The sequence below is a fragment of the Oncorhynchus nerka genome, linkage group LG4 (assembly GCF_034236695.1).
Source record: "Oncorhynchus nerka isolate Pitt River linkage group LG4, Oner_Uvic_2.0, whole genome shotgun sequence".
NCBI lineage: Eukaryota > Metazoa > Chordata > Actinopteri > Salmoniformes > Salmonidae > Oncorhynchus > Oncorhynchus nerka.
The window spans coordinates 10,954,121-11,026,209 of record NC_088399.1 but is presented as its reverse complement, the minus strand read 5'-3'; the positions used below and the strand labels follow the sequence as shown (position 1 = coordinate 11,026,209).

The 72,089-nt window shown below is 42.8% G+C and overlaps 1 protein-coding gene across 1 annotated transcript; it reads right to left on the bottom strand.

Annotated features, from left to right (window-relative positions):
* Positions 1 to 58,899: 58,899 nt before the first annotated feature.
* On the bottom strand, positions 58,900 to 63,448 carry LOC115117905 (GTP-binding protein Di-Ras2). The gene is made up of 2 exons (XM_029646422.2): positions 63,254 to 63,448; positions 58,900 to 61,879 (listed from the first exon to the last, which is right to left on the bottom strand). Exon 2 carries the CDS (start codon positions 61,856 to 61,858, stop codon positions 61,262 to 61,264), a length of 597 nt encoding a protein of 198 aa, XP_029502282.1. The 5' UTR covers positions 61,859 to 61,879; positions 63,254 to 63,448; the 3' UTR covers positions 58,900 to 61,261.
* Between the last annotated feature and the right edge of the window lie 8,641 nt (positions 63,449 to 72,089).

Here is a 72,089-nt window from a genome sequence, read left to right as displayed (position 1 = left end):
GAAAAGGAGGACAGAGCACGCCCCCAATTCCCATCGCTGCAGTGGAGCAGGTTGAGAACTTCAAGCTCCTTGGTGTCCACATCACCAACAAACTATCATGGTCCAAACACACTATGAAGAGGGCACGACAAAGCCCATTCCCCCTCAGGAGACTGAAAAGATTTGGCATGGGTCCTCAGGACCTCAAAAGGTTCTACAGCTGCACCATCGAGTGTATCATGACTGGTTGCATCACTGCCTGGTATGGCAACTGCTCGGCCTCCGACCGCAAGGCACTACAGATGGTAGTGCGTACGGTCCAGTACATCACCGGGGCCAAGCTTCCCGCCATCCAGGACCTCTATACCAGGCGGTGTCAGAGGAAGGCTCTAAAAATTGTCAAAGACTCCAGCCACCCTAGTCATAGACTTTTCTCTCTGCTACCCCAAGGCAAGCGGTACCAGAGCGCCAAGTCTAGGTCCAAGAGGCTTCTTAACAGCTTCTACCCCCAAGCCATAAGACTCCTGAACAGCTAATCAAATGACTACTCAGACCCCTCTTTTACGCTGCTGCTACTCTCTGTTTATCTACGCATGGTCACTTTAACTCTACCTACATGTACATATCACCTCAATTACCTTGACTAACCGGTGCCCCCACACATTGACTCTGTACAGGTACACTCCATATATAGCCTTGCTTGTTATTTTACTGCTGCTCTTTAATGATCTGTTACTCTTATTGTCAAAAACATTTTACTTGCCTAATTTTTTTACTTAACACATTTTTCTTCTTAACTTCTTAAAGCACTGTTGGTTAATGGCTTATAAGTAAGCATTTTACTGCAAGGTTCTACACCTGGTGTGTTCGACGTATGTGACAAATAAAGCTTGATTTGAACATGCAACGTTTGGGTTGCTAGACCTTCGTTAGACCCTAGACCCTATCGTTTCTGTCTTAAGTAACCTACTGTCTTTATCGGTGAGTGAAATGCACCATATGCAAAAATTGTGTACTGGACTTCCTGTGCCTATCATGAATTTTGAATTTGTAAGTAATTTGTGTCTATTTCACCGTAAGCTGTGATAGTGTTTGGCATTGGCTGTGCAGAAATAGCTGGAGTGGTGCATTGATTGAGAGCTCATAAAGTAGGAGCCGATCCTCAGTAATAGCGGCAGAGAGGTAACGAGGCCAAGTCCAGAGTCAAAGGCAGTGGGATTTGAACCGTTTATCTTTCTGTCAACAATGATCCAGGGCTGATAGAAGACCCAGGGATCATTAACTAGATTCAGCCGCTGTCACGGTGTTCGTAATAATGGTCGGACCAAGACGCAGCGCGATATGAGTTCCACATACTTTATTATTAGTGAAACTTAACAAAACAAAACAATAAACGAACAAACCGTGACTACTGAGGTGCTATGTGCACTAACTCCAAACATAAACAATGTCCCATAACCCACAGGTGGAAAACATCAAACCGTGACTACTGAGGTGCTATGTGCACTAACTCCAAACATAAACAATGTCCCATAACCCACAGGTGGAAAAAATGCTACTTAAAGTATTATCCCCAATTAGAGACAACGGTATCCAACTGCCTCTAATTGGGAATCATACCAAAACCCCAACATAGAAAAAACAACCTAGAACCCCACATAGAAAATATAAACTAGACTAACCCCCCTAGTCACATCCTGACCTACTCTACCATAGAAAACAAAGGCTTTCTATGGTCAGGACATGACACCCACAGGCTGTTTTTTTCTTGAGCGGATGGTCGGGGGGCCGGAACACAATTACAAATCATTTGTCGACTGCAAATTGACCTCAAGAAGCCCAAACAGATATGTTTGACTAAAACATAATGGTTTCAAACCTTGCTTACATATATATACGATCACGTCTCTCTTTTATGCGTGGGAATACTTGGGAACAGATTTCTTAAATTTAAATCACTTGGAGCTGATTTCTGCCAGTTGGGGAACCCTGACCTATCTAGGCATAACTGACTGCTGGTGCGCTATGGGAGAGCTGACAGAGAGCGAGAAGACCTTGTTGGTGTCATCAATATTGTGTTATTACAGTAATGGGTTTGGAGCGAGCAACGTGATTTCTCCATCTTTCACGGTTGACAAATTGAAAGAGCTTGGGTCGTTTTAGTGTAATGAGTTAGCAGATTGGGTTCAGTGATCAATGCAGTTACCATCAAGTCTGGTTGACTGAGAATTTATTCAGTAGAATCCACTTATAGTCATGAGTTGTGGTAGCTGTGGTAGACATGGTAGCTGTGGTAGCTGTGGTAGACATGGTAGCTGCGGTAGACATGGTAGCTGTGGTAGACATGGTAGCTGTGGTAGCTGTGGTAGACATGGTAGCTGTGGAAGACGTGGTAGCTGTGGTAGCTGTGGTAGCTGCAGTAGCTGTGGTAGCTGTAGTAGCTGTAGTAGCTGTAGTAGTTGTGGTAGCTGCAGTAGTTGTGGTAGCTGCAGTAGTTGTGGTAGCTACAGTAGTTGTGGTAGCTGCAGTAGTTGTGGTAGCTGTGGTAGACATGGTAGCTGCAGTAGCTGTGGTAGCTGTGGTAGACATGGTAGCTGTGGTAGACATGGTAGCTGTGGTAGACATGGTAGCTGTGGCAGCTGTGGTAGACATGGTAGCTGTGGTAGGCATGGTAGCTGTGGTAGACATGGTAGCTGTGGTAGACATGGTAGCTGTGGTAGACATGGTAGCTGTGGTAGCTGTGGTAGACATGGTAGCTGTGGTAGACATGGTAGCTGCGGTAGACATGGTAGCTGTGGTAGACATGGTAGCTGTGGTAGCTGTGGTAGACATGGTAGCTGTGGAAGACGTGGTAGCTGCAGTAGCTGTGGTAGCTGCAGTAGCTGTGGTAGCTGCAGTAGCTGTGGTAGCTGTAGTAGCTGTAGTAGCTGTAGTAGTTGTGGTAGCTGCAGTAGTTGTGGTAGCTGCAGTAGTTGTGGTAGCTACAGTAGTTGTGGTAGCTGCAGTAGTTGTGGTAGCTGCAGTAGTTGTGGTAGCTGTGGTAGACATGGTAGCTGCAGTAGCTGTGGTAGCTGTGGTAGACATGGTAGCTGTGGTAGACATGGTAGCTGCGGTAGACATGGTAGCTGTGGTAGACATGGTAGCTGTGGTAGACATGGTAGCTGTGGTAGTTGTGGTAGCAGCGGTAGACATGGTAGCTGCGGTAGACATGGTAGCTGTGGTAGACATGGTAGCTGTGGTAGTTGTGGTAGCAGCGGTAGACATGGTAGCTGCGGTAGACATGGTAGCTGTGGTAGACATGGTAGCTGTGGTAGTTGTGGTAGCAGCGGTAGACATGGTAGCTGCGGTAGACATGGTAGCTGTGGTAGCTGCGGTAGACATGGTAGCTGCAGTAATTGTGGTAGCTGCGGTAGACATGGTAGCTGCGGTAGACATGGTAGCTGTGGTAGACATGGTAGCTGCGGTAGACATGGTAGCTGTGGTAGCTGTGGTAGACATGGTAGCTGCGGTAGACATGGTAGCTGCGGTAGACATGGGAGCTGTGGTAGTTGTGGTAGCTGCGGTAGACATGGTAGCTGCAGTAATTGTGGTAGCTGCGGTAGACATGGTAGCTGCGGTAGACATGGTAGCTGTGGTAGACATGGTAGCTGCGGTAGACATGGTAGCTGTGGGAGCTGTGGTAGACATGGTAGCTGCGGTAGACATGGTAGCTGCGGTAGACATGATAGCTGTGGTAGACATGGTAGCTGTGGTAGCTGCGGTAGACATGGTAGCTGTGGTAGTTGTGGTAGCTGCAGTAGTTGTGGTAGCTACAGTAGTTGTGGTAGCTGCAGTAGTTGTGGTAGCTACAGTAGTTGTGGTAGCTGCAGTAGCTGTGGTAGCTACAGTAGTTGTGGTAGCTGTGGTAGCTGCGGTAGACATGGTAGCTGCGGTAAACATGGTAGCTGTGGTAGACATGGTAGCTGTGGTAGACATGGTAGCAGCGGTAGACATGGTAGGTGTGGTAGCTGTGGTAGACATGGTAGGTGTGGTAGCTGTGGTAGACATGGTAGCTGTGGAAGACGTGGTAGCTGTGGTAGCTGCAGTAGTTGTGGTAGCTGCAGTAGCTGTAGTAGCTGTAGTAGTTGTGGTAGCTGCAGTAGTTGTGGTAGCTGCAGTAGCTATGGTAGCTGCGGTAGCTATGGTATCTGCGGTAGACATGGTAGCTGCGGTAGACATGGTAGGTGTGGTAGCTGTGGTACACATGGTAGCTGTGGAAGACGTGGTAGCTGTGGTAGCTGCAGTAGTTGTGGTAGCTGCAGTGGTAGTAGTGTGGTAGCTGCAGTAGTTGTGGTAGCTGCAGTAGCTATGGTAGCTGTGGTAGACATGGTAGCTGCGGTAGACATGGTAGCTGTGGTAGACATGGTAGGTGCGGTAGACATGGTAGCTGTGGTAGCTGCGGTAGACATGGTAGCTGCGGTAGACATGGTAGCTGTGGTAGCTGTGTTAGACATGGTAGCTGTGGTAGACATGGTAGCTGTGGTAGCTGTGGTAGACATGGTAGCTGTGGAAGATGTGGTAGCTGTGGTAGCTGCAGTAGTTGTGGTAGCTGCAGTAGCTGGAGTAGCTGTAGTAGTTGTGGTAGCTGCAGTAGTTGTGGTAGCTGCAGTAGTTGTGGTAGCTACAGTAGTTGTGGTAGCTGCAGTAGTTGTAGCTGTGGTAGACATGGTAGCTGCAGTAGCTATGGTAGCTGCAGTAGACATGGTAGCTGCGGTAGACATGGTAGCTGCGGTAGACATGGTAGCTGCGGTAGACATGGTAGCTGTGGTAGACATGGTAGCTGTGGTAGACATGGTAGCTGTGGTAGACATGGTAGCTGTGGTAGACATGGTAGCTGTGGTAGACATGGTAGCTGTGGTAGACATGGTAGCTGTGGTAGACATGGTAGCTGTGGTAGACATGGTAGCTGTGGTAGACATGGTAGCTGTGGTAGACATGGTAGCTGCGGTAGACATGGTAGCTGTGGTAGACATGGTAGCTGCGGTAGACATGGTAGCTGCGGTAGACATGGTATCTGTGGTAGACATGGTAGCTGTGGTAGCTGTGGTAGACATGGTAGCTGTGGAAGATGTGGTAGCTGTGGTAGCTGCAGTAGTTGTGGTAGCTGCAGTAGCTGGAGTAGCTGTAGTAGTTGTGGTAGCTGCAGTAGTTGTGGTAGCTGCAGTAGTTGTGGTAGCTACAGTAGTTGTGGTAGCTGCAGTAGTTGTGGTAGCTGTGGTAGACATGGTAGCTGCAGTAGCTATGGTAGCTGCGGTAGACATGGTAGCTGCGGTAGACATGGTAGCTGCGGTTGACATGGTAGCTGTGGTAGACATGGTAGCTGCGGTAGACATGGTAGCTGTGGTAGACATGGTAGCTGTGGTAGACATGGTAGCTGTGGTAGACATGGTAGCTGAGGTAGACATGGTAGCTGTGGTAGCTGCGGTAGACATGGTAGCTGTGGTAGACATGGTAGCTGTGGTAGACATGGTAGCTGTGGTAGACATGGTAGCTGTGGTAGACATGGTAGACATGGTAGCTGTGGTAGACATGGTAGCTGTGGTAGCTGCGGTAGACATGGTAGCTGTGGTAGTTGTGGTAGCTGCAGTAGTTGTGGTAGCTACAGTAGTTGTGGTAGCTGCAGTAGCTGTGGTAGCTGCAGTAGCTGTGGTAGCTACAGTAGTTGTGGTAGCTGTGGTAGCTGCGGTAGACATGGTAGCTGCGGTAAACATGGTAGCTGTGGTAGACATGGTAGCTGTGGTAGACATGGTATCTGCGGTAGACATGTTAGCTGTGGTAGCTGCAGTAGCTGTGGTAGACATGGTAGCTGCGGTAGACATGATAGCTGTGGTAGCTGTGGTAGACATGGTAGCTGTGGTAGCTGCAGTAGCTGTGGTAGACATGGTAGCTGCGGTAGACATGATAGCTGTGGTAGCTGTGGTAGACATGGTAGCTGCGGTAGATATGGTAGCTGCGGTAGACATGGTAGCTGTGGTAGACATGGTAGCTGTGGTAGACATGGTAGCTGCGGTAGACATGGTAGCTGTGGTAGACATGGTAGCTGCGGTAGACATGGTAGCTGTGGTAGGCATGGTACCTGTGGTAGACATGGTAGACATGGTAGCTGCGGTAGACATGGTAGCTGTGGTAACTGCGGTAGACATGGTAGCTGTGGTAGCTGTTGTAGACATGGTAGCTGTGGTAGACATGGTAGCTGCGGTAGACATGGTAGCTGCGGTAGACATGGTAGCTGTGGTAGCTGCGGTAGACATGGTAGCTGTGGTAGCTGTGGTAGACATGGTAGCTGTGGTAGACATGGTAGCTGCGGTAGACATGGTAGCTGTGGTAGCTGTGGTAGACATGGTAGCTGTGGTAGACATGGTAGCTGCGGTAGACATGGTAGCTGCGGTAGACATGGTAGCTGTGGTAGACATGGTAGCTGTGGTAGACATGGTTGCTGTGGTAGCTGCAGTAGCTGTGGTAGACATGGTAGCTGCGGTAGCTTCATTTGTTTTACATTGGCTGTATTTTGATAGAAATAGTTATATCAGCAAAAGGGAAAGGGGGATACCTAGTCAGTAGTACAACTGAATGCATTCAACTGAAATGTGTCTTCTGCATTTAACCCAACCCCTCTGACCGTTTGATAGAACCATTTTAAATAGCTGTGCTTCCGGAGCGAATCGATTTTGAGTGTATAGAATCATTTATCTCCCAAAATACTCTACTCCAACCACCTAGTGTAGCGCTGGCTAAATGCTGCTACAGTAAACAAGACTAAGGTAATACTTAGAAAACAATGGAGAAAAATATGCAAGTAATTGAAATAAGGGTCCTCTTTCCTGCTCACCCACCAACCGTTGATAATGAACCAGATAACACATGATGGAGAGGTGAAAGAGGAGGCACAGTAAATCAAATACAAATGAAAGCCAGAGAGTACTTCAACACCACCTGAGGTTACAACCTGAAACGACCTAAGCTTTGTCGTTAGAAAGTGGACCTGCGTACTAGGCTACACTAAGGAAAAGCTCCTTTACAAACAGGACACAGAGTTGGGGGGAAAAATATTCACATTATGCCCTTTGTCCGTCCTTTTCCTCCCCAACTTCTCCTCCCCTCCTTCTCTGACTTCTCTTCCCCCTCTCTCGCTCTTCTTTGTGTTTCTCCACTCTCCTCTTGCGGCCCCTCGGGCCCTCTCTCTCTTGCCACGTTCACCAGGCCTCTCCAGCGTATTTCACTCATCTTTTGTGAAATATTATCCAGAGAGCTCAGGGATCCCTTTCATGTTACTTCTACGCCAGCTCCGGAGCTCCATCAAGCTGTCAATGGCTCTTGATGAATTTATGAACCCGCCGCCTTCCACATCCGCCCGCAACACCAAACTCGCCACATAATTAAATCAGAGGTAATGACCGACGCCAAACGGAGAGGGAGCAGACCTGAGATTACAACTTCTCCAGTGCCATTTTCAGTTTCCAGTCGGCTGGCCGGTCTCTCTCCTTCTTTCTCGCTCCGCCGGCTCGCTTTAAACAAACAAGTGGGCATAAATCGAGAACGAGCTCGAATCTCCACCACACCAAGAATGATTGTGTTTCAGTTATTCATTCCCCTGTTGTATATTTGACGAGAGCGGCCAAAGGATGCCCTCCTCGCCATGCAGATGTAACCTGTGTTAAGGAAATTAGTATTAGGCTACGGACACACAGATGTTGTATTTATTATTATTTTTTATTGTATTATTTTATTATTATTTATTGAATATTCGAAACATACAAAAACTTGCAGTGAAGCCGCTCAATAACTTCATCATACCAGTCATCTAACAGACTCCCAATCAGAGCGACACACACAAGCATCCAGGGTCAATGCCCTGCTCAAGGGCATGTTGACTGATCTAACACCAAGCCAAAAAAGATGAACCCGAACCATCCAAGATCCCCCCACAGTTTCCCAATAGCTGTCCCTCAACCATTCGAGACCCCTCCCACAGTCCCCCCAGGGAAAAAAAAATACAATGAATTCCATTCCCCACCCCCAAGAACCCCCCAATGCACCAACAAACAAGAGAATGAACTGAAGAGAAAAAAGGAAAAGACAGAAGAAAACAGCAAACAACAATGCCATTTTTTTTTAAATAATACATTTAAAACAAAGGACATCAAGGACAACTAAAATCATAACAGCAATGCCAACTGTATATGTTTGTGTGCGTGTCTGGCACTATTACATGTATGTGTGTGTTCTTGTATGTGTTTATTTGAACGAGAGTGTGTGTATATGCATGTGTACAAACACCTGCATGGCATCAGCCTCAGGCAAACCAGCATTAGTTGTAAAAACATTGCCACTTTGTCACGGTTTTCTTCTAACTCCTCCTCTGACGAAGAGGTGTAGCAAGGATCGGACCAAAATGCAGCGTGGTTATTTAGATACATCTTTAATGAAGATGAAACACGATCAATACAAAAACAATAAACGTAACATGAAAACCGAAACAGCCTATGCTGGTGCAAACTAACACAGAGACAGGAACAATCACCCACGAAACACTCAAAGAATATGGCTGCCCAAATATGGTTCCCAATCAGAGACAACGATAATCACCTGCCTCTGATTGAGAACCACTTCAGGCAACCATAGACTTTACTAGATAACCCTACTAAGCCACAATCCCAATACCTACTAAAACCCCAAGACAAAACACACCACATAATAAACCCATGTCACACCCTGGCCTGACCAAAATAATAAAGAAAACACAAAATACTAAGACCAGGGCGTGACACACTTAGTGTCATTCAAATGTCATTCAAACTTTTTTATTATGTTTTATTTTGACTTTAAAAAACAACAACTTTATCTTTGACCATCATTATATCTCTCACACAGCAACTCTACTCCCACTTGTCTCCAATTCCACATACCAACACTCAGCTCCCCTCAGCACATCCCATCTGTCTCTGCTGGCCACCCACTTCGGGTTTTTACGCAACACATATCTTTCAACTATGCTGTCATGTTTAACGTACAATTTCAATCTATCTAATCAATTAGAATCTACAGATTGCGAGTTGAAGATAAATACTTTCACTAAGAGTATTAGTATATTAGTAATTGACTGACCCGGTCTCTCCAGATCTCCTAACAGCACTATTTTTGAGTCAATTTTAGATCAATGCTATCAATGCATTTTCAGCCATTCCTGAACCTGAGACCAGAAACAGGCAACCTGAGGGCAATACCAAAATAAATGGTCTATTGATTCTGTATCCTCACAACAAAATCTACAGAGCTTCGGTGATTTTATGCCCCAAATATTCAACATTTTGTTGGTGGCAAGAATTCTATATAGTAATTTTAGCTGAAAAGCACAAAGTCTTGAATGTTGCGTTGTTTTATATATCAACTCATACACCCTGTACCATGGAATCGGTACATCAAAAATCTCTTCCCAGCAATTTTGCAATCTGTATGGCACAGTTGTCAACATCCTGGTCCTCAAATGAAACTGGTATACTTTCCTATTTATGCTATTTTTATTCCTCCTCTAGTTGTGATCCTTTATATTGGGCAGACAGACCAGTTCCCTACCTCCTCCCGCTGCCACCCGCCTCCTCCATTTTTGGGGCAATGCTGTAATCAGTTGGTTGTACTCTTGGATTGAGCAGACCTTCCCGTACAATTCTGATAACTCCACGAAGGACATAACTCTACCATCCCAATTTACAATATAATTTAAGAACAAAATACCCCTTTCAAACATATTTCCCATAAATACAGGTATTTTATCAACCAGCACATTTGAGTTCAGCCATAATATTTGTTGTAATATTTGTTCTATCTTTTCAGGGGGGTGAAATTGAAATTGTAGCCAGCTCTGCAATGCTTGTTTGAAAAAGAGTGATACTTATAGTATAATTTTCAATTAATCAAAAATGAGACATGGCGATCTGCATAAAGGCAAAAATGCCATGTTTAAACAATGGATGAGCTTTTCTTAGTAATCTTGTAACGATCTGAGTGTAGTGGGTGAGGAGTCAGGCGCAGGAAGCAGAGAGTTCAGGTGAGTGCTATTTTAATGCACAGACAAACGTCGAACATAAGCCAACCCTCACGAATTCACAGGGCGTAATGAACAAACAAATGCCCCAAACAGGGGGACTTAAACTGTCCAGGGAAAACCCACAAAATGGGAAAACACAAAACCCATAGACGTGCACACAAGTACACTAAACAGACGGTCACAATAATTAATCCCGCACAAGGAACTCTGCGGGCCGGCTGACTAATAAAGCATTACTACTAACTACCTAACTCAAAACAGGTGCACTCAATCAACACATAAGGAGGGGGAGGAAATAATCAGTAGCAGCTAGTAGGCCGGAGACGACGACCGCCGAGCGCAACCCGAACGGGAAGGGGAGTGTCCTTCGGTCGGAGTCGTGACAAATCTACTTGAGAACCATTTAGGGTTCAAATAAAACTTTTGAAAGAGTGAAGCCTTCAGAGAGAGGTTTAGGGATTTTATATTTAGTCATCTCAACCCACCCAATTCATATTCATTATATAGATAGATACAAAACTCTCTGAGAAGTAGCCGTTATTCACTATTTTACACCTGGGGTTGCTATACATTATTTTGACCCATTTTATAAGAGAAGTACCGAAATTGAAAAAAATCCAGACATTTCTAAATCACATTTACATTTACATTTAAGTCATTTAGCAGACGCTCTTATCCAGAGCGACTTACAAATTGGATACTGGTAGTATAGATACTGGTACTATGGATACTGGTACTATAGATACTGGTACTATGGATACTGGTACTATAGATACTGGTACTATAGATACTGGTACTATGGATACTGGTACTATAGATACTGGTACTATAGATACTGGTACTATGGATACTGGTACCAAAATACTGATACTACAGATACTGGTACTATAGATACTGGTACTATAGATACTGGTACTATGGATACTGGTACTATAAATACAGGTACTTTAGATACTTGTACTATAGATACTGGTACTATAAATACTGGTACTATAGATACTGGTACTCTAGATACTGGTACTCTATAAAATCCAGTCTTACTTTATCAAATGCCTTTTCAAAATCCGCTATAAATACCATTCCTGGCTTCTTATATGTTTCATGATGTTCTATTATTTTTTATTTTACCTTTATTTAACTAGACAAGTCAGTTAAGAACAAATTCTTATTTTCAATGACGGCCTAGGAACAGTGGGTTAACTGCCTGCTCAGGGGCAGAAGGACAGATTTGTACCTTGTCATCTCAGGGATTTGAACTTGCAACCTTTCGGTTACTAGTCCAATGCTCTAACCACTAGGCTACCCTGCCGCCCCAAGTAGTACCTGTCGTATATTATCTCCAATGTATCATTCATGTAGAAAACCTGTCTGATCAGGATGAACAATACCTGGTAAAACCTTTTAAATTCTGAGTGCTCTGCATTTTGCTAGTATTTTTGCATCACAACATTGAAGTGTAAGGGACCTCCAGTTTTTTAGATAGACTGGGTCTTCATATTTGCCATCTGGATCTTGTTTTAACAATAGAGAAATCAGACCTTCCTGCTGAGTACCTGACAGACTACCATTTCTATAGGAGTAGTTAAAACAATCTAACAAATGAGCTTTTAGTATATCAAGAGCCAAATCTCTTTTTCGTCCACTTTCATATTCAAAAGGATCCACCTTCCTTGCAAATCATTCCTGACTATTTGCACATTCAGATCGAAATGTAACCTGTGTTCATTTTTGATAATTGTCCCTAATTTTTTACGACACAAAATCTCTGTGTAGTCAATGCTTTATGTGAAACATTTTCGGGTTCAAACAGATGTTTTGAAATCTGTGTGTAGCGTGTGCGGTACCTACCCTATCTATCAAGACTCAATAAGACGGGACGTTCCCAACAGCACTCTGCACTCTGCACTCATCCCTCCTCAGCCACCATCAGTACCACTCAACAAAACACCATAAAACCATAAGTCCTCCTATTCAACCAGCAAGCCTCACTGTCTCTCACTGGGCAAGTCTAAACTAGCTTCGACTAGCTGCCTTCCACTACATCCATTAGACTTGTTTTATAGTCCACATTGACAGATCTTTATAACCTCTTCAGTCCTCCAGGGCCGCAGTGAACCTTGTAGTTTTCTCTTCTTCCCTGGCACACAATAGAACAATGACAGAAGTTCCACACTCATTTTCCCAGAAGTTTCCCCAAGGTGAAAGAAGTCACTGATTAAAGGGGATGGATGCTAACCGGCTGACAATGCTACTGCCCTTGAGGACTGGAATGGAGGCTATGTTCCGCTGTCCACACTAGCTTCACATTATTAGAACGCATACCCAGGCTTCATTCTGTGGTCATGTTAAAGTGGATATTGGAACAAAGCCAATTCAGTGGCCAATTCAGCTATCCCTGATCCATGAGAGCTGCAGAGTGTTTGAAGGCTTTTGTTCCAGCCCAGCACTGAATGACTGGCCTGCTTCCACTGAGTAAACAGCAGTCAAGACCTTGACTAGTGCTGGGCTGAAACAAAACCATGCACAGACAGCGATCTAGATCACGGAAGTCGATGAATGTGCTTGTGAAACCCAAGGTAATGCCTTAGTAGTTCTGAGGTTCTGTCCAGGAGTTGTACTTGTAGGTGTACTTGTAGATGTAGTTGTAGGTGTACTTGTAGGTGTACTTGGAGATGTACTTGTAGGTGTATTTGAAGATGTACTTGTAGGTGTAATCAATCAATCAGTAAAATGTATTTAGCCCTTTTTGCATCAGCAGATGTCACAAAGTGCTATACAGAAACCCAATGCAGATGCAGAAGGTATACTTGGAGATGTACTTGTACATCAAGTTGCCTCAAACACTACAGAAACAGGAGATAGGCTTCTGCCCTATGGGCCGTTCTGTCTTACTTACTTTACTTTGTTTTGAGATAATATTTCTGAACATGAACTGTTGAAAGGACTACTTGTATTAATAATCCATGTATCAGAATCCCCTATTCCTAGAAAAGAATCCCAAGAGCATGTTAGTTTGTCCTAATTCTGAACGACTTGATACCAATAACACAGTTATTTCGAATGATTTTCAATAATCTTTTTATGCTTAAAGCTTAGAGTACTCTCCCTCATGACCAATGTCTCTGTTAATGTTTTTGAACACACAGACTGTGCAGCACCTGGCTTTAAGTGTGTCTCTGTGTATGTTTGTGTGTGTGTGTGTGTGTCTGTGTGTGGATCAGCCAACCAGAGAGAGATGATAGGCCCATTATAAACATCATCAAAGGCAAACATTTACTCAGCATCTCCAGTGCCAATAATGAAAGATAAAGTATAAAAGAGCCCCTCTCCTTGGATTGTAATTGGCGTATGCTCTCATGTTACATAAAATAAAGAGCCCCTCCTTGGATTCTACATTCTCATGTTACATAAAACATTTGCTTGATGGAGAGACGTCAGAGCACAGTCCATCACCCAGCTGCTGAGTGCTTTGTTCCCTCATCGCTCACTTTTTCCACCTGCCCGCATGGAGCCGAGCAGTTGGAACCGGTTTCTCGCTAGCCGTATGTTCGGTACAGTCCTGGGTCGTGTTCATTGGGCACCTAACGGAAGAAAAGGGGGCCAAACGAGGAGGGACTACCTGGACTACAAGAAATGCAAATTTTTGATTTCCTTTGTAAAACCTTTTTTAAATGTTTTCCACTGCTTAGTTCCCTAATGATCATAACCGATGTCAAAGCAGGGCAGTTGTGGAAGCTCTTACTCAGACAGTCTCGGTTTAAAAAATATAACATAAATGGGAGAGGGACATTCGTTGATTTATTAAATTGCCTGGCTTGGTTTAAAAATAATGGCTATGCAATCATTAGAAGGTTCTTGTGTGATCTGCAGGTACTACGTCTGAGTCCCAAATGACCTCCTATTCCCTATACAGTGCATTCCTTTTGATCAGGGCTTGTGTTTAAATGTGTACGCTGTGAACATTCTGATGCTGTGAATGAAAGGCCTCTAATGGTCACCGAGGCGTCACCAGCTCTGGTTTGGTTCCTGTGTAAGTCATGATGTGTCTTTGTGATGCACTTGTTTTTGTGGTCTCACTTTCTTTCCCCATGAGGCCGTTATGTGTCAGCTTGTTTGCCGCGATAAGTCAATATCTGTCTGTTGTTCCATATGCATGAGCTCTAAGCCATAGCTCTAAGTCTAGGCCATAGCTCTAAGCTGGAGCTCTAAGCCATAGCTCTAAGTCTAGGCCATATCTCTAAACCGAAGCTCTAAACCGAAGCTCTAAGCCTGACCTCTAAGCCAGGGCTCTACGCCATAGCTCTAAGCCATAGTTCTATGCTGAATCTCTAAGCCATAGGCCATAGCTCTAAGCCGGAGCTCCTAGCCATAGGCCATAACTCTAAGCCGAAGCTCTAAGCCATAGTTCTAAGCCAGAGCTCTAAACCATAGCTCTAAACCATAGTTCTAAGATGAATCTCTAAGCCATAGGCCATAGTGCTAAACTGGAGCTCTAAGCCATAGCTCTAAGCCATAGCTATACGTCAAATCTCTACGCCATAGCTCTAATCCATAGTTTTATGCAGAATCTCTAAACCATAGCCCATAACTCTAAGCCGGAGCTCTAAGCCATAGCTCTAAGCCAATCTCTAAGCCATAGCTCTAAGCCATAGTTCTAAGCCATAGCTCTACGTCGAATCTCTAAGCCATAGCTCTAAGACATAGTTCTAAGCCATAGTTCTAATCAAGAGGTTCCCAAACATTTTCACTCTGGGCCCCCATTCCAGCATTGGTCGAACCCGTCTGAATGCACTTGTACGCGCCATGTCTATTTCTATGGGCACAAGCACTTTTCATGACACACACTGTTCACACCCCTCTTGTTGGTACAGGCTTATTTCCTTATTGCAATTCTATCCATTTTGCCATGTCTAATGTGTATTTGTGATATTTGAGTGACAAAAAAATTACAACAATAGTTATGGTGAAAAAACAAAAACAAAAAAACAGCTGACATGGGCTAGTTGATCTGGACTTTTCTGACAAGTAATAAATAGCTCTCGAAGGTATGCAATGACTAATATGACAAGGTGAACTGATGGTGCACCTTGTGCATTGTACTTTCAAGAGTAAGTTTAAAGCCAACTGAGTTACTGTATATCCTATAGAATTTATACTGAACAAAAATATAAATGCAACATGCAACATTTTCAAAGATTTTACTGAGTAACAGTTCATATCAGGAAATCAGTCAATTGAAATTTAATTCAGTAGGCCCTAATCTATTTTTTATTTATTTTATTTCACCTTTATATGACCAGGTAGGCTAGTTGAGAACAAGTTCTCATTTGCAACTGCGACCTGGCCAAGATAAAGCAAAGCAGTGTGACACAGACAACAACACAGAGTAAACATGGAGTAAACAATAAACAAGCCAATAACACAATAAACAAGTCAGTGACACAGTAGAGAAAAGAAAGTCTATATACAGTGTGTGCAAAAGGCATGAGGAGGTAGGCAATAAATAGGCCATAGGAGCGAATAGTTACAATTTAGCAGATTAACACTGGAGTGTTAAATGAGCAGATGATGATGTGCAAGTAGAGATATTGGTGTGCAAAAGAGCAGAAAAGTAAATAAAATAAAAACAGTATGGGGATGAGGTAGGAAGATTGGATGGGCTATTTACCGATAGACTATGTACAGCTGCAGAGATCAGTTAGCTGCTCAGATAGTTGATCTTTAAAGTTGGTGAGGGAAATAAAAGTCTCCAACTTCAGCGATTTTTGCTATTCGTTCCAGTCACTGGCAGCAGAGAACTGGAAGGAAAGGTGGCCAAATGAGGACGCTTTGGGGATGATCAGTGAGATATACCTGCTACGGGTGGGTGTTGTTATCGTGACCAGTGAACTGAGATAAGGCGGAGCTTTACCTAGCATAGACTTATAGATGACCCGGAGCCAGTGGGTCTGGCGACGAATATGAAGCGAGGGCCAGCCGACTAGAGCATACAGGTCGTCATTACTTTTAAAGAATGAGGGCATCTAGCTTAGATTGTAGGACTGCGGGGGTGTTAAGCATATCCCAGTTTAGGTCACCTAACAGAACGAACTCTGAAGCTAGATGGGGGGCGATCAATTCACAAATGGTGTCCAGGGCACAGCTGGGAGAGGAGCGGGGTCGATAGCAGGCGGCAACAGTGAGAGACTTATTTCTGGAGAGGTAAACATTTTTAATTAGAAGTTCAAACTGTTTGGGTATAGACCTGTAAAGTATGACAGAACTTTGCAGGCTATCTCTGCAGTAGATTGCAACTCCTTCCCCTTTGGCAGTTCTATCTTGATGAGAACTTTCATTTCATGTGCAGATTTCACATAACTGGACAAGGGTGCAACCATGGGTGGGCCTTGGAGGGAATAGGCCCACCCAATGGGGAGCCAGGCCCAGCCAATCAGAATGAGTTTTCCCCACAATTGGGCTTTATTACAGACAGAAATACTACTCAGCACCCCCTCAGACAATCCTGAAGGTGCAGAAGCTGGATGTGGAGGCGTGGTTACACGTGGTCTGCGGTTGTGAGGCCGGTTGGACGTACTGCCAAATTCTCTAAAATGACGTTGGAGGTGGCTTATGGTATTTGAAGGCAGCTTATGGTCAGTTCTCTGTCAACAGCTCTGGTGGATATTCCTGCAGTCAGCATGCCAATGGCACGAGCCCTCAAAACTTGAGACATCTGTGGTATTGTGTCGTGTGACAAAACTGCACATTTTAGAGTGGCCTTTATTGTCCCCAGCACAAGGTGCACATGTGTAATGCTGTAATCCTGTTTAATCAGCTTCTTGATATGCCACAGCTGTTAGGGGGATGGATTATCTTGGCAAATGAGAAATGCTCACTAACAAGGATGTTAACAAATTGGTGCTCAAAATTTGAGAGAAAGAAGCTTTTAATGCATATGGAAAATTTCTTGGATCTTTTATTTCAGCTCATGAAACATGGGACCAACACTTTACATGTTGCATTGCTGTTTTTGTTCTGTGATAGAATAGAATAGATATTGTATTGTCAAATGGTTAGAAGGGATATGTGTTCTGCCTTTCCTAACACCTCCCAGACACACACACAAACACAACTTTTTCACATTTACATTTTTGTCATTTAGCAGATGGTCTTATCCAGAGAAAATTACAGTATTGAGTGCATATATATATTTATTTCTTTTCGTACAAAAAAAACGCACACACACACACACACACACACACACACACACACACACACACACGCACACACACGTCGAGAGGAACAGGCTCAGCCGCAGTGCAGCATCCCTGAATGGAGAGCATATTGTGACAGCTATTAGGTACTGTATGTTCTATTGTTATTGTGTAGTAGTGATTATACGAGCTATGCTTTTGGTACAGTTGTGGGCCACTACAACGAAGAAGAGGAGAACAACTGTAGCCTACCACAGTACAAGTTTCTGTGACATAAACTTGGCGACATTAGAGTGCTGGGTTGCACACGCGCTGCGGGCCAACAGCTATAACGCTGTTATAATGCTGTTATAATGCATCGTATTCATAAGACCCCCTCCCTTATAATGTCTCGTTAACAAGTTAACATCAGCTGTTTTTGAGTTCATTGAAACATTTCCACATTGAAAAGATCATTAAAACATCACAAGGTCTCACACATGCTTGTGACCAGTAATAATACATTATACTGTAACTTTTTTTCTATAGTGTCTCGTGGTGCATCGATGCGGCAGCAGCAGAACGTGGGCGGTCGCCTGTGCTATGCAGATTTTGTCGGTCAGCTGGAGCGTATAAGTTATTTAAGCTCCTGTCAAGTCACAACGGTGGTAACACTTTGACAGCTAATACAAAGATCTTTACACGGGGACTAGCTGTTATTAAGCACTCCATGCCAACAGTTCAACAGCTAGTGTCATCATCTCGTCAGTTTCCCGACGGAGTGAAGATCAGATTGTTTGACACAGGCATCTTTTTATGTATTTTATTTCACCTTTATTTAACCAGGTAGGCTAGTTGAGAACAAGTTCTCATTTGCAACTGCGACCTGGCCAAGATAAAGCGTAGCAATTCGACACATACAACAACAGAATTACACATGGAACAAACAAAACATACAGTCAATAATACAGTAGAACAAAAGAAAACAAAAAGTCTTTATACAGTGAGTGCAAATGAGGTAAATTAAGGAAATAAATAGGCCATGGTGGCGAAGTAATTACAATATAGCAATTAAACACTGGAATGGTAGATCGGCAGAAGATGAATGTGCAGGTAGAGATACTGGGGTGCAAAGGAGCAAAATAAATAAATAAATAAATACCAGTATGGGGATGAGGTAGGTAGATAGATGGGCTGTTTACAGACAGGCTAAGTACAGGTGCAGTGATCTATAAACTGCTCTGACAGCTGGTGCTTAAAGCTAGTGAGGGAGATTTTCAGAGATTTTTGTAATTCGTTCCAGTCATGGGCAGCAGAGAACTGGAAGGAAAGACGACCAAAGGAGGAATTGGCTTTGGAGGTGACCAGTGAGATATACCTGCTGGAGCAGTACCTACGAGTGGGTGCTGCTATGGTGACCAGTGAGCTGAGATAAGGCAGGAGCGAGAGCGTACAGGTCGCAACGGTGGGTAGTGTATAGGGCTTTGGTGACAAAACGGATGGCACTGTGATAGACTGCATCCAGTTTGTTGAGTAGAGTGTTGGAGGCTATTTTATAGATGACATCACCGAAGTCGAGGATCAGTAGGATGGTCAGTTTTACGAGGGTATGTTTGGCAGCATGAGTGAAGGATGCTTTGTTGCGATATAGGAAGCCGATTCTATATTTCATTTTGGATTGGAGATGCTTAATGTGAGTCTGGAAGGAGAGTTTACAGTCTAACCAGACACCCAGGTATTTGTAGTTGTCCACTTATTCTAAGTCAGAGCCGTCCAGAGTAGTGATGCTGGACGGGCGAGCAGGTGCAGGCAGCGATCGATTGAAAAGCATGCATTTTGTTTTACTTGCGTTTAAGAGCAGTTGGAGGCCACGGAAGGAGAGTTGTATGGCATTGAAGCTCGTCTGGAGGTTAGTTAACACAGTGCCCAAGGAGGGGCCAGAAGTATACAGAATGGTGTCGTCTGCGTAGAGGTGGATCAGAGAATCACCAGCAGCAAGAGCAACATCATTGATGTATACAGAAAAGAGAGTCGGCCCGAAAATTGAACCCTGTGGCACACCCATAGAGACTGTCAGAGGTCCAGACAACAGGCCCTCCGATTTGACACACTGAACTCTATCAGAGAAGTAGTTGGTGACCAGGCGAGGCAATCATTTGAGAAACCAAGGCTGTCGAGTCTGCCAATAAGAATGTCGAAAGCCTTGGCCAGGTCGATGAATACGGCTGCACAATAATGTCTCTTATCGATGGCGGTTATGATGTCGTTTAGAACCTTGAGCGTGGCTGAGGTGCACCCATGACCAGCTCTGAAACCAGATTGCATAGTGGTGAAGGTATGGTGGGATTCGAAATGGTCAGTGATCTTGTTTGTTAACTTGGCTTTCGAAGACCTTAGAAAGACAGGGTAGGATAGGTATAGGTCTGTAGCAGTTTGGGTCTAGAGTGTCACCCCCTTTGAAGAGGGGGATGACCGCGGCAGCTTTCCAATCTTTGGGAATCTCAGATGATACGAAAGAGAGGTTGAACAGGCTAGTAATAGGGGTTGCAACAATTTCGGCAGATAATTTTAGAAAGAGATGGTCCAGATTGTCTAGCCCGGCTGATTTGTAGGGGTCCAGATTTTGCAGCTCTTTCAGAACATCGGCTATCTGGATTTGGGTAAAGGAGAAATGGTGGGGGCTTTGGCGGGTTGCTGTGGAGGGTGCCGGGCAGTTGACCGGGGTAGGGGTAGCCATGTGGAAAGCATGGCCAGCCGTAGAGAAATGCTTTTTTACTTAAAAAAATATATAGTATGTTCATTATTTTACAATAAAAAATCTAATAAAAAAGACAGCAATACTAACAATGACATTCATTGTACTGTTGAATGGGATGGCCAATTTAGAGGACAAAACAAAACTTATCTCACACATACACAAAATAAAACAAAATCCTATTAGGTGGTACATGTATAAGAAGACAGCATATAGTCATTACAAGCAGTGTAGTTCAGCCAAAAATAAATATTGAGTGGAGTACAGCACAGAGTAGCAGCAGATCGTCAGCCCAGTTATGAAGCGGGACAAGACCATTTATCCAGTATCGGCTGCCATATTTTGTAAAACATTGGATTTCTATTGGAGGTATTGTATCGAATCTTTTCCATATGTATTACATTCCCTAAATCCCGTAACCACATTTCAAAGGTAGGTACAGTCTCCAGTTTCCAAAATTGCAATATGAACCTTTTGGCTAATAGAGTACAAAGAGAGACAGCTTTCCCTTCGTGGTTATTCCCATCAACTGTACCAAACAGAGCGGTCAATGGGTCTGGGGCTAGAACTCTATCAAAGGCTCTAGATAAGTAATCAAAAATGAGAGCCCAGTAAACATGTAACTTAGGACATGTCCAGAATAAGTGGGTCAACGTCCCCTCATCCTGCTTGCACCTCTCACTCAGTGGTGAGGTGTCCGGGAATATTTTATGCAGTTTTACTTTTGAGTAATGTAACCTGTGTATCACCTTAAACTGTACAAGGTTGTGTCTGGCATTCGCTGAACTGTGGTTTATATTCCTGAGAGCTTCTACCCAGTCCTCATCTGAGATTTCTGACCCAAGTTCTTGTTCCCAAGCCCTTTTAATGATGTCTGTGGATACCTCTATGTGGGCCTGTAGCACATCATACAGTCTAGAGACCGACCCTTTTGAATGGGGTTTGACAAGGATCAAGCTATCAAATGTAGGACTATTTGGCTTCATGCCATACTGTGGGATATGTGTCCTTACGAAATTCCTGATTTGGAGGTATCTGAAAAAATGTGTTGTTGGCATGTTGAACTTTCCCTGTAATTGTTGAAATGAAGCTAACTGACCATCTATGTATAGATTACCAATTGTTGTGAGCCCCTTCTCCCTCCACTGTGAAAACACCACATCATCCAATGCGGGGTGGAAAGCATGATTCAGGCAAATCGGGCTGTCAATGTATACAGTGGGTATGTTAAGAAAATACCTAATCTGTTTCCAGATCCTAAGCGTATGACAAATGACTGGGTTAGAGTCATAAGTGGATTTTTTCACATATGATGGGCTATTAACAAGTGCAGTGATTGAGGAACGTTGACAGGAGGCCTGCTCAATCAAAAGCCATGCAGGCATATCCTTCTGTCTCATCGCAGGTAAGCTTTCCCTCCAGGAAGACACAATGTTCAGATCAGCAGCCCAATAATACAGTTTAAAGTGAGGAAGGCCAAAGCCCCCTCTATTTTGTACTTGCATAAATGCTTCTTTGAAATTCTGGCTGCCTTGTTATCCCATAAAAATGGAGTTACTATTGAATCCAGTTTCTTAAAATAGCTTTGTGGTATGAAATTGGGTAGACATTGGAAGAGGTAAAGAAACCTGGGTAAGACAACCATTTTAATAGCGTTTATACGACCAACCAAGGAGATAGGCAGAGTTTTCCAAAAATCTATATTTTGTTTAAGCTGATATATTTTCATGTCCCAATTCGCTTTCAATAGCTGATCAAGGTCTCTTGTCGTAGAGAAATGCTTATTGAAATTCTCAATTATAGTGGATTTATCGGTGGTGACAGTGTTTCCTAGCCTCAGAGCAGTGGGCAGCTGGGAGGAGGTGCTTTTATTCTCCATGGACTTTACAATGTCCCAGAACTTTTTTGAGTTAGTACTACAGGATGCAAATTTCTGTTTGAAAAAGCTTGCCTAGGCCTTTCTAACTGCCTGTGTATATTTGTTCCTAACTTCCATGAAAAGTTGCATATCATGAGGGCTATTCGATGCTAATGCAGAACACCACAGGATGTTTTTGTGCTGGTCAAGGGCAGACAGGTCTGGCGTGAACCAAGGACTATATCTATTCCTAGTTCTACATTTTTTGAGAGGGGCATGTTTATTTAAGATGGTGAGGAAGGCACTTTTAAAGAATAGCCAGCCATCATCTAAATCACATCAAATCAAATTTATTTATATAGCCCTTTGTACATCAGCTGATATATCAAAGTGCTGTATAGAACCCAGCCTAAAACCCCAAACAGCAAGCAATGCAGGTGTAGAAGCAGCATCTACTGACGGGATGAGGTCAATGTCATTCCAGGATACCCCAGCCAGTTAGATTAGAAAGGCCTGCTCGCAGAAGTGTTTCAGGGAGCGTTTGACAGTGATGTGGGGTGGTCGTTTGGTCGCAGACCCATTACGGATGCAGGCAATGAGGCAGTGATCGCTGAGATCTTGATTGAAAACAGCAGAGGTGTATTTGGAGGGCGAATTAGTTAGGATGACATCTATGAGGGTGCCCGTGTTTACTGATTTGGGGTTGTACCTGGTCGGTTCATTGATCATTTGTGTGAAATTGAGGGCATCAAGCTTAGTTTGTAGGATGGCCGGGGTGTTAAGCATGTCCCAGTTTAGGTCACCTAGTAGCACGAGCTCAGAAGATAGATGAGGGGCAATCAGTTCACATATAGACATATAGTATCGAGGGCACAGCTGGGGGCAGAGGGAGGTCTATAGCAAGCGGCAACAGTGAGAGACTTCTGGACTTCTGTTTCTGGAAAGGTGAATTTTTAGAAGTAGAAGCTCAAATTGTTTGGGTACAGACTTAGAAAGTAATACAGAACTCAGCAGGCTATCTTTGCAGTAGATTGCAACACCGCCCCCTTTGGCAGTTCTAACTTGCCGGAAAACGTTATAGTTAGCAATGGAGATTTCAGGGTTTTTGGTGGTTTTCCTAAGCCAGGATTCAGACATGGCTAAGACATCTGGGTTGGCAGAGTGTGCTAAAGCAGTGAGTAAAACAAACTTAGGGAGTAGGCTTCTAATGTTAACATGCAGGCTTTTACATTTACAGAAGTCAACAAATGAGAGCACCTGGGGGGTGGGAGTGAAGCTATGCATTGCAGGACCTGGATTAACCTCCATATCACCAGAGGAACAGAGGAGAAGTAGGATAAGGGTACGGCTAAAGATTATACGAACTGGCCGTCTAGCACGTTCAGAACAGAGAATAAAAGGAGCAGGTTTCTGGACACAATAGCATAGATTCAAGGCATAGTGTACAGACAAAGGTAAGGTAGGATGTGAGTACATTGGAGGTAAACCTAGGCATTGAGTAATGAAGAGAGAGATATAGTCTCTAGAGATGTTTAAATCAGGTGATGTCATCGCATATGTAGGAGGTGGAATACCACGGTTGGTTATGGCATATTGAGCAGGGCTAGAGGCTCTACAGTGAAATAAGACAGTAATCACTAACCAGGACAGTAATGGACAAGGCATATTGATATTACAGAGAGGTATGTATAGCCAAGTGAACATATGGGTCCAGTGAGTGATTGGGCTGGCTGGGGACACGACGATTCAGACAGTTAGCAGGCTAACAGGCTAACAGTTAGTAGGCCGGAGGTAAACGAGCTAGCAGCTAGTAGACCAGGGCAAGCTAGCAGTTAGGAGGCCGGGTTAGCAAGCAAGCAGTTAGCATGGGCTAGCAGTTAGTAGACCAGTGCAAGCTAGCAGTTAGCAGACCGGGTTAGCAAGCAAGCAGTTAGCAAGGGCTAGCAGTTAGCAGACTGGGCAGGCAAGCTAGCAGTTAGCAGACCAGGGCCGATGGGGGTAAGTCTGTTTTTGCCTCTTCGTGCGGTGACGTCGATAGACCAGTCGTGGAATTAGTAGGGTTCCAAGTATCTCTAGGTAGCTAGCAGGCTGATATTGTAACCAAGGGGTATGCTTCGGTGGTAGCACAGGAGCCCTGGCCGGGCTAGCTTCAAGCTAAATTGATGCTTGCTCTGGGATGGAAACACTAGCCAGGAGTAGTCATCCGGGATTGCGATTAGCTAGTTGTGAAGATCCAGATGAAAATGTTCAGTTTGCGGTAGGAATCCGGGGATAAAAATAACAGGTCCATTATGCTCTGGTTAGAGTCACGTTGTTCGAACTGGCGAGAGCTTTCCGAGCTGAAGGTTAGCTGATGACCGCTGGCAATGGTTTGCTGACTGATATCTGGTAGTTAGCTGGCTAGCTTCAGTTGAGGGATTCCAGATCCGAAGTAAATACTTTAGGAAAAAAAAGCAGATCCACGCCACATTGGGTGAGGCGGGTTGCAGGAGAGTATTTAGATGATGAGGTTTAGCTAAATATTTTAAAGGATATGCGACGAATAAAGGGACACGACAGGACAAAGATGTCTGACTCCTACGCCATCTTGGATTAATCTTCAGGAACATTTTTTTACCATTGTTTCCCACATTAGCCAAAGCATGATCATCATTCTGTGAAAAAATACTATTTAGAAAGGCCCACTGGGAATTTGCCAGAGCTGCCCTATGGCCAGTCTGTCTCTGGGCATCACTATCAACTACAATATATGTGTATTATTAAATGTCAGCAAAGCACATCACATAAAGTGGCTAAAACTCTTCCTCCTCCAATTAGAGACGTCAGTACAACGTCCAATATTAATGTTGATAGGAATGTTGTGAACTATACATTGACTGAAATGTAGTTAGGATCTAGGTTAAAACCAGACCCAAATAAAATGTATGAACTATTCATTTTTCCAATGATTCAACATTATCCCATCAGTGAAACCATAATAACATGGAGACCATGTTTATTCAACTTGTTAGCAGCCTAAGACGATTTTATGTAGTACCTACAGTAATGTGAGCTCCAAACCAAAGCATGCAGTTTGGCTGTGAGAAGAGAACAAAGAAAGGCTGTAACTTCATCAGAATGTGTTTTACACTCCAACAGACACCCTGCAGCTGTGTCATCAATGCTAATTACATTTCATTCACACTCCATGTGTGGGGAGCTCTGGAGGACAAACTCTGAAATGGCTCCACAGCTGCAGACCCGGGCCTGCAGAAATGGACTGCCAATAAATGCCAGATGGGCTGGTCCATCTTTAGTCCAGAGGGATATGATCATTATTTGTCTAATAAAAATCGAATCAAATCTAATTTTATTTGTCACATGTTTTCCCGAAAACAACGGGTATAGTAGACCTTACCGTGAAATGCTTTCTTACAAGCCTTTAAACAAGTTCAAGAAATAGAGTTAAGAAATGATTGACTAAATAAACTAAAGTAAAAAATGTAATAAGAAGGAAAACAATAAAATAACAATAATGAGGCTATATACAGGGGGTACCGTATCGAGTCAGTGTGCGGGGTACAGGTTAGTTGAGGTAATTTGTACATGTAGGTAGGGGTGAAGTGACTATGCATGGATAATAAACAACGAGTAGCAGCAGTGTAAACACAAATGGGGGGGGGGGGGGGTCAATGGCCATTTGATTAATTGTCCAGCAGTCTTGTGGCTTGGGGGTAGAAGTTGTTAAGGAGGCTTTTGGACCTAGACTTGGCGCTCCGGTACCGCTTGCCGTGCGGTACAGTTTATTACCCATGGTGGCTGGAGTGACGAGTCTTTGATAATTTTTGGGCCTTTCTCTGACACCGCCTAGTATATAGGTCCTGGATGGCAGGAAGCTTGGTCCCTGTGACGTACTGGGCCATACGCACTGCTCTCTGTAGCACCTTGCGGTCGGATGCCGAGCAGTTGCCATACCAGGCGGTGATGCAACCGGTCAGCTGTATAATTTTTTGAGGATCTGGGGACCCATGCCAAATCTTTTCAGTCTCCTGAGGGGGAAAAGGTGTAGTCATGCCCTCTTCACGACCTTATTGGTGTGTTTGGACCATGAACGTTTGTTGGTGATGTGGACACCAAGATACTTGAAACTCTCGACCCGCTCAACTACAGCCCCGTCGATGTGACTGGGGGCGTGTTTCGGCCCTCCTTTTCCTGTAGTCCACGATCATCTCCTTTGTTTTGCTCATGTTGAGGGAGAGATTGTTGTCCTGGCACCACACTGCCAGGTCTCTGACCTCCTCCCTATAGGCTGTCTCATCATTGTTGGTGATCAGGCCTACCACTGTCGTGTCATCAGCAAACTTAATGATGGTGTTGGAGTCGTGCTTGGCCACACAGTCGTGGGTGAGCAGGGAGTACAGGAGGCAGATGTGTTGTTGCCTACCATTACCACCTGGGGTGACCCGTCAGGAAGTCCAGGATCCAGTTGCAGAGGGAGGTGTTTAGTCCCAGGGTCCTTAGCTTATTGATGAGCTTTATGGGCACTATTGTGTTGAACGCTGAGCTGTAGTCAATGAACAGCATTCTCACATAGGTGTTCCTTTTGTGCAGGTAGGAAAAGGCAGTGTGGACTGCGATTGAGATTGTATCATCTGTGGATCTGTTGGGGTGGTATGCAAATTGGAGCGGGTCTAGCGTTTCCAGGATAATGATGTTGATGTGAGCCTACCGACGTGAGTGCTAGGTATTACAGACTCGATCAGGGAGAGGATGAAAATATCAGTGAAGACACCTGTCAGTTGGTCCACGCATACTCTGAGTACATGTCCTGGTAATCTGTCTGGCCCCGCGGCCGTGTGAATGTTGACCCGGTTAAAGGTCTTATTCACATCAGCTACGGTGAGCGTGATAACACAGTCATCCGGAACAGCTGATGCTTTCATTCAGGCTTCAGCGTTGCTTGCCTCAAAGCAAACATAAAAGTAATTTAGCTCTTCTGGTAGGCTCGCGTCACTGGGCAGCTCACGGCTGGGTTTCCCTTTGTGGTATGTAATAGTTTGCAAGCCCTGCCACATCCGACGAGCATCAGAGCCGGTGAAGTACGATTCAATCATAGTCCTGTATTGCCGCTTTGCCTGTTTGATGGTTCATCTGATGTCATAGCAGGATTCCTTACAAGCGTCCGGAGTAGTATCCAGCTCCTCGAAAACAGCAAATCTAGCCTTTAGCTTAGTGCGGATGTTGCCTGTAATCCATGGTTTCTGGTTGGGATATGTACGGGGACGACATCAACGATGCACTTATTGATGAAGCCGGTGACTGAGGTGGTATACTCCTCAATGCCATTGGATGAATCCTGGAACATATTCTAGTCTGTGCTAGCAAAACAGTCCTCTAGCGTAGCATTCGCTTCATCTGACCACTTCCGTATTGAGCGAGTCACTGGTACTTCCTGCTTTAGTTTTTGCTTGTAACCAGGAATCAGGACGATAGAATTATAGTCAGATTTACCAAATGGAGGGCGAGGTAGAGTTTTTTTACATCTGGTTGCAGTTGACATGCTGGTAGAAATTCGGTCAAATGGATTTGTTTGCCTGCAGAAAAGTCCCCAGCCACTAGGAGCATCGCTTCTGGATTAGCATTTTCCTGTTTGCTTATTTCCTTATACAGCTCGTTGAGTGTGGTCTTAGTACCAGCATCCATTTGTGGTGATAAATAGATGGCTACAAAAAACATAGATGAAAACTCTCTTGGTTGATAGTGTAATGAGGTACTCTACCACAGGCGAGCAATACCTTGAGACTTCCTTAATATTAGACATCGAGCAGCAGCTGTTATTGACAAATAGACATACATGCCCCCCCCTCGTCTTACCAGAAGTAGCTGTTCTGTCCTGCCGATGCACGGAAAACCCAGCCAACTGTATATTATTTGTGTCGTCGTTCAGCCACGACTCGGCGAAACATAAGATATGACAGTTTTTAATGTCCTGTTGGTAGGATAGTCTCGAACGGAGATCATCCAGTTTATTTTCCAGTGATTGCACGTTGGCCAATAGAATGGATGGTAGAGGCATTTAACCCCCCCCCCCCTCAACGAATTCTCACAAGACACCCGATCTCCGCCCTCTGTATTTCCATCTTTTATTCACATGAATGACAGAATTTTTTCTGCCTGGTCTCGGAGAAGCAGTATATCCTTCGTGTCGGACTCATTAAAGAAAAAATATTAGTCCAGTTCGAGGTGAGTAATCGCTGTTCTGATATCCAGAAGCTCTTTTCGGTCATAAGAGACTGTAGCAGCAACATTATGTACAAAATGAGTTACAAACAACAGAACCTTTGGTTAGGAGCCCATAAAACAGCAGCCATCCCCTCGGCGCCTCAAGGAAAAAATGGGCAAGTGTGTTAGAAATGCCCTGGCCTATTTCTGGTCCCAGTCCGCTCCTGTGTGTCCATATTCAAAAAGCGTCTTGGAGTAGCAGTGCTGATTTAGTACCATATCCTCCTTGTCTATATTTTTGGAGTAGCAGTGCTGATCTAGTACCATATCCTCCTTGTCTATATTTTTGGAGTAGGAGTGCTGATCTAGTACCAGATCCTCCTTGTCTATATTTTTGGAGTAGGAGTGCTGATCTAGTACCAGATCCTCCTTGTCTATATTTTTGGAGTAGGAGTGCTGATCTAGTACCAGATCCTCCTTGTCTATATTTTTGGAGTAGGAGTGCTGATCTAGTACCATATCCTCCTTGTCTATATTCTTGGGGTAGGAGTGCTGATCTAGTACCAGATCCCCCTTGTCTATATCATCTGAATTATTGTGATGCAAAATATATCCTATATCAGCATTCCTACTCCGAGGATTAGAAGAAATGTTTCCAATATGTTAAGCATTTGCTCGAGCATGCCTGAGTGCCAGATGGGGTGGGGTTTGCACTGTTTGCGACTATTCCATTATCTCCATTGTGTCAAGCAAGCTCGGTATCAAGCACAGCTAATGTATATCCGGGTCTCCACAGCTGTTCAGTGTAAATGGTTCTGCTGGAATGGATGCTGGGAGCTGAGATGTTTTCTCAGAAGGGTACAGCCTCTGATTTGATCAAGGACCCCAGCTTTACATCTGATTAAATTTGGATTGCGTTGGAGTAATCAGATGCAGAGATCTTAGAGATGAATGCCTTCAGACAGTTGCAATACAGTATGTGGGAATATTTTTATGCTGCTTGGGGAAATGATATTTAGCCATTGATTCTTGGAGAATATAACTTGTAAATGCCTCATGAGCTTAGTTATTAACCGAACCCAAAATATACATTTGTTTTACTCCATTGTTTGTAAACAATGAAATTATAAACAAACACTGTATAGCTTCAAAAAACCTTTTTAACTATAATTTGGAGCTCATGGATGGTCAGTCCTTTCTACGAATTTGAGAGTGATAACCAAAACAAGTGGCGGGGCAGCCGGTTTGTTGTCTTTCGAATCGCAGAATCTAATGCCTCTGTGTTCTACAAAGGTTGACAGCAGACAACGTGTTTGTTAGAAATTATGACATTCATGCTTTTCTTGCACCTCAGTACCTCCAGGCTCTGATCAGGCCCTACACCCAAACAAGGGCACTGCGTTCATCCACCTCTGGCCTGCTCGCCTCCCTACCACTGAGGAAGTACAGTTCCCGCTCAGCCCAGTCAAAACTGTTCGCTGCTCTGGCCCCCCAATGGTGGAACAAACTCCCTCACGACGCCAGGACAGCGGAGTCAATCACCACCTTCCGGAGACACCTGAAACCCCACCTCTTTAAGGAATACCTAGGATAGGATAAAGTAATCCTCCTCACCCCCTTAAAAGACCTAGATGCACTATTGTAAAGTGGCTGTTCCACTGGATGTCATAAGGTGAAAGCACCAATTTGTAAGTCGCTCTGGATAAGAGCGTCTGCTAAATGACTTAAATGTAAATGTAAATGTTGTATAAATATATAACATATTTCGCTTGGCATCATTTTGAGGGTTTAAGTAGAGTCAATGGAAACCATTTAGGCCATTAGGGCTGAGATTGCAGAGACCGGGCTGAAAACTGCGTTAGCAAATAAGAGATTGTGTTCAAGATTTTCTGCCAAATTACACTCTAAATGGGATTAAAGATACAAAATGAACTGTAAATGTGAACTAATACAGTACCTCCACAGAGAATGGCATTACAGATATTCACATTGCAGCTAAAAAACAAACATGATGTACACAGGAGACCTCTCTCATAGGATCTGTGACTGTGTCCCAAATGCACCCTATGGGTCATATGCAGGGTACCCTATTGGTCCTGGTCAAAAGCACTGCACTATATAGAAGGAATGTATGGATCTGAAATTCAATGTTTAATATGCTAAATTCCACATTCTGTTAACATATGACCCCAAAGTGACCTGTTCTTACAATTTGTCATCTATGGCATTTCAGATATGATACTGTTTCACAAAATAGTTTGGATGTAGTGAACTACTTTTTTCAAAGTAACTTTAGTTAAATAAACTTAAAGGCTAGCTTTAGTGTAATTGAACTTCTTCCAGTGTGACGTAATTGATCGTCTGGTAAACTATATTTTCAGAGAAGCTTTCCTAACACGGATTACTTCACAACCTTTTTGTAGTACCCCATAGTACCCCATTGTACCCCATAGTACCCCATAGTACTCCATTGTACCCCATTGTACCCCATAGTACCCCATTGTACCCCATAGTACCCCATTGTACCCCATAGTACCCCATAGTACTCCATTGTACCCCATTGTACCCCATAGTACCCCATTGTACCCCATAGTACCCCATTGTACCCCATAGTACCCCATTGTACCCCATTGTACCCCATAGTACCCCATAGTACCCCATTGGAAACTCTGGCTAGCTTGACGCCAACCTAAGGCTAAAAAAAAAGAAGCTAAATACAAGAGGAGTCAAAGAGCTGTTTGTTCACTGATTACACCTGAAGCCGTTTTGGATGGAATTACTCTGGCAACCATCACTCACTCTCTGCTTACCGAATGACACCCATTCCCTTTATATTCTCTATGGGCCCAGTAGTGCACTATGTAGGGAATAGGGTGCCATTCTGGTCAACAGTAGTGCACTATGTAGGGAATAGGGTGGCATTCTGGTCAACAGTAGTGCACTATGTAGGGAATAGGGTGCCATTGGAGAATCAACTTTTCTTTCTGAGCTGACTGTTTTAATATCTGTTCAACTCTCCTGCCAGAAGCCCGGTGACAGCCAAGTAAATAACGGCCATATTACAATTTCTCGTACAAGTCCTTTTGGATCTGTGTTGAAACGTATCTATAGCAGGGACAGCAATGCTCAAATGCATTTACAGAACTTCTGATCATTTTTTCTTTTGCCTTAGTACTTGACTTGGCATATCTTAGACCACCTTTTGCAAAACTTTAAATAGAAATGTCATTAGTGAATAAAAAATTATATTGTGGGATTGTGTTTCTGTGCGCCAATGAAACATCTACAAAACAATGAGTAAACCAGCCTATGTATTGAATACATGGACTTGGATTGTGATGATAACAAAGAATTAATCCTACACAGAAATTCCTATTTTTTTTAGGAATAATATTTGATTTGATGAGTATGAAATTGTCTGGTGAAATATGCATAAAAGGAAAGTAATAATTCTGCACCTTTGGACACTTTTACTTCAAATTTTGATCGTCTTGATTTAGTGACTGCAAAAATGTTTAATTGATCTACTGGGATTTTTAAAAGACAGACTCAATTTCTGTTTTGTCTGCTTGGTCTCGAGATAAGTATGGTCATCTTTTTGCAGACAGTCGTGTTCTTTTGACTGTATTATATATTTTGATGAATGTATTTATGTTTTGAGAAGGCAACTACATTTATTGTTTTGCAAAAGACCACAGAGTTTGGTGTCTTGTGAACTCTTTTGATAATCGACAGAATTGTTCCAAGAATCAGGAATCAAAGTAAGACCCAAGTGCAGACTGTATGAAGTAACAATGTTTATTGTAACACCAGGGGCAGGCAAACAACAGGTCAAGGCAGGTAGGCTCAGGGTCAGGGTAGGTAGAGGTCAATAATCCAGATGTGGAACAAAGGTACAGGATGGCAGGTAGGCTCAGGGTCAGGGTAGGCAGAGTGGTCAGGCGGGTGGGTACAAGGTCAGGACAGGCAAGGGTCAAAAACCAGGAGGACAAGAAAAAGCGAGGCAGGGAAAAAGTAAGCTTGACAAACAAGACGAACTTGCCTACAGACAAACAGAGAACACAGGTATAAATACCCAGGGGATAAGTAGGGAAGATGGGCAACACCTAGAGGGGGTGGAGACAAGTATACGGACAGGTGAAACAGATCAGGGCGTGACAGTTTAAGAAAAGATGTACTTCGCAGCGCTCATTTACGCTTATGCAGACGAAAATAGATCAATTATGCCCTGATGCGATTGCTTGCCTGCCCCCTCCCCTTTCCCCCTCTCCACTTCCTGTTCCTCTCCAGCCAGCCCCACAGCTCCATAGTGTCAAGGATGCATCCCAAATGGAACCCTATTCCATATGTAGTGCACTACTTTTGACCAGGACCCATAGTGGTCTGGTACAAAGTAGTGCACTATGTAGGGAATAGGGTGCCATTTGGGACTAACGCAAGGTTGTCTTAATTTCTATGTGATTCAGTTAATGAGCACTAGGTGTTTCAGATCAACGTCAGCTTTCAGAGTCTGTGTCAAAAGCTTGTAAGCCCTTCTCTCTCTTGTGAGATCAGCACTGCAGCGATGAGATTAAATGTGTGTGTGTTGGGATGAGTGTGTGTCTGTCTTATTGTATGTGTGTGTGTGTGTGTCTGTCTGCCTGTGTGTGTGTGTCTGTATATGTGTGTGTGTGTGTGTGTGTGTGTGTTTGTGTGTGTGTGTGTGTGTGTTGGGGTGAGTGTGTGTCTGTCCTGTTGTGTGTGTGTCTATCTGCCTGTGTGTGTGTGTCTGTGTGTGTGTGTGTTTGTGTGTGTTTGTGTCGTGTGTATGTGTGTCTGTTTGTCTGTGTGTGTGTCTGTCTGCGTGTGTGTGTGTGTGTGTGTCTGTCTGTCTGCCTGTGTGTCTGTGTGTGTATATGTGTGTCAGTGCGTGTGTGTGTATGTATGTGTGTGTCTGTGTGTGTGTCTGTCTGTCTGCCTGTGTGTCTGTGTGTATATGTGTATATGTGTATATGTGTGTGTGTGTGTGTGTGTGTATATATGTGTGTGTGTGTGTCTGTGTGTGTGTGTCTGTGTGTGTGTATATGTGTGTCAGTGCGTGTGTGTGTATATGTGTGTATATGTGTGTCTGTGTGTGTGTGTGTGTGTGTATATGTGTGTGTGTGTGTGTGTGTGTGTGTGTGTGTGTGTGTGTGTGTGTGTGTGTGTGTGTGTGTGTGTGTGTGTGTGTGTGTTTCTCAGTCATGTCAACCTGAACCCCTATTGGTCCAAACATCACACATTCCTAATAACCACTTGACAGTTTGTGACTTTTCAAAATGGACATCAAAGCCTCGGCCCCTGAGGGGTCCCCAAACATCAAGCCAATCTGCTGGCTGTGCATAGCTTACATTTAAATGTTTTGTCATTTAGCAGAAGCTCTTATCCAGAGCCACTTACAGGAGCTATTAGGGTTAAATGCATTGCTCAAGACCATAACAGATTTTTTCACTTAGTCAGCGCAGGGATTCGAACCAGAAAATCTTTCGGATACTGGCTCAAAGCTCTTAACTGCTAACCACTAGGCTACCTGCCGCCCTCTCTGCTGCTCCATGGTATTTTCACGGCTCCGACTGCACCACACACACACGCACGCACACACACACACACACGCACACACGCACGCACGCACGCACGCACGCACGCACGCACACACACACACACACACACATACATACGCACACACGCACACACGCACACGGACATACATACGCACACACGCACACACGCACACGGACACACACATACGCACACACGCACGCACGCACACACACACACACACACAGACACACATCACACCTGACTGGGGCCGTATGGCACACTTTCAGACCACGTCCGCTGCCATCTGTACATCCCTGAGGGAGCAGACTATTATATTATGTGCTATGGTGTAATAAAGCTGCTCTGTTTTTTAAATTGTTTTGAAAAATGAATATGTTTTAAGAAGGCTACTTGTGCTTACTAGTTGTATAGAGACTTATCTCTCAATTGATTCATTGATAAATATGTGCACAGAAGTGGTGACCTTTTAAGAGATGTACTCGTATGTATCTGTTAGGAAGGGATTGTTTTTGTGGAGTGCATTACAGTACGGCGGTCTAGATTTGAGTCGAGCTCTGTTACACTGATATTTCCATATGTTTTATTGATCACGCCATGTTCCTTTGGAAGACAAATTATGTTTGTATTGCCGGGCAAAACCAAGAACTCCCCCCAATATTGCGGCCTCTACCCCCACTCCCTCAGCAAATTGAACAGATGGATTGAGATTAGGGCGATGTTTAAAAATAGTATAATGACTAATTGTACAAACTCAGTAATTAATCCCTTACGTAATATGACATGCCTAGGGAAATGTAAGTGCTTAGGAGGCTGTAGCTGGTTATCGATGTCTCTGTTATTAATGTCCTATTATAAGATACAGAAATAGAACATTCTAAGAATCTAATAGAATTCTGTCTCATTCAATGATGTATTATGGGGTGACTATTGTGATTGGTGGCGGTAAACCCACTGTTCGTATAGAATGCTGGTTTGACTAAACATGTTCACATCATATAACTACTGATGCTAGACGGAGACCTTGACCTTCACGAGGCCAATGAGAGCCTTACTCATCGCCCCATGTGGAAGTAATTCATGTTTCACGCCCCGGAAAGCAATAGTAAGGTTGAAAAGTTTTAGCTCTGCCTCAAAATAGTATTAAAACGTACAAACATAAAACCAGATAGCCACTATATTAAGAACAATGGTTAGGTATTTCAGTGGTTATGTATTTCAGTGGTTAGGTATTTCAGTGGCTAGGTATTTCAGTGGCTAGGTATTTCAGTGGTTAGGTATTTCAGTGGTTAGGTATTTCAGTGGCTAGGTATTTCAGTGGTTATGTATTTCAGTGGTTAGGTATTTCAGTGGTTAGGTATTTCAGTGGTTAGGTATTTCAGTGGCTAGGTATTTCAGTTGTTAGGTATTTCAGTGGTTAGGTATTTCAGTGGTTAGGTATTTCAGTGGCTAGGTATTTCAGTGGCTAGGTATTTCAGTGGCTAGGTATTTCAGTGGTTAGGTATTTCAGTGGTTAGGTATTTCAGTGGTTAGGTATTTCAGTGGCTAGGTATTTCAGTGGCTAGGTATTTCAGTGGTTAGGTATTTCAGTGGCTAGGTATTTCAGTGGTTAGGTATTTCAGTGGCTAGGTATTTCAGTGGCTAGGTATTTCAGTGGCTAGGTATTTCAGTGGTTAGGTATTTCAGTGGCTAGGTATTTCAGTGGCTAGGTATTTCAGTGGCTAGGTATTTCAGTGGTTAGGTATTTCAGTGGTTAGGTATTTCAGTGGTTAGGTATTTCAGTGGCTAGGTATTTCAGTGGCTAGGTATTTCAGTGGTTAGGTATTTCAGTGGTTAGGTATTTGTTTGTTAACACTTTATTTGAACTGTACATCTTAACAGCATCCCAATATTGTCATAAACATAACAAATGTCTGTCTTGTCACTTGACACTCAGTGACAAGACATATTTGTTATGTCATGTTTATGACAAACATAGGACTTTTATGACAAACAGTTCAATAAAAGTGTTAACATTTTGGTCAGTAAAATAATACTATATTGGACACTATATGAACATTAGAATTTCATGATACTAAACACATAGATGCCTTGGTTGCTCCCCTGCAGTAAGAGTCTCATCAAACACCAATGGCAGCTGAACATGATGTTGAACACACACTCCCACCAATCACAAGATCAAATGAACAGCGAGAGTAGCTTCAGGTGGCAGGTAAAATCTGGCAAAATCTCCAACAGTTCTCAGCTAAGCCTCCAGCAGGTGACCTGACATTTCCGATCGGTTGTGCGTCCCAGAGCCCTAGTCGAAAGTAGTGCACTATGCAGGGAATAGGGTGCCATAGGGCTCTGGTCAAAAGTAGTGCAATATATAGGGAATAGGGTGCCAAAGGGCTCTGGTCAAAAGTAGTGGACTATATAGGGAATAGGTTGCCATTTGGGATGCAGACGGGGCTTCGCAGATAGGAATAAAGAATTGTCCTAATTATAACCCCGAGCTACAATAACAAGCATGACATTGCATTTAAAGGAGAAAACATGGTGAATCACATGGTGAATTACTTATTGATGATATTTGGGCAGCATGGTACCAAATATATTATGTATGTGCTCTATCAAACCTGGGATTGAAGACGTTTGTCTCCGACTTCTCTCTCTCAGAGATGTTGTTGAGCCCTGCTTGGTTCGGTAACATGTAGCTATATTTGTTTTGGGATGACTGATATGAAGTCGTCCATGTTTTACATTGATGTACTGGAACATTGTAACTAATACTTCTTCAGCATAGTAACACAATCAAGTTGAGGATGAGATACCAGGTATCTGCTTTAATAATGCCCTTATAACGCTATTATAGCATGAATTCTGTAGAGCAGGACAGGTGATAACGTTGTCAACTAAATATATTCCATACCAGGAGACCCCGAAATGAGGAGATTTCTCAGCCAGAGACCCCTCGGTTATGAGGAGAGCTCTCAGCCAGAGACCCCTCGGTTATGAGTAGAGCTCTCAGCCAGAGACACCTCGGTTATGAGTAGAGCTCTCAGCCAGAGACCCCTCAGTTATGAGTAGAGCTCTCAGCCAGAGACCCCTCAGTTATGAGTAGAGCTCTCAGCCAGAGACACCTCGGTTATGAGTAGAGCTCTCAGCCAGAGACACCTTGGTTATGAGTAGAGCTCTCTGCCAGAGACACCTCGGTTATGAGTAGAGCTCTCAGCCAGAGACACCTCGGTTATGAGTAGAGCTCTCAGCCAGAGACCCCTCAGTTATGAGTAGAGCTCTCAGCCAGAGACCCCTCAGTTATGAGGAGAGCTCTCATCCAGAGACCCCTCGGTTATGAGTAGAGCTCTCAGCCAGAGACACCTCGGTTATGAGTAGAGCTCTCAGCCAGAGACACGTCGGTTATGAGTAGAGCTCTCAGCCAGAGACACCTCGGTTATGAGTAGAGCTCTCAGCCAGAGACCCCTCAGTTATGAGGAGAGCTCTCATCCAGAGACCCCTCGGTTATGAGTAGAGCTCTCAGCCAGAGACACCTCGGTTATGAGTAGAGCTCTCAGCCAGAGACACGTCGGTTATGAGTAGAGCTCTCAGCCAGAGACACCTCGGTTATGAGTAGAGCTCTCAGCCAGAGACTCCTCAGTTATGAGGAGAGCTCTCATCCAGAGACCCCTCGGTTATGAGTAGAGCTCTCAGCCAGAGACACCTCGGTTATGAGTAGAGCTCTCAGCCAGAGACCCCTCAGTTATGAGTAGAGCTCTCAGCCAGAGACACCTCGGTTATGAGTAGAGCTCTCAGCCAGAGACCCCTCGGTTGAGCAGATTGACATCACGATGGGGGCAGCTGGGGCTCTCAAGCACCTCCCACTAATTTTCATGAACAAACACCATCTAAAATCCCAGCACGCTACGCCTGCTGCCAAGACCAAAAATAGCTCCATACTTCAATCGAAAAAGAACGTCTTACCAGTCTGCCACTTTTCTCTGATGTTGTTGGTTATTGGCTGTGGCAAGCTCGTGCAAAGGAAAAGGGTTATAAATAAACCTTAAAAAGGAGGCAATCTGCAATTGGGACATCATTTTAGACTTTTAAATTAATGATTTACGCATAGCTATTGATTCTGGAAGAATATAACATAAATGCTTAATGAGCTTATTTCAATCGTCTTACTCAATCAGAACCCAAAATATAAATACCGTATAGCTTCAAAATATGGTTTAAACTATCATTTTGATCCCATGGATGGTCAGTCCACAGCTCCGTCTATGAATTTGAGAGTGGTTACGTTTCTCCAGCCCGATACCTCAGCTGCCCCCCAAAAAGTTGTTGTTTGAATCCCAAATTGCCCCTTTAAAGACAAATGTAAGAGGAGATGGTGGTAAATATACAGAGGCTAAGAAGAGTTAGCTAATTTTCCTTCTTCCCTAAATAGCACCGAGGGGCTTAAAATGCAAAGTAATTACTTGCGAGTTCACAGTAGGAGAAAATGAAGTGGTAATTGGATTTTTTCCAAAAACATATGCTGGTACTCTGCAGGTATAAGGCATTTATTATTGCTAATTATATCAAGAATTATAATCCTCTGTCTCTATTAGGCTGAACTCCAACAGCTAGCTGAATAATGAATTGTGAATAGAGGTAAGATACAGTACAGGTGAACAGCTGAACTCAAGGTAATATATGTAACCTATCGGGTCATAATGTCTATCTGGTAATAATGCCTAAGAGGTAATCATGCTTAACAGGTAATAATGCACACCAGGCAATAATGTCTAAGTAATAATTCCTAACAGGTAATAATGTCTAACTGGTAATAATGTCTAACAGGCAATAATGCACACCAGGTAATAATGTCTAACAGGTAATAATGCACACCAGGCAATAATGTCTAAGTAATCATTCCTAACAGGTAATAATGTCTAACAGGTAATAATGTCTAACAGGTAATAATGCACACCAGGCAGTAATGTCTAAGTAATAATTCCTAACAGGTAATAATGTCTAACAGGTAATAATGTCTAACAGGCAATAATGTCTAAGTAATAATTCCTAACAGGTAATCATGCACACCAGGCAATAATGTCTAAGTAATCATTCCTAACAGGTAATAATGCCAAACAGGTAATAATGTCTAACAGGTAATAATGCCTAACAGGTAATAATGCTTAACAGGCAATAATGTATAACAGGCAATAATGCACAACCAGGCAATAATGTCTACCAGGTAATAATGTCTAACAGGTAATAATGTCTAACAGGTAATAATGCACACCAGGCAATAATGTCTAAGTAATAATTCCTAACAGGTAATAATGTCTAACAGGCAATAATGTATAACAGGCAATAATGCACACCAGGCAATAATGTCTAAGTAATAATTCCTAACAGGTAATAATGCCTAACAGGTAATAATGCTTAACAGGCAATAATGCCTAACATGTAATAATGCCTAACAGGTAATAATGCTTAACATGCAATAATGCCTAACATGTAATAATGCCTAACATGCAATAATGCCTAACAGGTAATAATGCTTAACAGGCAATAATGCTTAACAGGCAATAATGCCTAACAGGTAATAATGCCTAACATGTAATAATGATTAACAGGCAATAATGCTTAACAGGCAATCATTTCTAACAGGTAATAATGCTCAACAGGCAATAATGCCTAACGGGCAATAACGCCTAACAGGTAATAATGCCTAACAGGTAATAATGCTTAACATGCAATAATGCTTAACAGGCAATACTTCCTAACAGGTAATAATGGCTAACAGGCAATAATGCTTAACAGGCAATAATGCTTAACAGGCAATAATGCCTAACAGGTAATAATGCCTAACAGGTAATAATGCTTAACAGGCAATAATGCTTAACATGTAATAATGCCTAACAGGCAATAATGCCTACAGGTAATAATGCTTAACAGGCAATAACGCCTAACAGGTAATAATGTCTAACAGGTAATAATGCTTAACAGGTAATAATGCCTAACATTTTAGTTAATTTGCTTAGTATTGGACTATCAACATATGCATGTGGCTGTGCATAACCCGGTCTATTTTTATTCCACCATGTTGGTTGCAGAGCAGAGTCTAACACAAGAGGAGTTTTTTAAATACTGTAACTGTACCAACACCCATTCTCATTTGTTAGCTTTTGACTGCTCACTCCACTTTATTTTACTATAGTAGTGTATATTTTTAAATATTTTTATCATTGTGCTCTCCAAACAACGGGATACTGACAGCTCTGGCGTCAGTGCCTTCAATAGGCATTTCTTGTGACAAAAGCTCAAGGCCGGCAGTTGACATTATTTGAAAAGGTCACCCTCTCTGCCATGTTGTAGAACGTAAAAGACCGCCCAGACACATCAAGGTCAAAGCTAATGGAGCTTCAGTCTGGGTTTGATCAGCTTATTCAATCAAATTGCCAAAAAAGGGTCATCAATAAAAGTGGGGAAGTCAATTGGAGCGTTAATGAATCACTCTGTGGATGTGTTAACGAGAACAACGAACGACGTTCATGCAGACGAGATACATATCGATGAATGGGCACAATTAGATATGATTGAGTTCTCTCAGGGCAAGGCAATGTTAGAGAGGCGCTGGCAACGCTAACACTCCCAGAGCAAGCAGTGTAATTGTCCATATGTCAAGACTACTCTTAGTGTGTTAGACTACCACACCTCTAGGTTACTGCTCATAGATACAGTATAAAATGTAGGGTGAATTCACAAAAAGTGGGACACTTATTTATATATATATATAATATTTTTTATATCCGAAACATACAATATACTTACAGTGAAGCAGCTCAACAACTACATCATACCAGTCATCCAGCAACTACATCATACCAGTCATCCAACAACTACATCATACCAGTCATCCAACAACTACATCATACCAGTCATCCAACAACTACATCATACCAGTCATCCAACAACTATATCATACCAGTCATCCAATAACTACATCATACCAGTCATCCAACAACTACATCATACCAGTCATCCAACAACTACATCATACCAGTCATCCAACAACTACATCATACCAGTCATCCAACAACTACATCATACCAGTCATCCAACAACTACATCATACCAGTCATCCAACAACTACATCATACCAGTCATCCAGCAACTACATCATACCAGTCATCCAACAACTACATCATACCAGTCATCCAGCAACTACATCACACCAGTCATCCAACAACTACATCATACCAGTCATCCAACAACTACATCATACCAGTCATCCAGCAACTACATCACACCAGTCATCCAACAACTACATCATACCAGTCATCCAACAACTACATCATACCAGTCATCCAACAACTACATCATACCAGTCATCCAACAACTATATCATACCAGTCATCCAATAACTACATCATACCAGTCATCCAACAACTACATCATACCAGTCATCCAACAACTACATCATACCAGTCATCCAACAACTACATCATACCAGTCATCCAACAACTACATCATACCAGTCATCCAACAACTACATCATACCAGTCATCCAACAACTACATCATACCAGTCATCCAACAACTACATCATACCAGTCATCCAGCAACTACATCACACCAGTCATCCAACAACTACATCATACCAGTCATCCAACAACTACATCATACCAGTCATCCAGCAACTACATCACACCAGTCATCCAACAACTACATCATACCAGTCATCCAACAACTACATCATACCAGTCATCTAACAACTACATCATACCAGTCATCCAACAACTACATCATACCAGTCATCTAACAACTACATCACACCAGTCATTCAACAACTACATCATACCAGTCATCTAACAACTACATCATACCAGTCATCCAACAACTACATCATACCAGTCATCCAACAACTACATCATACCAGTCATCCAACAACTACATCATACCAGTCATCTAACAACTACATCATACCAGTCATCTAACAACTACATCATACCAGTCATCTAACAACTACATCATACCAGTCATCCAATAACTACATCATACCAGTCATCCAACAACTGCATCATACCAGTCATCCAACAACTACATCATACCAGTCATCTAACAACTACATCATACCAGTCATCCAACAACTACATCATACCAGTCATCCAACAACTACATCATACCAGTCATCCAACAACTACATCATACCAGTCATCCAACAACTACATCATACCAGTCATCCAACAACTACATCATAACAGTCATCCAACAACTACATCATACCAGTCATCCAACAGACTCCCATTCAACAACTACATCATACCAGTCATCCAACAGACTCCCATTCAACAACTACATCATAACAGTCATCCAACAACTACATCATAACAGTCATCCAACAACTACATCATAACAGTCATCCAACAACTACATCATACCAGTCATCCAACAACTACATCATAACAGTCATCCAACAACTACATCATACCAGTCATCCAACAACTACATCATACCAGTCATCCAACAACTACATCATAACAGTCATCCAACAACTACATCATACCAGTCATCCAACAGACTCCCATTCAACAACTACATCATACCAGTCATCCAACAGACTCCCATTCAACAACTACATCATACCAGTCATCCAACAGACTCCCATTCAACAACTACATCATACCAGTCATCCAACAGACTCCCATTCAACAACTACATCATACCAGTCATCCAACAGACTCCCATTCAACAACTACATCATACCAGTCATCCAACAGACTCCCATTCAACAACTACATCATACCAGTCATCCAACAGACTCCCATTCAACAACTACATCATACCAGTCATCCAACAGACTCCCATTCAACAACTACATCATACCAGTCATCCAACAGACTCCCATTCAACAACTACATCATACCAGTCATCCAACAGACTCCCATTCAACAACTACATCACACCAGTCATCCAACAGACTCCCATTCAGAGCGACACACAGAAGCATCCAGGGTCACGTTGACAGACTCCCACCAGGCCGAAAAAAACGTGGGACACTTTTTTCATTTCCATCTTCTGTAACCTCTTTTGACATCTTTTCAACATATTAGCCCAACAACACATTTCTGAAATATTCAAGATGTTTTCTAAATCACACAAATGGGACAAATTATTATATCATATTCACAGGAGGCATTACACACACATTGAGCCAAAACCATATTTTCAGTTCACGTTTGGTAAACTGGGACATCAGGTTAGTTAAACTGGGACACCATTATTATAGTCCTAATTGTACCCCAATGACAATTAAATTCACACTTTGTTGTTACGTTATCATCTTGATAATAAATGTATCAGAAATGTATCATGTGTTAGTATAATATGTTGGATAGATGTCGAAAGAGGTTACAGAAGACGAAAATGCAAAAAGTGTAAAAAAAAAAAAAACTTGAATTCACCCTACTATAGTTCTGTTTGGTACAGTACCATTGTACTCTGGAATACATGTCATTTGAACAGGATAACAGTACTACAATAACAGGAGTCCAACCTAACCTAAGCACAGGGGGGTCCCTAATGTAATTGGATGTCTTTCCCCCATTGGAAAAGCCTATAAGACTGTCCCACTTTAGCTATTCCATGATGTCCTACTTTAGCTAGCTATGGTTGGTAAAGCAAGACAACAAAATGTCAACATAATATTGGCACCTTTTTTGTATTTATTTTGTTCATAATATGCACATTTACATCACAATTTGGCACAGTGCATTAGTGATGACAGTTTCATAACCTTAACATCAAAACAGAAAAAAAGACAACAATTACCTAGCTTGATAAGCTAGCTAATACTGCTAAAAGTACAGTTAGCTAGCTTGCTTAACATTGACTTATGATCAGAGTAGCTACATTCTCCATATTGCTACGTTTGTAATGGTAAAACATTTGTTGTCATTGGTTGAAAAAGTAGAAGGTTGGCAGTAAAACAACGCAACTCAAGGTAACAACATTTTCTCAGGTTCCCACTTGTATTTCCGATTTGGTCGTTCAAGTGAAATCTCCCACTGGGAACTAAGAGCTTCCGATAACTCCGATTGCATATGAACGTGACAGTGGTCACAGATCTCACACAAGAGATCCGCATAGCAAGTTGTGGGCAATTATACAATGGGTGGGTCTAATCCTGAATGCTGATGTGTTATAACCGCATTCCAGACAGTTTCTATTCCATAAATTACCACCGGCTAAATCTAATGTATGATGTTAAAATGCCTATTTATCCTGTTCTATATGACCCTGTCTAATCAGCCCAGCCAGGCAATTTATAAACTTAATCTCCACTATAAAGATGGAGATTTGTATAAACCTTGCTGTCTGTCTCTCCGACATTTACAACATTGTTTCAATATTGAAATTCGATCTCCAGCTGTCCCATAGTAATGAACGTGTCGGGAGTCGGTACGAGACAGACAGGCAGTCTGCCAGTCAAATTCATGAATCAGCTGGCATCATTTTTATGGATATATACACAGAAATGTAAACTGAAAAAAGGTCAAATGAAATGAAGTGCAGCTAGTTTTCAGTCTTTCTAGCTTCTGTTTGAATTGACTGTGTTAGCTGTGTTGTTGGCTAGCTCCTCTGAACAACAGTGTCCAGCTTCAGTTTGAAGTGACTCTGTTAGCTGTGTTGTTGGCTAGCTCCTCTGAACAACAGTGTCCAGCTTCAGTTTGAAGTGACTCTGTTAGCTGTGTTGTTGGCTAGCTCCTCTGAACAACAGTGTCCAGCTTCAGTTTGAAGTGACTATGTTAGCTGTGTTGTTGGCTAGCTCCTCTGAACAACAGTGTCCTGACGAGAGAACACATTTTCTCTGCCAGGCAAAATCGCGCCTCATTAGCTTATTGTTATGTATGTATTCAAACATATGTCACTAGAAAACAGCAAATACACATGCAGCTACTGTGCTGTTATTCTGGCTGCGCTTTTTTGACGTGACTGTAAGTTAGCCGTAGTTGGCTAGCTAGCAAGCAAGACATAAGAACTTTGCCAGCAAGTATGGCAATGGACCATTTAGAATGAACGACTGGGTTGCGTCCATAGCAACCAAACCGATAGAACAAACGACCAGCCAGCTTGGGTATCAAACCTAGATTTGTTTCGGGACCATATCTTGCGGAAGGATAAAATTGTATGAATAAATGAATCAGAATAACATTTTTAATGAAAATATGTCAATCATTATTTGAATATGTTGGTAACCTGTTGTATAAAAGTGATAATGCCCTCGAAGCCGGTGTTTGGAGGATATTTTGGCACGGTTTAACACCGGCTTCGAGAGCATTATCCCTTAATGAAACAACAGAAGCCTGTTCATTATCAATGTTGGAAGCGAAGTGGGCAGGGGGACCGTTGGGCGATGCTAGCATAGGCAAAGGACATGAACAGGGCGGGACCAAATTTGGAATAAACTGAACCTAATTCAAATACTCTGCAATGCATGGCTCTAGCAAGCGTGACTATCCGAATTTACACATTTAAAGGATCTCGGACGTTACTGTGTACTTTGTGGGATGAGCTTCCTGTTTGAAGCTTGCTATGCCCCCCTCTATGAAGGGAGGTGGTTTCTCTGCAAGGGCTTAGTAGCAATAGTTTTGATGTTCACTTGTCACACCAAGAAATAAACACATTAGCATTAAGCTGTCCCAGTTTATATGAAATCCCACTTTTTTTGAATTCACCCTACTGAAAAAAAAACAATAATACTATGTTTTTTAAAAAGAATGTGGTACCGGTTGTCACGTGCATATGTGACAAAAATGAGACAAAAGATGCACTGTCGTGCTATAGAGAAATTAGAGAAAACTCATTCACATTCATAGATGTTATTGCTAATGCAAGCATGAATTAATCTCTAACGATTCGAGAGGCATGTTCAACAAGAGGACAGAATGTGTTGTTTATGAAAGCCACAACAACAACCCCCACCCTACCCCCCCGACGAGAAACCAGAGTCTGTCATTAAAACCAAACTTTGAATTTATTCAGTCTCACACTGAGAGACAGGGGTCATTTACCCTCTATATAGGTGGCTCATGAATATGGTAATGAAATGCAAAACATGTTGTAAAAGACAATCCGGGTCCAGGTGTATGACATTCCCTCTCCATTCGCCGGTTTCAAGTGAAGCCGATGCAAACAGTATGAGTCACGGTGTAGCCGGTCGTCTCCATTCGCTGACATCCCCATGACAACCAAACCCCTCTCTCTCTCTCTCTCTCTCTCACAGGAGCACCAGGAGTTCTTGGATGTATCATCATTATTGCATCCACTCAGGGAATAGAAAGAGCGAGGGAGAGAGAGAATAAGGGAGGTAGGGAAGGAAACATTATGGGGGGAGGGAAGGACATACTATCAGGAAATAAACACAATGAAGAGAACACACTGTATAAGCAGCAAATAATTAATCAACGTTTCGAGTTTGCTGTGGAAAGAAATCTAGGTATATAGCTAGCAGTAATTAATCTGATTTAGTTGTAGGATCAAATTTCAAATCAAATGTATTTATATAGCCCTTCGTACATCAGCTGATATCCCAAAATGCTGTACAGTAACCCAGCCTAAAACCCCAAACAGCAAGCAATGCAGGTGTAGAAGCACGGTGGCTAGGAAAAACTCCCTAGAAAGGCCAAAATCTAGGAAGAAACCTAGAGAGGAACCAGGCTATGAGGGGTGGCCAGTCCTCTTCTGGCTGTGCCGGGTGGAGATTATAACAGAACATGGCCAAGATGTTCAAATGTTCATAAATGACCAGCATGGTCATATAATAATCACAGTGGTTGTCGAGGGTGCAGCAAGTAAGCCCTTCAGGAGTAAATGTCAGTTGGCTTTTCATAGCCGATCATTAAGAGTATCTCTACCACTCCTGCTCTCTCTAGAGAGTTGAAAACAGCAGGTCTGGGACAGGTAGCACATCCGGTGAACAGGTCAGGATTCCATAGTCGCAGGCAGAACAGTTGAAACTGGAGCAGCAGCACGGCCAGGTGGACTGGAGACAGCAAGGAGTCATCATGCCAGGTAGTCCTGAGGCATGGTCCTAGGGCTCAGGTCCTCAGAGAGAGAGAAAGAAAGAGAGAAAGAGAGAATTAGAGAGAGCATACTTAAATTCACACAGGACACCGGACAAGACAGGAGAAGTACTCAAGATATAACAAACTGACCCTAGCCCCCCGACACATAAACTACTGCAGCATAAATACTGGAGGCTGAGACAGGAGGGGTCAGGAGACACTCTGGCCCCGGACAGGGTCAAACAGGAAGGATATAATCCCACCCACTTTTCCAAAGCACAGCCCCCACACCACTAGAGGGATATCTTCAACCACCAACTTACCATCCTGAGACAAGGCCGAGTATAGCCCACAAAGATCTCCGCCACGACACAACCCAAGGGGGGGCGCCAACCCAGACAGGAAGATCACATCAGTGACTCAACCCACTCAAGTGATGCACCCCTCCTAGGGACGGCATGAAAGAGCACCAGTAAGCCAGTGACTCAGCCCCTGTAATAGGGTTAGAGGCAGAGAATCCCAGTGGAAAGAGGGGAACCGGCCAGGCAGAGACAGCAAGGGCAGTTCGTTGCTCCAGAGCCTTTCCGTTCACCTTCACACTCCTGGGCCAGACTACACTCAATCATATGACCCACTGAAGAGATGAGTCTTCAGTAAAGACTTAAAGGTTGAGACCGAGTTTGCGTCTCTCACATGGGTAGGCAGACCATTCCATAAAAATGGAGCTCTATAGGAGAAAGCCCTGCCTCCAGCTGTTTGCTTAGAAATTCTAGGGACAATTAGGAGGCCTGCCTCTTGTGACCGTAGCATACGTGTAGGTATGTACGGCAGGACCAAATCAGAGAGATAGGTAGGAGCAAGCCCATGTAATGCTTTGTAGGTTTGCAGTAAAACCTTGAAATCAGCTCTTGCCTTGACAGGAAGCCAGTGTAGGGAGGCTAGCACTGGAGTAATATGTGATCATTTGGGGTTCTAGTCAGGATTCTAGCAGCCGTATTTAGCACTAACTGAAGTTTATTTAGTGCTTTATCCGGGTAGCCGGAAAGTAGAGCATTGCAGTAGTCTAACCTAGAAGTAACAAAAGCATGGATTAATTTTTCTGCATCATTTTTGGACAGAAAGTTTCAGATTTTTGCAATGTTACGTAGATGGAAAAAAGCTGTCCAAAAATGGGCTATTCATGTCGGCTACTACAGATGGACATTGCTTTCGAGACTGGACTCACTGGGGTGGCTCCCGAGTGGTCCAGCGGTCTAAGGCATTGCATCTCAGTGCTAGAGGCTTCACTACAGTCCCTGGTTCAATTCCAGGCTGTATCACAACCGGCTGTGATTGGGAGTCCCATAGGGCAGTGCACAATTGGCCCAGCGTCATCCGGCTTAGGGTTTGGCCGGGGTAGGCCATCATTGTAAATAAGCATTTGTTCTTAACTGACTTGCTTAGTTAAATCAAGTTTTTTTTAAAGTTGTGTACCACGACTGTCTAGCAATCCAAAGGTTGTGTGTTCAGGTCGCATCAGGGGGACATAGAACTGTAACATCTTCACTATAACCCTTCCTCTAACCCCTTTTGTAACTTTAATCTAATTCACCTAACCTGCTATGTACATTCTCCTAACCTTTGTGGTTAGTTCTCCTAACTAGTAACATAAATTATTTCTGTGTAACTCTTCTATTATTATTGCTCAACAAGAAGCCTGGTCTCAGAGAAAGACGTGTAATACTGTACTTTCTCCCTCAGTTACGTCATCCAATCCGTATGATATTGTACGAACGCGTGAGACATATGATACGGATACTATAAGTCCTCTAATTAATTTGATATTGTACAAGCTATATTTTTCCTTCATAATGTAGCCTAACGTAACGGAATATATACTAAATGGAGAGAAACAAATTTACATGCCAAATCTTACGAATTTCCATGATGCCAGGCTGTGCTTTCAGAATTTCAATGAAGTATTGTACAGTAGCCCAGTGCTACATCATTATGTAAAAACTATCACAGATATCCAAAAGTTGTCCTTTATACCAGTCAATGAATTACTCACTTTTATTTCCAACCCAAATGGTAATGGTAATCTGTTATTACTGGCCTGTTATTACTGGCCTAATAAGCTACCTGATAGTAACCACAATCATGAGAAACATGCCAGCAAACAATATCTCTGCTACTGTCGTCATTATGTGAAATGGCACTCCTTTTACTCCTTCCTATGAAAGAACACAAATAACTAGTAGGACTACCAATAACATGAACTCTATTGTCATGGACTGAATGCCGTTGATTTTCTGAATGGACGGGTATCATTTTAAATTGCGCTGTCCCTGGTCTGTAGTGTCGATACCCAGTGATCTGTGCTCGTACAGTATGCCACAGCGTGCATCACACCAGATAAAATTATCACCTTGCCATCGGTGTTGTTCTGGCAATTAAAGAGTGACGCAATCGAGCGGGCAGGGATGTCAGGTGCTTTGACAGCTATCCATTGTGTTCCCTGTCTATGTTGTTCTAAAGCCAGAGATAGACTCTCGTTCTGATCCCTTCTTTATCTGAGCTGACCAGAAGCAGGACAGGGGTTTGGAATACACACAGAGGCCAGTGATGAGTTTATTTGTGGAGGGGGTGATGTGTATGTGCATTGTTTCAGCCCCAAGGCCAAAGCCCAGAACCCGCTGGGCCGCTACTGTAGATGGGCGATATATAAATAGCCAGCTGAAGAGAAGAGGGGCACTCTTTTCCTCTTTCCTGAGGTTAATATCCCATGCAAGCCATTTTAGAGGTCTCCTGTGTACAACATTTAAAAGAGACTAGAGAGAAAGAAATAGATAATGACTCCCACAGAATAACAATGTTTTCCCGGCCCACTCAGTCGATCCTCGGGAACAGGTTCAGTCTAAATTCACTTATCTCTCAGTTAAAACCAGTGCTTATTCACACTGAAGCATGCTCAGTCTGCCATCTGTTTCCTTGTTTTTTCATATTTTCAAACATCTCTTTTTAGGTTATCATAAAGAGGAATATGTACTTAGTCGTTGTTGGAACAGTCATCTGAACAGTCTATGATATCAATCAATTTGTCTCTATTTGTCTGCTCATTTGAATCGGCAATCCAAGCTTTGTTCTGGAACTTTTTCAAACACTGACCTCTATTCAAAGCATCAGATTTAAAAGGCTATTTGGATGTAGACATGCAACAATGGAATTCACCTCCATCACTTGATAATCTGGCCAAGAGAATACATATCTTTTGGCAAAAAGAATTGGTCTCAACACCGACCCTTGCGGGACACCAGAATCTCAAGCTGACTCCTCACATCTGGCCTAACCTTGAGTGACAGGTTGAGAAATAGAGGCCATTAAAAGCTGATGGAGGTGAATCAATAAGTCCAGTAGGACTTATTGATCAGTGACAAGCCATATGGGAGAAGCTGAACAAGGTTACAGATGTGATCGGGAAAAGGTTTTAGAGAACAGCAGGTGATTTATTTTTCTGTTCTCCAAATACTTGTAGCTGTCTACAAAAGAAAAGTCAGATATACCCAGTAGTCCTTGGGGGAGCTTGAAGAGTTATTATGCTTGTACCGTAGGACATGAAATCAAATGAAGTTTTATTGGTCACATTCACATAGTTAGCAGATGTTATTGCGGGTGTAGCGAAATGCTTGTGTTCCTAGTTCCAACAGTGCAGTAGTATGTACTACAATACACACAAATCTAAAAGTAAAATAATGAAGAAATAGATAAATATTAGATTGAGCAATATCGGGTGGCATTGACTAAAATACAGTAGAATAGAATACAGTATATACATATGAGATGAGTAAAGAAGTATGTAAACATTATTAAAGTGAGAAGTGCTCCATTATTAAAAGTGGCCAGTGATTCCAAGTCTATGTATATAGGGCAGCAGCCTCTAAGGTGCAGGGTTAAGGAACCAGGTGTAAGCTGGCTAGTGATGGCTGTTTAACAGTCTGATGGCTTTAAAGATAGAAGCTGTTTTTCAGTCTCTCGGTCCCAGCTTTGATGCACCTGTACTGACCTCGCCTTCTGGACGATAGGGGGGTGAACAGGCCGTGACCTTTATTATCTTTTTGGCCTTTCTGTGACATCGGGTGCTTGTAGTTGTACAGGAGGGCTGCTAGTTTGCCCCCAGTGATGCGTTGGGCACACCACTATTGTTGGGTAGGTATTCCCACCCAGGGGTACACGCAATGCCGTCGGGGATACGCCAAATAAAAATGTGATTCAAAATTTTAAAAAATAAACATTTCAAACAGTCCATTTATATTTTCCGTCGGGGCTATACATTTGGGTGAGTTTTTTTCTCGCCTGAGTAACCTCATTTCACTGCCAAAAATCAAATAATTAACATCCAATCACATTAACCATTGCTCTCTCGCAGGAATTCCACTAACGGTCTGTATGTAGCCAAACGTAGCTGCTGTTCATATTGGTATCTGTACTGATGGAGCAAAAGCCATGACAGGGAGACATAGTGGAGTGGTAACGCACATGCAAGCAGTTGCTCCCGACACCACTTGGGTAGACTGCAGCATCCACCGAGAGGCTCTTGCTGCCAAGGGAATGCCTGACAGCTTGAAAGATGTTTTGGACAATACAGTGAAAATGGTTAACTTTGTTAAAGCAAGGCCCCTGAACTCTTGTGTATTTTCTGCACTATGCAATGATATGGGCAGCGGCCATGTAACGCTTTTACAACATACAGAAGTGCGCTGGTCATCAAGGGGCAAAGTATTGACACGTTTTTTTTAAATTTGAAGCTTAAAGTTTTCTTCACTGACCATAATTTTCACTTGTCTGACCACTTGCATGATGACGAGTTTCTCACACGACTGGCCTATCTGGGTGATGTTTTTTCTCACCTGAATGATCTGAATCTAGGGTTACAGGGACTCTCCTTAACTATATTCAATGTGTGGGACAAAATTGTGGCTATGATTAAGAAGTTGGAGCTCTTCTCTGTCTGCATTAACAAGGACAACACACAGGTCTTTCCATCATTGTATGATTTTTTGTGTGCAAATGAACTCAAGCTTATAGACAATGTCAAATGTGATATAGCGAAGCACTTGAGTGAGTTGGTTACGAAATAACACAGGTAATATCCCGAAACAGATGACACCAACAACTGGATTTGTTATCCCTTTCATGCCCTGCCTCCAGTCCACTTACCGATATCTGAATAAGAGAGCCTCATCGAAATTGCAACAAGCGGTTCTGTGAAAATTTTATTTAATCAGAAGCCACTGACAGATTTCTGGATAGGGCTGCGCTCAGAGTATCCTGCCTTGGCAAATCGCGCTGTTAAGACACTGATTCCCTTTGCAACCATGAACCTATTTGAGAGTGGATTCTCGGCCCTCACTAGCATGAGAACTAAATACAGGTACAGACTGTGTGTGGAAAATGATTTAAGACTGAGACTCTCTCCAATACAACACAACATTGCAGAGTTATGTGCACCCTTTCAAGCACACCTTTCTCATTAACCTGTGGGGAGTTATTCACAATTTTCAATGAACAAATAAGGTTTTATATGTAAGATGGTTAAATAAAGAGCAAAATTATTGATTATTATTATATTGTTATTTGTGCCCTGGTCCTATAAGAGCTCTTTGTCACTTCCCACGAGCCGGGTTGTGACCAAAACTCACACTCATTCTTATGTTTAATAAATGTATTGTATAGTCTGTGTGTGGCAGGCTTACAATGATGGCAAAAACAACAATTGAGAGTGCACTGACCCTGGTGCTAGAGGGGGTACAGCTGACCCTGGTGCTAGAGGGGGTACACAGCTGGAGGTTGAATGTTTGAAGGGGTACAGGACTATAAAAAGTTTGGGAACCACTGCTGTATGGGATACCTAGTCAGTTGTACAACTAAAAGGTGTCTTCCACATATAGATGTCTTCCACATCTACCTGCTGCCCCTAATACCTGAGTGAAATGATCAATTGCAGCTGTGGATATGTACCTGTTACGTCACTTTGCTTGTGATGTACGCTTACAGCTCACACACCGTACTGCTGCTATCCCCTTGGGTTTCTTCAGATGCTTAAAGTAGAATGAGACGGTAGCCTGCTTACCATAACGAGTGAAACAATTAAGCCTCTCCCACATACTCATATCACATCCACAGAAAGACTGCTATTTCGGCTTTAAACTCAAAAGCCGATCAATATGCAACCCACAATATGCATCTCATTGAAAGGCAATGTCCACTTCAGACGGTTGCTGAGGTTGTACTGTATCAATGTGCCTACTACATAAGTGAATTGCTTAAAGTGTATTCAATTGCACCGTTTAAGAAGTAAAACAAAATATGTATTTTTGTTGTGGGCATTGCCTTCTGTAGGCTAATTAAAGAGTTAACGAGGAAGATCGTCACAGGCTCTCTGCTCTATTTTTGTGTTAGTCCTAACACAGGAATGGGGTGGGCTCAATCCCCTGACAAATCTTTTTAAAGCGTTTGAGAAATATCACTTTACTTTGTGGCTGGAATTGCACAGATACACTAGACTGCAGTAACCCAGCAGTAAACCAGCTCGCTGTGCGATTAGCATAGATTCAAGCTGTTTTCCATCACACAAAGGAGAGCATCTGACTGTCAGACAGGGCCAATACAAGGTTCCCTTGTAGTAATTATTATTTTTTTCAGCATAGAGAATATATGACGAGAGTCAAAGAAATATTATAAATTCCTAGGCCATCTTCCGACTAGTTGCATGGCTAGCTTTTATCTATTAGCTTTGCCTCTGTTCCTCTGGGGCTTCAAGAAAGGCAATAACATGTTGAGACCATCTGCCAACTAGCAGCATGGGAAGCTCTTAGCATTCTCCCTCTGTTTGGGTGTGTGACCAGTGACCACCACCACCGGCTGAGTCACTAGCCCTCCTCCCGCTGACATTACCCAATGACTTTCTCCCTCTGAGCTGCCAGAAGCATGGACACACTGGTCTCCATGGTCATTCTTAATCTCCATCTGGGTTTGGCCTCGCCCTTGGTCCCACTGGCTGCCTTGTACGCCTGTGAGCGAGCTAGCTAGCGCTGCCTGTGCAACAGACAGAGTGGGCAGGATTCAGAAATGAGCAACAGCGATTTCAGCCGAGTGCTATGGCTGGGACGTCAGAGCTCACAGCTGATCATCTGTAGACAACATAGGGTTGTTTGGTAATCTGATCTCATCTCAACCATGTGTCAAGATAATTGATGCCATGTACATTGTATTTTATGCCGTATTCTCCTTCTAAATATTGCCAGGTCTCCTTGGAAAATAGGTTTTTAACCTCAAGGAAATTTATCATGGTTAAATGAAGATGAAAATAAAACTATTTCTAAAAAAATAATTGTATTAAAATAAAAGTCTTTCATAAGTATTTTGAAGGATTATTTGCATTGCAGGTAAACAACTCACCTATGATAAACTTGGACTTTATGAGAAAATGTACCACCAATGAGCTGAAATGTATCTCAAACTAAACCTCAACAGCTTCACAAATATAAAGGTTCCTGCTTTTTAGAGCCAGCAATAAAAAACGTCCTTATAACAAAACGTTGTCCTAGGCGTAGCGGACATTTTGATAACAGGAACCCCCCCCCCCCAGGAGAACAAGTAAATGTAGTCTAAATAAATCTCACCTTCATACACAAACACTGAAGGTCAATACACGCAGGCTTATAATTCAGTATTCACTGACACAGTCATCTACTTACACAACCATGGAGGGAAACAGTCTCTGCCTTGAATTATTCAAATCAAATTAAACGGGAGTGAGTGAAGAAAGGCAAAAAATGATCAAACGCTCGTCTCATTGCTTTGACATACCCGAGTGGCCAGACAAGCATCTGGAGATATACATCACTGACACTTGAGACACTAGACACCAGGCTGTTGTTTGAGACACTAGACACCAGGCTGTTGTTTGAGACACTAGACACCAGGCTGTTGTTTGAGACACTAGACACCAGGCTGTTGTTTGAGACACTAGACAACAGGCTGTTGTTTGAGACACTAGACACCACACAGTTTGAGACACTAGACACCAGGCTGTTGTTTGAGACACTAGACACCAGGCTGTTGTTTGAGACACTAGACACCAGGCTGTTGTTTGAGACACTAGACACCAGGCTGTTGTTTGAGACACTAGACACCAGGCTGTTGTTTGAGACACTAGACACCAGGCTGTTGTTTGAGACACTAGACACCAGGCTGTTGTTTGAGACACTAGACACCAGGCTGTTGTTTGAGACACTAGACACCAGGCTGTTGTTTGAGACACTAGACAACAGGCTGTTGTTTGAGACACTAGACACCACACAGTTTGAGACACTAGACACCAGGCTGTTGTTTGAGACACTAGACACCAGGCTGTTGTTTGAGACACTAGACACCAGGCTGTTGTTTGAGACACTAGACACCAGGCTGTTGTTTGAGACACTAGACACCAGGCTGTTGTTTGAGACACTAGACACCAGGCTGTTGTTTGAGACACTAGACACCAGGCTGTTGTTTGAGACACTAGACACCAGGCTGTTGTTTGAGACACTAGACACCACACAGTTTGAGACACTAGACACCAGGCTGTTGTTTGAGACACTAGACACCAGGCTGTTGTTTGAGACACTAGACACCAGGCTGTTGTTTGAGGCACTAGACCCCACACAGTTTGAGACATTAGACACCAGACAGTTTGAAGCACTAGACACCAGACTGTTGTTTTAGACACTAGACACCAGACAGTTTGAGACATTCGATAGCAGACAGTTTGAGGCACTAGACACCAGACTGTTGTTTGAGACATTAGACACCAGACAGTTTGAGGCACTAGACACCAGACTGTTGTTTGAGACACTAGACACCAGACAGTTTGAAACACTAGACACCACACATTTTAAGACACTAGAGACCAGACTGTTGTTTGAGACACTAGACACCAGACTGTTGTTTAAGACACTAGACACCAGACTGTTTTTTGAGACACTAGACACCAGATAGTTTGAGACACTAGACACCAGACAGCTTGAGACACTAGACACCACACAGTTTGAGATACTAGACACCAGACTGTTGTTTGAGACACTAGACACCAGACTGTTGTTTGAGACACTAGACACCAGACAGTTGTTTGAGACACTGGACACCAGACAGTTTGAGACACTAGACACCACACAGTTTGAGACACTAGACACCACACAGTTTGAGACACTAGACACCAGACTGTTGTTTGAGACACTATACACCAGACTGTTGTTTGAGACACTAGACACCACACAGTTTGAGACACTAGACACCAGACTGTTGTTTGAGACACTAGACACCACACAGTTTGAGACACTAGACACCACACAGTTTGAGACACTAGACACCAGACTGTTGTTTGAGACACTTGACACCAATTTGAGGCACTAGACACCAGACTGTTGTTTGAGACACTAGACACCAGGATGCTGTTTGTATGCTGAGCACCATGATGGCCATGAGGGCCTAATCATTGATGTTGAATTGAATGCAGACATGGGCAGGAAATGATCATGTGACTACAATCAAATCATGGTGAGTCAGTGTACCTGAGTTGATTTGAACAGCTGAGATGTGGAAGTGATGTATTCCGTTTTAGATTGACATTTTCAGATAGTATAACACCATACATAGATCTTGAATTGAGCATGTTTTTTCTGTTAGTTGTACGTTGGAATGACTGTGAATTGAACCATTTCGTAAGGATGTTCCATTCAATTCCTTTCAAGGGCGTGCAGAAGCAGATAGACAACCGTTTCAGTATTACACACTCATTCCTCTCCCTTCATCAGGACACACTGAGAACCTACCGTACTGCAGCAAATAGCTTATATTGAGCCATCTGAGAGGGTTAGCATAGCATTAGCATTTCCCCATCATAAAGTGGCCCATTCTGCCTGCCAAGCGGCCACCACAATACAGGCATAAGCACTTGGTGCTGGCAGGTGTTCCATTATATACTCATAGGCACTTCACTTTGCCGTAATGAGCCTCGCTCTCTGATTACACACACACACACACACACACACACACACACACACACACACACACACACACACACACACACACACACACACACGCACACACACACACACACAAACTAAATTGTACAGCTAACCTTGTGGGGACACACAATTCAGTCCCATTCAAAATTCTATATTCCCTAACCCCTAACCCTAACCCGTACTCTTACCCTAACCATAACCCTAACCCTAACCTTAACCCAAAAACCTAACCTTAACCCTAACCCTAGCTCCTAACCCTAAAACGAACCCTAGCTCCTAACCCTAAAACTAACCCTAGCTCCTAACATCCAATCCTTAACGTAATGCCAACCCTAACATTAATTCTAACCTTAACCTTAAACCCCCTAGAAATACCATTTGACCTCTTGGGGACTAACAAAATTCCCCCAGTTGGTCAAATTGTGGTTTGTTTACTATTCTTGTGGTGACTTCTGGTCCCAAGAATAGTTAAACATGTCCACACACACACACACACACACACACACACACACACACACACACACACACACACACACACACACACACACACACACACACACACACACACACACACACAATCCAACCAAACCATGGCAATACTGCAGCTGTTCCTGCTTGCCTGCTCCCTTTAGTGTCTTTTGCTCTCCTCCTGTTCCCAGGGCTAAATGCAGTACGGTAATTAACTGCCTCTTTCAATTGGGGACACGCAGGAAAATGGCTAGCTGGTCATCATCTGACCGCTGGTAACATGGTTTGGGAGAACGGTAAGAAGTATGGAGATATCTCCACAAGGTTCAAAGTCCATATTCATAAAGCATCTGGGGCGGCAGGGTAGCCTAGTGGTTAGTGTTGGACTAGTAATCAGAAGGTTGCAAGTTCAAATCCCCGAGCTGACAAGGTACAAATCTGTCGTTCTGCCCCTGAACAGGCAGTTAACCCACTGTTCCTAGGCCGTCATTGAAAATAAGAATTTGTTCTTAACTGACTTGCCTAGTTAAATAAAGGTAAAATAAATCTCAGAGGATGAGTGTTGATCTAGAATCAGTGTTTGGCCTTTGAGATCATAATGAATAAGATTTATATGGACATGGGATGACATGGCCCTAGATTAGCACTTGTACTCTGAGATGCTGGTTGTTTGAGAACAGTATGATGAACTTTGAGAACAGCATGATTAAGTCGACAGTAGAACTTTTCCCAAGTGAGGTCAGGTAAAAATAAAACCGAGGGAGTGATTTTCAAAGGTTGCACTTTACAGAGAGCGACAGAAAGCTTCTATTACTTAAAAGGGCGTCAGGTAGCCACCCTTTTAGTGGTTAAAGCGGACTAGTAACCGAAAGGTTGCAAGATTGAATCCCTGAGCTGAAAAGGTAAAAATCTGTCGTTCTGCCCCTGAACAAGGCAGTTAACCCACTGTTCCTAGGCTGCCATTGAAAATAAGAAATTGTTCTAAACTGACCTGCCTAGTGAAATAAAGGTAAACATTTTAAAAAGAATGTCCCTATCAAGTTGATTTGATAGATACTGTATTGTCTAGGTCAGTTCATGTTTCAGCGAATCAGTGATTAATAATGGTATTTGCTTTCAGTGCCTCTTGCCCCAGTTTAAATAAAACATTTTTTACATATTATCCTATGTTACTGACTTAGTCTGCCTGTAAGCTGTAGAACATTTGCTTCCATGAGATTGAGGTCAATGGTGTAGTTGTCACGTTCTGACCTTTATTTCCTTTGTTTTGTCATTATTTAGTATGGTCAGGGCGTGAGTTGGGGTGGGCAGTCTATGTTTGTTTTTCTATGATTTGGGTATTTCTATGTTTCGGCCTAGTATGGTTCTCAATCAGAGGCAGGTGGCATTAGTTGTCTCTGATTGAGAATCATACTTAGGTAGCCTGGGTTTCACTGTGTGTTTGTGGGTGATTGTTCCTGTCTCTGTGTTTTGCACCAGATAGGGCTGTTTTGGGTTTTCACGTTTCTTGTTTTTGTTAGTTTGTTCATGTGAAGTGATTTATTAAAACATGAATCAAAACAACCACGCTGCGCTTTGGTCCACCTCTCCATCAATGGAAGAAATCCCTTACAGTAGTATTCCAATAGCGTAGCATTCATACTCATGCATGAAACATTCATTTTCATATCAAGTCAAAAAAACATGTACAAAAATAGGGTTTAATAAAAGGACAAGTGCCGTGTTAAATGCATAATTTCCTTTATTCTTGTGACTCAATATATACAATTAAATATAAACATGTAGGCACACATGATGTCTATACAGGCATTTGATTAAAACAGTGTTAAGTATGAAATTCAATCATTCTGGCTTTGAAGTCGACTGAAAATAGGCTTGAATTCTTGTAGCATTGGTCTTGAAGCACTTTCCTAACCCACGTTACACTTTCCTAACCCACGTTACACTTTCCTAACCCACGTAACACTTCACTGATTATGTTTTACTGTACTGTATTTACTTAAGGAAGGTATTTGAACTGTCATCCTCTAGTTACTTTGGATGAGCCTATTTGTATAAACCTATCTAACTCGATTTAACAACATTATTGACTTGTCCAATATCTTACAGTTTCTCTACTCACTTGCTCTGTATACAAAGCTAACCAGTGGCAGCAATACAAGCTAACTATGAACCCAGAACGCACTGCTTCTAGTAACACCCCGCCGTACTGAAAATATCTACACACATGCCATTCCTTTCATTTCAATTGTCTGCCAAGGTTTTAACAATAAATATAATGTAAAATACACGGTTACATATTGAGTATGATTCTCCAAAATAAAATGGATGAAACAGATATATGTCCAATGTGTACATACGTGACACAGGTCTACTGAAATGGATAAAGTCAGCTAAACATGTGCTTTCCGTGTGAGGGATATTTTGATATTTTTAACTCTCGTTCTGTCTTTATCGCAACACACTTATAAATACCACAACTGCCAGTATATAGTGTTATATGTTTGCTCTGCCATTTTGTGACAGTACCTTATTTTGAAAAAGATAACACAAGTTGTCGACACAGACATGTTATGTTTACACTTCATGTTTTCTAGGAGCAATGAAATTTTGATTAGTTGAAAAAGTGAATCTATGCTTATTTCCTATGTTAAATTGTCTTCCTCCAATTTATGGTAATATATCATTCCTATTATAAAATTGTAATAAGAAAAACCTTAATTAAGCTATGTTGACACAAGACATACACATTTGCATATAATGCATGATGATGATAATAAATATGGTGGTGACAAGGAAATAAATTGAATGGCAACCCAATACCTCCAAAGGAAGTGACATCACAAATCACACAGTTTATCTACGTAATATTGCTGTGAAGCTCCTATCTCCCTCTGCCATTGCCCCTGATAGAAGTCTATCGAAAACATCTCAAATGATAACTAACAATGTATATCAATTCGACTGCAACGCAATCTACAACTATGATCTATGATCAAAACTAGTCTCAATACTAAGGAATAGTCTTTGCTAAACAATCTTAAAAGGTTTATAGTGCTTTTTTCAATTGTAGTTAATTGTAGTTCTCCTTGTCAAATGGACTATAACACTATAAATATTGGTAAAACATATATTTCTAAATGCACGTCACACCACCATCAATGGTACAGATCTGACCATAAATCCATGTATGTATGACTTCTCTTGGGGATATTGGGGATACATTGGCCATAACTTCGAACAGTATAAATAGAAAATATAACCTTCACAACAACAAAAAATACTAAACTATAAAAATATAAATAAAAAAACAATAGAGTAAAACATTTTGTGTTTTAAGTACCTAACAGACAGCCTGACAGTTTGACTCAACTGCCACGTCCGCTCCTAAGAGTACTGCACCTGTATAGCAATAATCTTGGGAGCAAAATATTAGTTGGATTCCATTCTAAAAACATACTTTTCCTGGTCACCATTTTACTCCTTGGCTTCTGTCAATGTTTTTGCAGACATAAAAATCTAGTGGTTTCTAAAATGTCAGCTATGGGATCCATGCATCTCTCGGACTGCCTCTGTTTAGCTCAGCTCTGTCTGTCTCTGGGGTTTTCGTAGAGGTTAGGGGTCTCTGGGGGCTAGGGGAAGGTTGCCAAGCACTGGTGCTGATTAGTGTTGAGACCTCGAACGGGTGCAATTCTACAGTAGGTTCAATTAAAGAATCCTCTTGGTTGCAAACTTGGAATAAGTATGATTTCATTCAAAGCGTCTCTTTGTGTATGTGGCTGAAAAGGAGAAATCTTCTTCACGGGGCCTCTTCCGCTCTGTTTGATTGGCTGTTGGATGTGACAATGAGTCAGGCTGAATAAATCTTAGTGTAGTAGGCATACCCTTGTTCCACTCTTTCCATTGGATGTAAACTTCCAGGTATTTTAGCTTGTCTGCAGGAGTTTGTCTTACGATGCACGGTCTGCCCCATGGCAAGAGTCCGAACCCCCTCCAAACCTTGTTTCTCCCTCGCTCCTTGCCCTTCGTCCCTTTGAGATTTCTCGGGCCTCCTGCACTTCCACCTCCTTCTCCTTAAGTCCACGTCACATGACCACACACTTGCCCTTGAGCTTCTCGGCGCGTTTCTGTTGCTTCGATTTGCCGTCGATCTGGAGGCTGACAGTCCTGCGTTTCTCCAGGTTGAGCAGCTCCTGGAAGAGCTCCTTGACGTTGTGGTTGGTCTTGGCCGACGTCTCCATGAAGGCGCACTTCCACTTCTTGGACGTGGCGTCGCCATCCGTGGTCTCCACCTCGCGTGCCGACGTCTCGTCGCACTTGTTGCCCACCAGCATGATGGGACACGTCTCCACTTCGCCCTTGATCTGACACACCTGCTCATAGATGGGCTTGAGCTCCTCCAGAGACTGACGGCTGGTGACAGAGTAGACCAGGATGAAGGCGTGGCCCTTGGAGATGGACAGACGCTGCATGGCGGGGAACTGGTGGCTGCCTGTGGTGTCTGTGATCTGGAGTGTGCAGATGCTCTTGTCGCAGCTAATCACCTGTCTGTATGTGTCCTCCACGGTGGGGATGTAGCTGTCGCGGAAGGTCCCCTTGACGAAGCGGAGAACCAGGGAGCTCTTCCCCACACCTCCGGCGCCGAACACCACCACGCGATAGTCGTTGCTCTGCTCCGGCATGATGACTGTTTATCTGGGGATCTGTATGGGAGCAGGCAGGGAGACAACAATTGGCAACCTCTTGTTTAAAAAAATAATACTCTCTTGATTGATTAAAAAATATTTGCATTTCTTACAGTGCTTGGTATTAGTTGTACACCATTAATTCCTCCTTTTAGAATTGAAAAAGTGATTTAGTACGATGCGCCTGAATGGGCATTATTTTAACAATGCACCAGAGATAGGCTGGCACTCCATCAAAAGCAGCAAAATAGGGCCAGTTTGTTGCAGTATTTTTTTGTTTCGTTTTTTTACATCATGATAAGGTCTCTTGGACATTTTTGTAAATCTTCCTCCAAGTCCTCAAACCCTCTTAGAAAAATGGTAGTATCTAGAACTTAAAAGGGTTCTTTGGCTGTCCCCATAGGAGAACCCTTTGGGAAAAAAAACTTTGGTTCCAAGTAGAACCCTTTTGGGTTCCATGTAACCCTGTCCAAGGAGAGGTCTACACGGAACCCAAAAGGGTTCCACTTGGAAGCAAAAAGGGTTCTCCAATTTTTTTCTAAGAGTGTACAGACTACTGCACCGATTCAATTCAGGAAGGATAATGAAGATGGTCCTGTGAGAAAATATGTAGACAGGCATGTGCCGACCCGCAGGTGTTCGATGTTTGAGCCCATCAATTCCACCCATAACCCGTAACGGTTTTAGATTCCCAGCAAAAATTACCCAAGTGTTAAATGCTAACTCAGCATTCCCATTGGATCAAAGAGAGGGAAGTCAATGACTATGCAAGACCACCACAGGAAGGAAAAACTGAAAACATTACTGTCATTATAGTCTCAAAAGCCTTTGGCTTTCATTTATTTCACTACATAAACGTGTTTGTAGCGTCATCGAGAGTAATATCTGCTAATGTCGTTCTTTAAAGCCTACAAAAATATAAGGTCAGGAATAGTCCATGTCAGTGACTGGTTGACATAGCATCTACATCTTGAATCATTCCCGTGCTTAAGGTGAGTGTTATGGTGTAACCTTTTAATATCTGAATAAATAACTAGATACTACTTTTGAGCGGACTATTTTAATCTGCATGGCTTTTAACGAGAACTGCTTGGTTCAGAGTAGACGTCTATAAATTCCATCCTTTTCGCGTTCAATTGAGAAGGCAAGGAGCCGCTGACGTGCCAAAGATGCAGGCTGGATGCAGGCAATTAGATGCGGTCAAAAACTACCGCATAGTGGGAACAATGGGCTATACACCGCCCACCATCCGTATCCCCTCTTTTGTACCAATGTTATTTTATCGAAAATAATTAGATTAAGACAGGAAAAACAATAGATAGCCTATAGACACGCGGATGTCAATGCGTGCGTGCATAAAGATCACATACTAATTTGGCACAGAATACTCACATATCAACACAAACGATGAAAAGATGAAACTTTAGACTGTTGATCTCATGTTGTATCGAACGGATTGAAATATCAGATAGTGCATGTCGTTCCGTCCGCATTGAGGTCTGCCTCTAAAAATCCATCTGTGTGGACTCGGGTATTTAATGCGCAGCTTGCAGGAGAGGAGATTTGAGTCTCTGTAGATTTTGCTCTTCGTGACGTAGGGTGGAACATCGCTGCTTTGCCGCTCCGCCTGCTGCAACAGTCAACCCCTCCAAGAAACCCCGCAGCGTGGGCAGCCTTGTGAATCATGGGTCCATAACATCAACATCTATTCCATACAGACACGTGTTTTTTAAACACATTTATTACTGAACAGTTGATCATCCACAAATTGGCTGCTCAGCCTAGGTTAGTCTATAGGTGCCTGGACAGTAGGACATTATTACAGTATATTGTAAAATGTATTATTAAAATTATAAATTGAGTCATTGAGTCTTCTGATTAAATATAGCAAACTAGGCTGTTGCATAATTAACATATAACTTGAATACACTCAATTATACATTACTGTTCTTAATTTCTCGTATAGAAAACAGGTAGTACACAACATTATATGCCGACTGCTTGTATTGCTACAGGCACATAATAGGCTACTTAATAGTAAAAAAAAAAAAATGTTTTGCAGCCTTGCTCTGTATCAGTGTACAGTGTCTACAGGGCCAGGCAAAAGCAACATAAGGAGTCACTTAGGGCACCCTGCCACTAGCGGGCCCTCAATCATTTTTGGGGAAGTCGGCATCTCAACTTACTATTGAAATGTGGTTTTGTGCAATTTTTCTCTTCTAATGTCAGTTAGACTGGTTAGACTAACTACCAATCAAAAAATTGACATGGCTAATTGTCAGCTATCTAAACTTGTAGTAATCATAGCCGAATACCAATCGGGCACGCACGGCACGTGCCCAGGGTCCCTGACCTCAATGGGGCCCACATTGATTTTGTTAGTCATTCTCACTCAGCTATCATATTAACATGGCAAAAGTCATGGCAAAATGTGTTGAATTGTAGGAATTTAGTTTTCAAGGCCCCCACCAGAAGGCAAAGTAGCAGAATTTTTCGTTAAGCTTCCACCTCCGAAGAATGACGTAGGCTGCTAATACATATTCACGAAATGTGGTTGGGAAGGTTGTGGGGATTTCCACGCGGAGTGGAGAAATAACAACTAGTAGGGCACGAACAGCTGTCAGTGTAGCTAGCTACGTAGCATGCTAAACCCGCCCCAGTTAGCTTATGTTATATGTTGTTGCTAGACAGTATTCAAAAGATTAGCCTACTGATTAGGCTACTGAATGGCTGGTTCTGGAGCTATATTTGTCAGAAGTATTTATGGAACACTTTGCCACAGATGGATAGGGGAAACCAGTATCTTTGACTTTGACATCTATTGTTATCTCCCAAATTTTTGTCATGTTCCATGGGGCTCCTTAGTGGCGCAAGGGGCATCACTACAGTCCCTGGTTCAAATCCAGGCTATATCACATCCGGCAGTGATTGGAAGTCCCGTAGGGCGGCGCACAATTGGCCCAGCGTCGTCCGGGATAGGCTGTCAATGTAAATAAGAATTTGTTCTGAACTGACTTGCCGAGTTAAATAAAGGTACAACAATACATTTCAGCTATGAAACTACCATAGGAAGATCAAGGGGAACCTCTGGAAATATGGATAACCGAACGGTTTGAACACGATTCTACATTGTAATGGACACTACAGCAATGCCAAGTCAGCCTGTGCTCATGCCATGGTTCTCACAGCCAGGGGAAGTGAAATAAAAGGCTACAATGACTTTGCTCATGATGTTTTATAAAATTGCTAAATGTCTCTCTCTGCCCCATGGCAAAATGTATAGAAATGCAGGAATTTAACTTTGATTTTTAAAATGTATTTCTGCTGTCAAGAGAGGCGCCACTAAAATGTTTTGCCACGAGATGGAGGGGCCCCCCAAACCAAATCTTGCTTAGGGCCCCCACAAGGCTAGGGCCGGCCCTGATTGTTTACACTGTAGTGCTGGAGAGTGGTTGCCAGGTGCTTGCATATATAATGAGAGGAAGTGAAATAACAGGGGGACTGACATAGGCATGCATCCCAAATTGCACCCTATTCCCTATTTAGTGCACTACTTTTGACCAGAGCCCTATGGGAATAGGGTGCCATTTGGGACATTACTCTAAAAATGCCAACATTGAAAAACTGTTTTGACTCTTGTACACAAAAAGGGTTCCAAAAGGTTATTCAGCTGTCCCCATTGGAGAACCATTCTTGCTTCCAGATAAACCCTTATTGGTTCTAGGTAGAACTCTTTTAGGTTCTATGTAGATCACACTGTGTAAAATGTTCTACATGAAACTCAAAAGGGTTCTACCTGGAACCGAAAAGGATTTTTCAAAGGGTTCTCCAAAGGGTTCTCCTATGGGCACAGCTGAAGAACCCCTTTAGGTTCTAGACAGCGTCTTTTTTTCTAAGAGTGCACTTTTGTTGACACCTTGACTCATGTTTTATTCAGTACTTCATCCACAACTTCTACATGTTCTAATCAGGGGATGTAAGCTTGTTGTGTTGTCAGGGGGTGATGGGAGTATGCATCACTATGGTTTGGATATTTATACGGCTATTTCTTTTGGGCTGAAAATACATGCAGTACAGTTTCAATTCCCTTTTTGTAGATTGATACACCCTATGAGATTCCTTTTGTATCTGCAATTTCAAGGAATATTTTGACACTAAAAACAGAATTTAGACAAGGTTTTTCTAAGTACTCTTTCTCTCCAGAATAGGCAAATATGTGAGTAGAATATGAAGTGGCATTATGAATGCACCTATACTGTAATATCTGAAAAGTGCTTAGCATATCAAGTTGTCGTTATGCATTGTTACAATAGGAGTTCAGTTGTTTGAATCCATAGTAAAATGACAAAGCAGAGTAAATAAAACCATATTCCGTTGTGTACCCTAATGAATACAAACCACCTCTCATCTGGAACAATGAACCGTCTTCTGCTGCTTTGCTGGCATTGGAGCCTGTATTGGGTTGTGTTAGACTGTCCCGTTGGTTATAGGAGTTAAAGGAGGAAGAAATAAACATAGTGTTGAGATGGGGCTTAGGTAGAAGTTGCTCTTAATGTTACATAACAAATGCTTTGCTTCTGGGAGGTACTCCTGAGTCAAAAAGGGACCCCTAATACTCTTTACATACATTTAATCCAGCATTTGACAGAGAGGGGCACACCTCCCCACGCCCATGAGCAAAAGCTTATTGCAAAGGTTTGTTAGCCTAAAATAATGGATTGTGTGGTTCAATGAGGTAATATATGGAGTAAGATGATATCAAGTTGTATATAAACCATACAGTTCAAATTTAAGCCGAATCTGAGGTAAAAACAATTAGCAATTAAACTTCCATAGTGTACCTTTAACTACTGATACGTGGTCAGATTGTTTTCGTTCTCCTGCTGGTACAGATTAGGTTTGAACGTACAGTAATCTAATCCTAGATCTAAGTGCATTTTATACCTAGTTTCAGATACATTAGCAATGAGAGGAAAAATGTGCTTCCTGCACGTGTTTGAGTGACATCACTTCTGGAATTTGGAACATAAAAAAACTTGGTCAGTGCTCTCCTAAAATAGCTTTCAATAGCTTGCAGATGTGATAGTGTATGAGATGACACTGCCAATGCGATCTCAACCTGAAACAAAGAATCCCACTCTATGCCTTGAAAATGTTTTGACAACGTTCTGTGGTAAATCTTACCATGCTAGGCTGAAATGTCAAAAGGTTGTGTAATATTTCAACATGTTCCTGTGCTCTTGTTTTTAGGTCTTTCTGTTTAAGTTCACCTCACTCCCACATTTCACCACATAAAAGTAATGCACTTTGAAATGAAGCTGAAATGTTTGTATTTTCTTACAGGTAAATCATGTTCAACATGTTACTGATAGTGCTGGACAAATGAAGGCCAACAACCAGGTATAGGACAAAATGGAGTATGATATCAAAGTGCTCGCTGAATTGTCTTGAGAACCGATATATTACAGTATGAAAAATAATGCATGTGACTCAGCTTTCCGATTCAGACCACAAACAGATGCTCTTGTCTCCATATCGCTGGTCTGCAAACACTGAACGGTGACATGTCACACCCTAACCAATCCTAAGATTAGATCAATGTACAGTAAGTATATTATTGTATCGCCCCCACAGTATATTCATTGGTTGAAGCGCAATGTTAAATTCAAATCTCCCTATAATCATATCTAAGCAAATATGACACCAATGTCTTATTACAAAATGTGCAAATCAATTTGAAGGTACACAACACACTCCCCGCCTCTCATCGTGAGCCATCTGGCCGTTACCGAGAACCACATACTGGATTTTTTTACAGGGTCCTTGGCATTAGGAAAAAAAGAATGTTTCTTGCCCCTGCCTATCTCAATATCTAGATGTCGGATAAGAACGAGACTAAATCAAATTAAATCACAAATACAACAGGAGTAGACCTTACAGTGAAATGCTACTTACAAGCCCTTAACCAATTAGACTTGCCACCTTTCGGACTGAATATGTTTTTTTATTGAACAGTTTTGATTAAATGTATAATTCATTGCTGTCACATGCTAATTTCTGGCCATTAGGAATGAACAATGTGCTATCTTTTGTTAGCAGTTTTGACTATGCTAACATAGTTGTGCAGCTAGCTAACCGCAGTCAAATCAAATCAAATTGTATTGGTCACATACACATGGTTAGCAGATGTTAATGCGAGTGTAGCGAGATGCTTGTGCTTCTAGTTCCGACCGTGCAGCAATATCTAACAAGTAATCTAATAAATTCACAACGACTACCTAATACACACACATGTAAAGGGATGAATAAGAATATATACATATAAATATATGGATGAGCGATGGCCGTGCGGCATAGGCAAGATGCAGTAGATGGTATAGAGTACAGTATATACAAATGACATGAGTAATGTAGGATATGTAGACATTATTAAAGTGGCATTATTTAAATCCATTTATTAAATGTATTCAAGTGGCCAATGATTTCAAGTCTGTATGTTGGCAGCAGCCTCTCTGTGTTAGTGGTGGCTGTTTAACAGTCTGATGGCCTTGAGATAGAAGCTGTTTTTCAGTCTCTCGGTCCCAGCTTTGATGCACCTGTACTGACCTTGCCTTCTGGATGATAACGGGGTGAACAGGCAGTGGCTCGGGGTGGTTGATGTACTTGATGATCTTTTTGGCCTTCCTGTGACATTGGGTGCTGTAGGTGTCCTGGAGGGCAGGTAGTTTTCCCCCGGTGATGCGTTGTGCAGACATCACTACCCTCTGGAGAGCCTTGAGGTTATGGGTGAAGCAGTTGCCGTACCAGGCGGTGATACAGCCCGACAGGATGCTCTTGATTGTGCATCTGTAAAAGTTTGCAAGTGTTTTAGGTGACAAGACAAATTTCTTTAGCTTCCTGGCGTTGCGCCTTCTTCACCACGCTGTCTGTGTGGGAGGACCATTGTAATTTGTCCGTGATGTGTACGCCGAGGAACTTAAAACTTTCCACCTTCTCAACTACTGTCCCATCGATGTGGATAGAGGGATGTTCCCTCTGCTGTTTCCTGAAGTCCACGATCCTCTCCTTTGTTTTGTTGACATTGAGTGAGAGGTTATTTTCCTGACACCACACTCCGAGGGCCCTCACCTCCTCCCTGTAGGCTGTCTCGTCTTTGTTGGTAATCAAGCCTACCACTGTAGTGTCATCTGCAAACTTGATGATTGAGTTGGAGGCGTGCATGGCCACGCAGTCATGGGTGAACAGGGAGTACAGGAGAGAGTTGAGAACGCACCCTTGTGGGGCCCCAGTGTTGAAGATCAGCGGGGTGGAGATGTTGTTTCCTACCCTAACCACCTGGGGGCGGCCCGTCAGAAAGTCCAAGACCCAGTTGCACAGGGTAGGGTCTCAAGCTTAATGACGAGTTTGGAGGGTACTATGATGTTAAATGCTGAGCTGTAGTCAATGAACAGCATTCCTCTTGTCCAGATGGGATAGGGCAGTGTGCAGTGTGATGGCGATTGCATCGTTTGTGGACCTATTGGGGCGGAAAGCAAATTGGAGTGGGTCTAGGTTATCAGGTAGGGTGGATGTGATATGATCCTTGACTAGTCTCTCAAAGCACTTCATGATGACAGAAGTGAGTGCTACTGGGCGATAGTCATTTAGTTCAATTGCCTTATCTTTCTTGGGGACAAGAACAATGGTGGCCATCTTGAAGCATGTGGGCACATCAGACTGGGATAGGGCTTGATTGAATATGTCCGTAAACACACCAGCCAGCTGGTCTGTGCATGCTCTGAGGAAGCGGCTAGGGATGCCCTCTGGGCCAGCAGCCTTGCAATGGTTAACACATTTAAATGTTTTAGGAGAGCCCACAGGCTTTGGTAGCGGGCCTGTGTCAGTGGCACTGTATTATCCTCAAAGTGATCAAAGAAGTTGTTTAATCTGTCTGGGAGAAAGACATCGATGTCCGTAACGGGGATGGTTTTCTTTTTTTTTTCCATGGTTGACTGTAGACCCTGCCACATACGTCTCGTGTTTCAGCCGTTGAATTGCGACTCTACTTTGTCTCGATACTGACGCTTTGCTTGTTTGATTGCCTTGCGGAGGGAATAGCTGCACTTTTTGCATTCAGTCATGTTTCTAGTCATCTTGCCATGATTAAAAGCGATGGTTCGCGCTTTCAGTTTTGCGCGAATGCTGCCATCAATCCACAGTTTCTGGTTAGGGAAGGTTTTAGTAGTCACAGTGGGTACATCACCGATGCACTTGCTAATAAACTCGCTCACAGAGTCAGCGTATACATCAATGTTATTCTCTGAGGCTACCCGGAACATATCCCAGTCCACGTGATCGAAGCAATCTTGAAGCGTGTAATACGATTGGTCAGACAAGCGGTCAGACAAGCGCTGGATAGACCTGAGCACAGGCGTTTCCTGTTTAAGTTTCTGTCTATAGGCTGGGAGCAACAAAATGGAGTCATGGTCAGATTTTCCGAAGGGAGGGCGGGGGAGGGCTTTGTATGCATCGCGGAAGTTAGAGTAGCAATGGTCCAGAATGCTACCAGCTCGTGTCGCGCATTCGATATGCTGATAGAATTTAGGAAGCCCTTGTTCTCAGATTAGCTTTGTTAAAATCCCCAGCTACAATAGATACAGCCTCAGGATATATGGTTTCCAGTTTACATAGAGTCCAGTGAAGTTCTTTCAGGGCCGTTGAGGTATCTGCTTGGGGGGGATATACATGGCTGTGACTATAATAAAAAATAATTCTCTTGGTATATAATGTGGTCAGGATTTTGATTGTAAGGAATTCTAGGTCAGGGAACAAAAGGACTTGAGTTCCTGTATGTTGTTATGATTACATCATGAGTCAGATGAGAGGCAAGCTACAAGCAAAGGAAACTATAGCTATATTTTGTAAACTGTTGGCCTTGACACTTGCGTGTAATCAGAGCACAAACAAATAAGATAGAGAACGTTCGTTGCTACTATTTCCCGTTAGCTAAAAGCCAACAAGGCTGTAACATTGGCTGTATAGACAGATCGCTATGCAACGGCACAATTCAATGTTGACAATATCTCCCACATTCTTCCACAAAGCACAGCTAGCAAGCTAAGTAAAGTTCATAGTCAACACCAAACTTTAGTAAACTGCCACTCTGCTAATGTATAATACATGCAATGGGCATTGCTCATCTAACGTTAACATTAGCTATCATTACTCCGTACCAGGGGCGCAACTTTCACTTGGGACGGGGGAGGACATGTCTCCCCCACATTCTGAAATAGCATTTTTGTACCCCCCCCAGTTTTATCATTTGAATGTGAAACAAAACGAGGTAACAGAGTGTTTTCGGACCATGCGGACGCCTCCAAGCGGTCAGGTATGCTGTTTGGAGTGTTTATCTGACTGGATTAAAAACAAATATCATCTAAAACATCTAAAATCAAAGTTGTGTCCTTGAGCCATACACTAGTCAACCTGGTTTGCTTAGCAATGTAGCTAGGTAATGTTACAGCCCTTATCTTATGCATTGATTCGGTACGCTCCCTCCTCTGTCAATGCAATTTTCCTATTGTCATTATAATCTCAATGTGCGTTGACTGATCAACACAGGGTCAAGTTACTTTTTAATGAATTTCCCGAAAACCTAAAGTCAACATCCAAGTAAAAAGTAGCACACCACCACGTCATTGCATGCTTGCGTCACCTTTGTGCGGTCAAAGAAAATGCAATACTTGCTAACTTTTCAACACAGTCACATTGTTTTAGACAAAAAAAATTTACCAAGAGAAATAAACATTGAATCAGTACTGAGTGAATGAACAACAACAAATGTTTCCTGTAATCACCAGACTGTCTATTTAAATAGAGTGTGAAGATAATGCATTCATGACAGGGTTTCTAGCGTAAGCGTTAATGTCACCGCCATGGAATCGGGAGGTCCTTGGTTCACTTCTAAGAGAATCTACTGCGTGAAGTCCTCCTAGATAGCTAGCTAGCACACAGTATCCTTTGCTCCCACCTACTGAACATTTGCGCTCACGGTTGTTTTGAACAGAACTCAAATCAAATCAAATGTTATTTGTCACATGCGCCGAATACAACAGGTGTAGACCTTACAGTGAAATGCTTACTTACTTAGCCCTTAACCAACAATGCAGTTCAAGATATAGAGTTGATAAAATATTAAATATACGTTTTTTTTTAAATTCATCAATCAAAAAGTAACACAATAAATGTA

What these genes read in the sequence shown, in the direction of transcription:
- LOC115117905 (XM_029646422.2), bottom strand. Translation starts at nt 61,858, where the DNA reads ATGCCGGAGCAGAGCAACGACTATCGCGTGGTGGTGTTCGGCGCCGGA.